At 42.7% G+C, this 71,811-nt stretch overlaps 2 protein-coding genes across 3 annotated transcripts in view; one reads left to right on the top strand and one right to left on the bottom strand.

Moving 5' to 3' along the window:
• HDAC2 (histone deacetylase 2) overlaps positions 1-2,075 on the top strand; it is a 24,718-nt gene extending 22,643 nt beyond the window's left edge. Inside the window, exons 12-14 of the mRNA XM_075747932.1 lie at positions 513-668; positions 1,419-1,476; positions 1,692-2,075. Coding sequence (XP_075604047.1) covers positions 513-668; positions 1,419-1,476; positions 1,692-1,722 — 245 coding nt within the window. The 3' untranslated portion in view covers positions 1,723-2,075. The remainder of the gene's footprint in view (positions 1-512; positions 669-1,418; positions 1,477-1,691) is intronic.
• Positions 2,076-52,232: 50,157 nt separating this feature from the next.
• Positions 52,233-56,190, bottom strand: MARCKS (myristoylated alanine rich protein kinase C substrate). Of its 2 annotated transcripts, XM_075747931.1 has the most exons (3): positions 55,854-56,190; positions 55,439-55,611; positions 52,233-54,295 (listed from the first exon to the last, which is right to left on the bottom strand). In XM_075747931.1, exons 2-3 carry the CDS (start codon positions 55,535-55,537, stop codon positions 53,525-53,527), a joined length of 870 nt encoding a protein of 289 aa, XP_075604046.1. In that variant the 5' UTR covers positions 55,538-55,611; positions 55,854-56,190; the 3' UTR covers positions 52,233-53,524. The 2 variants fall into 2 exon arrangements, with proteins under 2 accessions (XP_075604046.1, XP_075604045.1); XM_075747930.1 differs by having other exon boundaries at positions 55,439-56,189.
• Between the last annotated feature and the right edge of the window lie 15,621 nt (positions 56,191-71,811).

Below are 71,811 nucleotides of genomic sequence, written 5' to 3'. Positions count from 1 at the left end.
AAAAAAAAAATTATTTGCATTTTTGTTGAGAAAGAGAGGTTTTTTCCATACTTGCAACACTGCCCTTTACTACCATTAGCCTTTGTATGGAAAACGACTTGTAGCAGGAAACCCTTAGCTATAGCTGAAGAACATTTAACCTTTTTTGATGGTGATTGGAGTAATTCTCTTATTGGTGCACTGTCCATTTTCTGAACTGTTGAAACCATAATGTTTTCTCCTGTGATTTAGTTTCCAGTATTTGAACTTCATTTGATACATGTTAAAATACTCCCACACTTCCTTTGTGTCTCTGTAAAGCTATTTTTGGAAGTCATTGTGAGAATGTCCCAGCATATCTTGAAAGATAGTATTTTTATCCATGAAAGATAGTATTTTTATCCATAATTTAGTTTATCAGTATTAAATGATTATAGTATTTTATTACTTGTTCTTAATTTGATAGTTCTTTTTTATTGGACCTATTGTAGTTGGACTTTATGCTCAGTTAATTTCATAACTCTGAATCCTAGTTCGAGCATCTGATAAGCGCATAGCCTGTGATGAAGAATTTTCAGATTCTGAAGATGAAGGGGAAGGTGGACGACGAAATGTTGCAGATCATAAGAAAGGAGCAAAGAAGGCCAGGATAGAGGAAGACAAAAAAGAGACGGAGGACAAAAAAGCAGGTAGGACTCTGGTGGGATTTCATCCTATGTTTTAGAATTGCAAATGTCAGTTCTGCCGGGAGAAAGATGCATTTTCTGCTAACAGTTAAATAGTTGTTGAGATGATGATTTATTTTTTCCATCATATTTAAAACATCTATTTTAAATTAATCAGTTTCAAGATACAGCTGTTCACACTAGAATAGTATTTTCCGCCAAGGGTGGTTGTTGCTTCCCCACAAGCTTGAAATCTTAGAGCCAGCAATTTGTATAGCTTAATGAAAATAGGGATAAAAAAGGTTCTTGCTTTAAATACGTTAAGACAAAGAGTTTGTTCCTGTTTGCTTTTGTGGGGTGAGCCAACTAGTTTTCTCTGAAACAGAAGCTGGATAAGGTTCTGGAGATAGTGTAATTCCAAGGACTCTTGACTACTCTGAGAACAGGCTACGTCTTAAGGCTGCAGGACTACCACGTGGAGCTCAGGGGAAATCCAGGTCTCGTTACTGCACGCCAGCATTATGACTGGTCAGGAGAGACTTGCCTTGAGGTATTTTGAATCACTTGGCTTTGTGCCCAGATCACTCCTGTGGATGAATGCTTTTAACACTGTATGTTCATATATAACCAGTTACTTCTTTTAAAAGCTAGTTCCCCCTGGCTAGGAGAATATACAAAAAAAACCCAAAAAACTTGGTTGTGCTTTTTTTCTTCTGAAGTCTTTTAAGGTTTTCTTGCATCTTTTGGTTTATTTAAAATGTTTTTATTTTTCAGATGTTAAGGAGGAGGATAAATCCAAGGACAGCAGTGGTGAAAAGACAGACGCCAAAGGGTAAACCTTATTTAATTAAGAATTAATGTTACCTTTTTGCAGAGTGTTTATGAATTTAAAATATTATAAAGTATTGATTTCTGTAGAGATCACTTTTAATTCCTCATAATACTAAACATTTTAGACTTGTGACAGTAGTAATTCAAAATTGCATTTCTAAAACAGTTACTCAAAAAAATTAAACAACTTAACAGTTTATTTTTGCCTTTGTACAGAGCAAAATCAGAACAGCTCAGCAATCCTTGAACAAAAGATAGCCTCTCATCAGTTGCAGACGTAATACTAGAGTTGGAGAATACCTAAAAGAAGAAAAGTTTTCGTATTGAGAGAGACTGCTGATTTCATTTTGTACTATTTGGCATGGACTGTATTTATTTTCAAACGGCTTTGTTCTGGTTTTTGGCAAGTTGTATTGTGAGTTTTCTAATTATGAGGCACAAATTCCTTTCTTCACCATGCTTTATGTAATAGTATTTAAAAATGGATGTGAGTTATTATGTTAAATGTCCAAACTGATCTATTAAAGTAATTTGCCTTTCCTGAGCTGATTTTACCTTTTTTGTAATTTTATCTTTATTAAAAAAAAAAAAAAAATTGTACTTGGTTGTCTTTGTCCATCATTGAACTACAAAGAGGAAGAACTCCGTATAAATTAAGCAGACTTAGGCTTAGCTGTGAGCAGCTACTGGATTTAAATGGACCGCTGGCGAACACATGAGTTGAACTGTGGTGCTTTCATCGACTCCACACGTTTCAGTGGCTTCTGCACAGGTGCAAGCAAATGTACTGGAACATGAGTGTGTGAGAGTTGAACAGGCTGAATAAATGGGTGAAGAGGTGTTGGAATAAGGAGGTTGTATGAATTTGCATTTTAATGTAAAGGTTTAAAACTCTGCAGTCCCGTGCCTTGTACTGTCCGAGAACCTTTCCCACCATCAGAATCTCCCCAAAAGACAGATTGATTCTGCTGTTAATGAAACTTGCATATGGTCATCTTTCAAAGCTTGCAAGATAGGAAGTGAAAGTTTGGTTTTAACTTATAACCCATTCTGATTTTTTTACAACTATGAGCAACATAAACTTGTGCCCCTTAAAAAGACAGGGGATTATTGTCTGTTGTCATCTTGGATTCATTAGTTAGTTCTGGTGCCTGAATTGAAAGAGAGACCTGAGTGCACACATTGCTTTGGTATGAAGATTTCAGAGCAATGAGCACAAAAGTCTGCAGAACTGCATTGCTACCCAGTCTTTTTTTTTTTTTTTAATAAAAACAAATCTTTTTTTTTTTAATCTGTTCTCCTTTCCATAAAATTCTAGGATTGCAGTCCATGGCTGAAGTGATTAATTTGTGTTAAAATTCCAATATGCTACTTTGAATTTTTTTGCATGTATTCTACCCAAATGGTATATTCACTGAAGGCTCTTCTGAAGGCATGTCATATATTGACTAATTTGATTATTTTTTTCCAATGAGAATAACTTTCACTAAAACTAGGACTACTTGAATATGTGGGAAAGTAAAAGTTTTGTTAATGCCTTTTTAGAATTTTTATTTTCTCATCTTTAATCTTCCTGAATGTTTCATCTTGGATTCTTCTCTTGCATTTGAACTCTTGGGTAAACTTAGTAAGGGTTAGATCCTGAAATGTGCAGCTCTAGGGCAAAAAGGATAAAAGTTGTATTTGGGGAAGTGGTAGAAAGGCTGTAGGACTGTTCTGAGGTGGTGGGAAGGGGTCAGTGACGTCGTAACTGCACTGATGTTTGTAAAGAGTTTAGCACTCTAAATTTTGTTAAGAGAAGTTTTGACTTTATAGAACTGAAGGTAACGTGTCTATATTTGCAGTGTATATACAACTTAGTATATATATTTTTAAAGCTGTTATATACCTTGTTCACATCTATTGCAGAGTTCTTGTTCAAGAACTGATCTCTTCCAGCATTACAAGTAGATCAAGAACCAGGAGTCCAGAGGAGGGCCGCAAAGCTGATCAGAGGGCTGGAGCACCTCTCCTATGAGGACAGGCTGAGGGAGTTGGGGTTGTTCAGCCTGGAGAAGAGAAGGCTCCAGGGAGACCTCATAGCAGCCTTCCAGTACCTGAAGGGGCCTACAGGAAAGCTGGGGAGGGACTGTTTATCAGGGAGTGTAGTGACAGGACAAGGGGTCATGGGTTTAAGCTGAAGGAGGGTCGATTTAGATTAGATGTTAGAAAGAAATTCTTTACTGTGAGGGTGGTGAGGCACTGGAACAGGTTGCCCAGAGAGGTTGTGGAGGCCCCATCCCTGAAAGTGTTCAAGGCCAGGTTGGATGGGGCTTTGGGCAACCTGGTCTAGTGGAGGGTGTCCCTACCCATGGCAGGGGGGTTGGAACTAGATGGTCTTTGAGGTCCCTTCCAACCCAAACCATTCTATGATTGTATGAACTTAATCTTCATTGGCTGGATTTCCCAGATACAGGTATTGAAAAGATCCAAGCTTGTGACTTTGGCTCACTTCAGCACAAAGCAGTAAGATGTAGTGACATTAATATATGAATGAAATCCTAGAATATGTGTAATTGATACTAACCCTCAACTAACTCAAGATAAGCAAAACCATTAACCTTTTTGCCTCATCTTCAATCACGTATTGAAAATGACAATGCTGCTCTTATCCTGCTGAGGATTGATGAATATCTCTTCTATTATTAAAGGGGAGTGTAACAGATAACTATGTCTGTATGTAGCCTCACTAAGACAACTTTCCTTGAATTAACTATGCAAGTTTTCTGAATGCTAAATTTTTTTACTTTCATTTTTAGTAGGGTTTTTTCCCCTCTTAAGCTGTTGTTCATACTTCTACAGCTTGTGCAGACCTATTCCGCAAGATTTCACTATCTCTAGTGCCTCGTGTAAAGTTACTTTATGCTTTGTATTGATGTCCAGAGGAGGGAAGTATTCTTCCCTTGTCTTTAAAGGCTTGATCTATATTTCAAGCATAATTTGCCTTTAGCTTTACCTATCCAAGAAAAGATTTTTGCTTATTCCAAACACTGACAGTCACCATCCACTTTTTAAAAACCTGAAAGCCAAGAATAACAATAGATAACTTAAATGTTCATGCTGGCTATCAAAGCTGAAGGGCTTTTTATTAATTTTTTTCTTGTATTTCATTTATTACTACTATCTTTGCCTTTCATGAAAGATCTTGTAAAGCATTTGATGTTGTTGTCACTTCATGAGGAGTTTGTGAATGGTTTGTTTTAGGAAGAGCTCAGGGTACTCGAGTATTTCCAAAATGCAGTGTTCAGATATTTTGCAGGCTGTTTTTTGGTGTAAACAACTATTTTCTGCTCAGGTCAGAATGATAGATGTTCCTACTGCATGAGCTGCAGTACTTGTACCAGGTCATTCTTTCAAACACTTGCTGTAGGTCTGCGTACAGACTAGAAACAGATTTTTGTATTGTTAATTTATTTGTTCAACAGCAATATGAATATGCACAGCTGTTTCTTAGCTTGGGGAGGGAGAAGGATCAGTTTCGTTGTTGTTGTTTTGGTTTTTAATTTGGATTCCTTTTTCAGTTCTGTTCCCCATGTAGTGCAATGTTTGTCTGGTCTTCCAGGGAGGACAGAAGTAACCAGAGAGGAGTAGTAGCCTTTTTAGCAGAAGAGCTAATTCAAAATGGACTTGAAGTTATGGCCAAAAGCTTGAATTTATATCACAGTTTGCATTTATGTATTTGCAAGCCCCACTGAAAATACATTTCATGTACTCCTAGGTTCCCATTCTTTCAGTAAGTACCATTTTGGGAACATGAGCTTGTGTGTGGGGAGAAAAAAAAAATTCTGAAAGGGAATTCAGAGTCCAGAATTTCTTCTGCCCAGAGCCCAGAATTGACTAGTTCTGTTCATATATATGCTAATGGTTTAAGATGGATGATGTGGCAGTCTTTAGCCAAATTTTCAGTGGGATTTAGAAATCTGTAAATGGAACGTTATTAGAAAGGTTCCGTTGTGTTATATATGGTTAATAAATGCTGCAAACACCCAGTCTCTTAAGATACTATTCAGAACATGGCAGCAGAAATAGTACATATTATCAATAGTTACCAGCTATGGGGTTGTGGTTTTTTTTTAAAAAATGTAATAATTTGTAATAATTAACTATTTGTGAGGTGAAGATATCAAAAACTGATACTAATATGTCACCATATTTGGTCATATTATAATTCACTCTAAATGATTGAAAGCTGATTTCAATAAACACAATTGTAAATGCAAATGTAAACATCTGTTCTTGGGTATGGTTGAAGCACAGGCAAGAATGATGGATTTCCAGAGGAAGGGGACTAGGTAAACTACGGCATCGCCCTTGTTCCCTCTGCTGCTCTTTCCTCCGCACCACCAAACACGTTATTTGTTCCCTGTCCCATGGCAAGAGAGTAGCTGCAATCTCTTCCCTCTCTATGGCTGCATCTTGATGTAACCAGCTCTCTTTTGGTCTTTTTTTTTTTTTCTTAATAGTTTTGCATGTGAAAATGGTTCTGTAGCTCACTAAAACTACGAATGGATGCAGCCATTTGAAAACGTTGTCTTCTAAGTGACAATTTTGCTACTTTTTTGCTAGTAAAAGAATCCTTAAAAATATTTACCATTTTTTGGCTCACTTGTGTCATTCTGTTTAGTGGTATCACCTCTGCAAGAGTACATGCAAATGGCATCGGGAAATATATGAGCTTATTTAAAAAGAATTTATATGCCAAAGTCAGCGGTAAATTTAGTGAAGTGTTCAATGCTTTTCAACCTACCTTAGAGAATACTGTATCTTTCTGAAATGGCATTCTTTGTAAATGGATGACCCGGCAAAACTAGCTATTGAAGCTGGATAGCAGCAAGCAGAAATAAAGAATAACTTCCTAGGTTAGAAACTTGTATTAATAGTCTAGGCCTAATCATTTCCATGATCGTGCTGCCAGAAGGAGGGAGGGGGGCGGGGAAAGAAAGAAAAAGAGCTGTGGGCAAGTTTTAAGTAATTCCATGTTGCAGTTGCCAAACCAGCTCCGCATGGATAATGCATATGCTGAATTGCTCTTTGTTTTTCAAATCTATTTTAAAAACTTACTTTATGTGATGCTGCTTTTAACAATATTTGATTCCATGAAATGCCCCAGAGACTTAGCTGGTGGAGGAAAAAAATCTGTATCGTTGCAGATTGTATCATGCTGGTGTATTAAGCCTAGAACAAAATTGACTCAATATTTTAAAAGTGGTTACTCTTTTTCAGGCTAGTGAGCAATTGAAGACAGACAAATCAGCATTCGGGCTTGAAGGGAAGATCAGAGTGAGCGAGAAGGGTTATGAGTCAGAAAAGCACGCTGTTGTGTGGCTGACTGAGACCCCATTCGGTCGGAAAGGTTTTTAAACACAATAGCAACATTCTTTTAAAGTTTCTACTTGGTACCTTTCTGTGGAGACTGAAATTATGAGGGAGATTTCTCACAGCTCAGGTTGGAAGAAAAAGACTTAAACAGCACGGATTTTTAAATGGAATCTTTTTCTGTGCTAGCAGTCTTCATGTTAACCTTTTCATTAGGCGAATGAAAGGGGCATGCTTCCCTGCTTGCATCACTGTGTAGGGCTTTTTGGTTGTTTTCCTTCCCTCCCTTTTTTTTCCTATTTTCTGGCAGCATTTTTTCATTCCATGGTCAGTGAGTGGTAATACTAAAGGAATCTGTGAATAGACAGTGCTGCAGATACGTATGTTACTAGTCTAAAAAATTGTGCTATGCACCTGAACATCAAAAACCTAGATGCTCCCCCACCCCCTTTTTTTTTTTTGTAAGGAAAAGAAAAAAGCCAGATATTGCTAGAATCACACTGCAGAATTTTACATGCTTCTATCTAAAGGGAAACTGTCAAACCAGTAGAGGTGGCACATTCTCATCAGACCAGAGGTTGGTCTAAACCACTGGCAGCACAGGAATGAAACGTAAATGCCTGTTCCCTCTACTCAGCCAGCAGGAGCCCTTAATTCTGTGTGCACACAGAGCAGGAGAAAAACAGTGCCTTGGTCACTGGTGCTGAGATCACAGCTTGGTGTTTTGCAGAAGTAAGGACTTGTGCTGCACATGTTTGATGTACCAGATGAGGAAGAAGCACCACTACAAGGCTGTGCTGCTCTACAACCCCTAGTGAAGGTCTTGTACATGATACCTTTAAAGGCTCTTGCTCAGCTTTCAGCAGGCATCTAAGGGGGACAAAACGGGTCTCAGTTTAGCCTAATTTAAACTTTCTCTTGTTTATCCCTCGCAGGCTGGTGTTTCTGAGCCTGGACTGCATGCAGGGGACAGCTCTAAGACTCCCATAAGCTCCTACACTGATTTTGTTTGGAAACCAACTTCTTTCTTCATGCTTATGCCTAAAGCTATGTTTGCCATGTCAGAATGAAGCAGGCTTAGAGGAAGAAAAAGATCCAACCCCTGCTACCTGTAAAGTTTGACAAAAGCATTTTCTGTTCTGTCTACCTTACTAGATATTTCCTATTCCCAGATGAACGGTGCCTTAAAACAATGGGTTAAATTTAAGATAAGAGCTATTTTGAGTGCCTAATCTGAAAGAGCCATTTGGAATTTGATGTTGAGAGGCAGATAAACAGCAGTTCTGCAAATCAGCACCTCCAAACTAAAGTTGCTATGGAGAGCCTGAACATCTTGAGGTTTCTAAACTGATGAACTGAAATTTTGGAACATGAGTTAAGCCTTTGTGTGACAGCAACAATGACGAGTTACTGCATACAGGCCTCTTCTGGTTTCTCTGTGCTGCATGAAGACATGAGAAGTCTCTTTACAAATTTCTATTTTTAATATTAAAAGTATTTCCAGTACTTTTACAAATCCATTTCAGTAAGGGTTTGTTGTTCTTTTTCTCAGATTGCTAAGTTGTCCTCTGAAAGCAGGCTAGGAGAACGGTAATGCAGGTCTTGGCATGTCCCTATCGCATTCATTGTTGGTGCATGGTAAGCATGTCTAGGCATGCTACAAAGGAGCAGCAGTGCATGGTACCATGACTGGTTTGGCTCTTTGAAGCCCAGAGCGATACAAACCCTGACAAACAGTTGGGGTAGCTCCTGCAGGGACAAGTGTTGCGACAGACCACAACTAAAGTGGGTCTCTTATAACAAGCCAGCTTGAAATGACCTTGCTCAGCTTTCAGGAGCAGTCTTGCCAGGACAGAGTTCAGCTCAGGTTGATTTAAAATTAGGTCTCAGGTAGGCTGAGCTTGTGTATAAATGAAACAATGCTTTTGAGGTGCTGGCTGAACGCATCCCAGCAGTGGGGAGTTGAACTCTAATGTTACGACTGAAACTAAGATATGTGATAAAGAGCTAGATAAAGAGATAGAAGAGAAATTTGTTGCTGTTGTTGGTCATGTCAGAGAGTGCAACAACAGGACTCTCACTGTTAGTCCTGGAGACCTTGCTTCACCAGAGCCTGCATCCCCCACAGAAGTCTCATCTGTGCTTGTTTAAAAACAAGGAGGTCCTGCTTGTGCAGTCCCAGCCATGGCATTTCCTACTTGAGCTCTCCAACAAGAGGATATGGGAGTTACCAGGAGTACTGAACACTGCAAGAAGGGTCTTTGGGTAAGGTATTTATGCAGTTTCAGATGTTGCAAGGTTAGCTATAGTTCACTCCTCTGTTCCGTTTCTTTCAGTAGATCACTTCTGTTTGTGGGCAGCACGATGCTTAGTTCTGCATGCACTCCATGTACGAGCTGGTGGGCACAGCCAGTTGTCTGTGTCCAAACAGAACCTGGAGTCATTTCTGGGAAGCACGAATCTGTGGCTCTGAGGGGGTGGGAGCCAGCAAAAGAGGAATTGGGGGGCTCCACCTCTTCCCTCCTCCCCATGCAGGAAGTTATGTGGGAGTTTGTTGGGCTGTCACCCTCGCGGGGACACTGCCTCCAGGACAAACAGAGGAGATATGACCTCACTCAGCTGTCCTCCCTCGCAATGAAACACTGTAAACAAGGGCTGCCTGCACGTGATAGTTCTTGTTAATCTAAACAGAGCTAATACAAAGATGTGCAAGGCCCTCGAGAAACCGTTCAGCAAAACAGCAGAGCCAAAAGTCTCATTAGTAAGCACTTAACTAACATTCTTCTGATTTCTTTGAAAAGAAGCTCAGAAAATACCCAGTGAACTCCTGCAGCTTTTTTCCTGAACTTCTGAATGGTCATTAAAACCACTGTTGCTCTGTTTAAGGAATTTGAAGTGTGTTTCTTAGGGAAAATGTGTTCAGAGTATCCCCATCTCACCCCGGTGGAATAAGACCCATCCCAGAGACTGAGAGCACTGGATGAGCTCTGCTCTCCATAGTGTCAGCTCAAGCTTTGCTTTCTTTCCTTCTCCTTATTCTCTTGTCCTCACACCTCCTCACCTGTGCCAGTAACCCAGTCAAAGGTGACATAACAGGCTGGGTTGGGGAGTTGATCTGGGACCCAGCAAAAAGGTTCTGTGCGTTCGTTCCCTCGTGAGGTGACACCACTGAGAGGCTCATGCGGTGGTGACAGTAGGTGGGAAGAGGTAAAGGTCACTTCGTGTGGCACCAGTACTGAGAGAAGGGCTTATCAAACAGTTTTTCTTTGGTGTTCTTTCTCCTTGTTACTTATAGGGCTCATTTTCCAAGGTACAAATTACATCAATTTAAAAGCTGTATTACGGAAGTATTCCATATTGAAGGTGCCTAGTCTTTTCAGTATTCATGTTCAAGTAGTGAGTAAACTAGTCCTTGCTTACTAAGAGAATTGGACAATATTATCTGATTTTTTAAAAGGGAAAGAGTTCCAAATTAAAAGCAGCCTTGAGCGTTCGAGTTGAACTCAACTCCTGTTGAGTTCCTAGGTTGCTGCTCTAGCAAGGACTTCTTGTTAAGTCGGTGATAAAAACTCAACTACTTTTTCAGGGTAAAACCTTATACTCTATGTTTAAAAAAAAAAAAAAAAAAAAAACAAAAAAAAAAAAAAAAAAAAAAACCCAACATGAAATGAGGTATCTGCAAAATACTTTGTCTTGTTTGATCTCTTCACTATGTCAGCTCTTTTTCCTTCTGTCCCCATTCTCCAAGGCCAGGTAGTGAGGCTCGTGAAATGCTGGTGTGTGTTACCCGTGCTCATGGATTAACTTGGCACTGAAGAGCTGTTACAAACCACTGTTGTGGTCCTGCTACTATGCATAGTCCTATTTATTGTTTCACTTCTGCCTGAAGTTTTGTTATGGATGGAGGGTTTGTTTGTAAATTCCTTTGGAGTTTCTCAGCTTGGTGAGATCTGTAGGGGGTGGTGGTTAATCTGTTATTTCTCTGCCAAAAATACTTGGATGCATCTTTCAAATGTTCTATTGTCCTAAGTTTCTTGCAGCTGCTTTATGATTATTTTATTTTATGTTTTACTATCCCTACTTTCACTATTTGCTGAGTTTTTTCCTGATTCATCATGTGATCCCAATTTAACAGCCAGGGAGACTGTGCAGAATTATTTACTCAACAATCTAAAGTTCCATCTAAAACAAGTTGTTGCCTTATAAAAGTTGGTGGGATGACCTAGCGCTTCACGTGCTCCTCAGAGAGCCCTTGTGAGTTAGGTGAGTTCTATTGCTTCCTTTTATTGATAGGAATAGGGAGGCAACAAGTAGCAAGTCCTAACCCAGTAAAATTAAAGACAGTCTTTTATTGATTTTTTTTTTTTTCCATCCCCTCCCATCTCTTTAAGTTTTCTTACCACCACTCATACCAGTCTCCTTTTTATGGTCTGAAGCAGACAATAGATCAAGATCCTAGTGAAAATAGCTGTGGACATGACAAATGCCAGATATTGAAAGAGCATGTGTAACACAGGGTAAAATATTAGCAACTCGTACATTCATGTTGACCTTTGTCCTTTAACGCCAGAATGCTTGTGCTACTTGAAAGCAGCATATTGAGAAATAAATCACTTCTTATTAACCCCACCCTCACAAAACAAATAAGGCAGTTGTAGCACACTGTCACTGTCCTGAAATGGAAGAAAAAGCCCTTGTTATTCTCATGACTAGGAATGTATTTTGAAGCTTTTAAAAAGCCTAGTTTAGGCAATCTGAGCCCCTCCCCGCGAGCCCCTCCCCGCAAGCCCCTAAGGTCTCTCATCTTCTGGAAAACTCCTATTCAAATAGCAGGCCAAATAATCTAATGTGGAATGGTGATCTATCTGTGTGGTTTGGATCCATCATTCAGAGTGCTCTAGTGAAGAAGTAATTACCTTAAAATTGTATGGATGCTACAAAAAAGCATTAGAAAGATTTTACTCTTTCAGTTATGTAGACTTTTATCAGTTAAACTTTTGCTTTCTTCTCAACAGTCAAGAAACTGTGCTCTGCAGGGGGTAGCTGGGGGTTACATGGATAAATTGCATCTAAGTGTTGTGAATTTTAGCATCACTGTACCTAAATTTTGATTGCCTGAAAGAATGCAGATTCTTTAGTGTTGTTGCTAAATTTTCTATGACATAAGTGAGGCAACTACACTGGCAGCCTACTGAACAGATAGCTTCTTAAAGTAGGCCTTCAAAAAAGTTGATGTGTGTTTTTAAACTACCTCTCAAGCACCCCTTGGCAAATATACACTGAGTGGCACTCCATTTCACTCAATTTTCTCTACTCTGGACCTCCTGAAAGGAGGTACCTGGGTTTTTAATTTAAAAAAAAAAGCAAAAAACTTACTTTTCTTCCCTCGCTGCAAATCACAGTTGGTCAAAGGCTAATGCTGCTTCTTGCACAAGTAATTTTGGCTTTGGAGACATGATTAAATCATGTTTTCTTTGGTGCTAACTCTTCTACAAGTCAGAAACTGTGTGGGGTTGAATTATCTCAGGATGAAGATAAAGAGCTACAGTTTCTTGCATCTTGGGTGAGTTTCCTAACTGCTGATCCATAAAGGAGAAATACCCTGTAGGTGTCCTCATGGGATGCATAAGGCTCAAGGCTCTTGTATAAGACAAGCAGAGGAACATGAGGCAGACTCCCGGATGTTCGCCTTCCCTGAACGTGCTCCACAAATTCGAATTCTGAAACCCACTGTGCTTCTGCACTGTAGTGTTTTCAAGACTAGATGGTACATTGTCATGAACTTAGATGACCATAGGATGCTTAAATTCCTACATTGGTGTGATCTTCGTTCTCCAATATATAGGATAGCATCAGTGTTTATGACAAAACACTTTATTTCATATATTTGTGACTGTATTACAGCCTCTACCACCCTCCCCAGCCCACAACACGCTATCCCATCACAAGGCTTCCACGATGAAGCTCCTATGGTAGTGGTGTATTGACAATGCAGAGAATGAATAGGTGCTCATGGTATTCAGCATCTTCAGGCATTGCGTATAAAGCAAACATGCCGGCCGTGCTGCATTTCAGAAAGTAAATCTGCCTAGAAGTTGAAAAGGGACAGGACTAACAAACTTAGTTTCCTTTTATGACAAGGTAACCCATCTAGTTGACCAAGGCAAGCCAGTTGATGTCATTTTTTTAAGATTTCAGTGAAGCTTTTGATACTGTCTCTCAAAGTATCCTTCTGGACAAAATGTCCAGCATACAGCTTGACAAAAACCTAGTGTGATGAGTGAGCAACTGGCTGACGGGTCGGGCCCAAAGAGTTATGGTAAATGGGGGTTACATCAGCCTGGCGGCCAGTCACTAGTGGGGTTCCCCAGGGCTCCATTTTAGGGCAAGTTCTCTTTAATGTTTTCATAAACAACATGGATGTAGGACTAGAAAGTGTTGTGAGCAAGTTTGCGGATGACACCAAATTGGGAGGAGCTGTTGATTCCATCGAGGGTGGAGAGGCCTTGCAGAGAGATCTGGACAGATTGGAGAACTGGGCAATCACCAACCACATGAGGTTTAACAAGGGCAAGTGCCGGATTCTGTACCTGGGAAGGGGCAACCCTGGCTATACATACAGACTGGGCGATGAGATGCTGGAGACCAGCCATGCTGAAAGGGACTTGGGGGTCCTGGTTGACAGCAAGTTGAACATGAGTCAACAGTGTGCCCAGGCTGCCAGGAAGGCCAACCGGACCCTGGGGTGCATCAAGCACGGCATTGCTAGCCAGTCTAGGGAAGTGATTGTCCCACTCTAGACTGCGCTGGTGCGGCCTCATCTCGAGTACTGTGTGCACTTTTGGGCGCCACAGTACAAAAAGGACATAAAGCTATTGGAGAGTGTCCAAAGGAGGGTAACAAAGGTGGTGAAGGGTCTAGAGGGGAAGACGTATGAGGAGAGGCTGAAGTCCCTTGGTTTGCTCAGCCTAGAGAAGAGGAGACTGAGGGGAGACCTCATCGCGGCCTACAGCTTCCTCATGAGGGGGAGCGAAGGGGCAGGCGCTGATCTCCTCCCTCTGGTGACCAGTGATAGAACCTGAGGGAATGGCATGAAGCTGCGACGGGGGAGGTTTAGGCTGGATATCAGAAAAACGTTCTTCACTGAAAGGGTGGTTGTGCACTGGAACAGGGTCCCCAGGGAAGTGGTCACAGCACCGAGCTTGACTGAGCTCAAGAAGCGTCTGGACAACGCTCTCAGTCATATGCTCTGATTTGGCTGGTCCTGTGTGGAGCCAGGAGTTGGACTCAATGATTCTTATGGGTCCCTTCCAACTCAGGACATTCTATGATTCTATGACTGGAAACATGGAAATTCTTGAATGGTCTCTAGTTCCAAGAAATAAGTTTAGGGTATGTCAGCATCTCATCCTGGAGTGAGGACAAGGACACTCCTGAGCTGTCTTTGGAACTAGATGTGGCATAATCACATTGGATGGTGTTACCCTGAATTAAGTTCTGCTGAAGGACAGGACTTGTTCAGTGCAGAACCATATGGACAGGGCTGATCTGTATTAGGTGAGAAAAACACTGTCTTCATGCAGCACTGTAGCTGCACATCTCTGTTGACACTCTATTGCACAGCTGATATGATCTTTCAGTTCATGTTTTAGACGAGAAAGTTAGATCTTAATTGCTTAACATGCTTAAACACACACTTTTTTAAATCAGTTTCTGAAAATCATTGTAGCAGTTCTGTTGATAAAGTCCTTAATCCCCCTTTTCTCATCCCAAGAATGGCCATGCCAAAGAAAACACTTTTTTTTAAGATTCTAAACCTCTTGTGGGATCAAGAAGGAGCAACCGGTTAATTAAATTATCTGTGCCAATCTGAATCTCAGGTTAAATCTACCGGAAGGGCACATGTATTATTTCAGTATGCAGGATGTTCTGCATTAACTGATCACACTGCTTCCAGGTAACTATCCATAAAAAAGGAAAAAAATCATTCAAAATCAAGTAGCTGGTTAATACAGAAACTACAGCAAAACATCTTTTAAAAGATCAACCACAAACGATGAGGAAGTGCCTCATTCAGGAAGCGGTGGTAAAAGCGTATTGAACAGAAGTCATTGAGGAAAATTCTCGGCTGATATGTGTAAGTGTGGCTATACGGACATCGGACCCGTTGGATCATTGCTGTTACTATACAGTGCTCACAAAATGAGAAAACGTATCGATGCATTTGCTCACTAAATAGTTATTTACTGGCTACAATCAAATATACAGACCTTTGCCACTTTGATAGCAGAGTTTGGATGCATTCTTTTCCATAGAATATAGCAAAGCTCTATGGTTCGAGATTTTCAATAAGCAGAGAATTTTCGGCCACATACATGTTTCAAAGTTGGGTTGAATGCTGTTTTTTTTCTTTTTCCCCGCCCCAATACATTATGCACTAATTCTGCTCCATCAGTCAGAAGATGCATTAGATTCTAGGTATCAGAACTGGTCTCCGTGCATCAGGTCAGGATTATTCTATTAAGACTTTTTCTTCCATGTGAAAAGTGTGTGGGTGTCTGAGCTCACTTGATCTTGAATTCAGTGAATGTCTGTGCTCACTCCTTCTTCAAAAGACTACTATAGGTCAAGGTTTTAAAGGCCTCGATAAAAGCTTTAATTATCAATCCATCCACCAATGGTCTGGTTTAGCAAAATGTACAATAAACTGCATTTTTTCTGGCATGACTGAGATATCTTCCCCCCCCCCTTTTTTTTTTTTCTTTCTTTTTAAGGCCGTAGCAGGCCGTTAATTTTTGTTTGGGGTGGGGGAAGCTTTTTCTTCACACAAGACTGCGTTTTGATGCAAATATCTTTTGAGATGCTCTCATGGGACTGATGTTTTTTCCAAGACACACTCAGTACCTGGAACAGCTTGCATGCACAGATAGCATTTTCCTGTTGTACCAAAATAAGGTCATGAGGGCACATACATGTGTGTTGGTCATGAAGAACGCCTCACAATTATCTTCACCCTGTTTTACACACAAGCTTGATCTAAGTAGGTTCTGAAGAAATACTCATCACTTCAGAGAATGAGTACACTCTCTGTTTTAAAGAAGAATGTTCCATATATGATTTTAGGCTAATGGTTAACATGGAAATCACCGTATCTGTGGACAGCATCATTCTTTCCATCACTGGTGCTGCTGGTGGGTTTTCTTCTCACTCTGGGAGTATTTGCAAATAACTCGAGGCTTTGAAAATGCCAGTGTCTTACTTCTAGCCTTTCCTTCTCTTTCTAAAATGTGTTTCTTCCTTTTCAAAACCGATTTGTGTTAGTAAATTTTAAGGTCCTGGCACAATCCTGAAAAACATAACTTTCTTTCTTCATTTTTTTTCTCTTTTGGCTGGAGGTTGTAATTTTTTAAACCTTTGGCATTCAGTGCTTTGCCAATCTATCTGAGGCTCGCTGTTGTTCTCTGCCAAACAAAACACAATATACTTCTTTATAGCCGGGTGACTTAGCACATGCTGTATATCACCTTCTGCAATGTTGCATGGAAAATGAGGATTTGTACATTTTTGGAAGAACCAAAGTTTTCTGTAACTTCATATAGATATATATATAGAGATATATATATCTGTCCTGATAATCATGCTGTGGCATTACTGAAACAGCGCATCCTTGATCAAGTTCATTCATTGAGCTTGAAATTAAAGAGTTAGTAGAGAAGTTACACAGTTCTCTATCAATTAATCTGTATTAGAAAGAGGAAGGTTTTTTCTATGAAATTTTCACATAGGGAACTTAAAATGATACCTTTATTTTTTGTGCCAACTAGGCGTATTCACAATTTTGTTTGTTTCTGTTGTCATAGTGTTTGTTCTTGAAAGAAAAGGCATTAGTGCTGTGAAACTGTTTGACATATTAAAACACGTGACCTATGCGTGTTCTTTATGTGATGCTTTCTGCTTGATATTTGGTTTATTTGCAGAGCATATCACATGCTGCAATTGCAGCTTTCCAATATCTGTGTTTATAATCTTCACTGAAGCAGCAGAGCCCAGAACTCTGTCTTATGAACAGTTTTCTGTTCTCTTTCATTTTTCTTTGTAAAATCAAAAATGTTTTGCAGTCCCTTCATGTTTTGGAGCCAATTCTTTCCACAATCACAGCAAACCTTCTGTTTGCTATTTCAAGTGGACTAGTTAGACATGCAACAAATTATAGATTTCAGACCTCTGTATACAGCAAAGCTGTTCCCTTTTTCTCATTGCAGATACCATGACCTGCTAGACTTAGCCAGTCTCCCAGTCCTCACTTAAGTTCTTAGGCTTGTCAACTGTTTCCAGATTTTTTTAATTTATTTTTTTTAAAATCCTGGTTCTAGCTGTAAAGTAGGGCATTCAGAGCTAGAAAAGGTTTAAGTTTTTCAGATCTTATTCCCAAAATATGTCACTCAGAATCAACTAAACCCATTTTGAGCACTTTCAAAAGCTAAAACTATGCAGAGTAGTCAAATATTTAATTTGAAAATATTTCCTTTTATTTTTTAAAATCTTCATCCTAGCAAGCTAACTACTTTTAGGTAAATTTTGAATCTAAAAGTAAATCTAAATTACTGGTGTGTATTGCCTTTATCGTCAAGAAAAAGCAGTTTTATTTGGATGTTTTTTAAGGTTGGAGGGGAAAAAAAAAGCCCAAAAAGCAAAAGCCAAAGAAAACCCACACCTCCAATTATTGCTTTGATTATCAAAAGAAAAAGCAAACGGAGCAACTTTCAGCACAGTTCTGCTGCCAGTTCTGGTGCTGGAGGCTGCAGACTTGTCTCCCCTTTCCCTGTAGCGCTGGGGTCGTTCCTGATTCCATTCTCTTGGTCGAGATATGGACACACTAGGCATTTGGGGATCTATATAAAGGTAAATATAATGCAATATTATATGCAAGGTGTGAGTATATGGGAATATCTCTGCAGCTGCACCTGGGTTCCAGGTTGCTGTCTTTATTAGCTGCATACAAATATAGTAGCCCTCCACATGTTCTTGAGCCTCTTGTGTAGAAGGCAGGGGCATGAATAAGTATTACATGATTTCAATATACTGTGCAATCTGTTGATTTGACAGCTGAAAATCTGTGCCAGTATCTGTAATAGGCTCTTTCCTTGAAGAGGGAAAGGAATGTTTTTATGGACAGGTACATACGTTTACAGTTACATTTGCAATTAGCCACCTTGAAGAAAAAGATACGAATCTCAGGGGAAGGGCAAAACTCATTTGAAATTAACTCTGTGGGAGAATCCTGAATAGTCGTCTGAGATCTGCTTAAAGTGTGTTCATTTATCCTAATGCTAATTTATTGGATGGATTTAATATTTCTAAGTGTAATGGGACTTTGGGTTTTAGAATGCTGAAATAGATCATATTGCTTTTCTAGCAAAAGAAAGGGGAAGAGGCTGAATATAAATCTCATCCTCCTCTTGCACATTAAAAGCATGTCTGGAAAACAGTGAATACAGAAGAAATATTTTGTTCATTATTATGCTTTTCAAAGGAGTGTAATAGTAGAGTTTTAATCTGGAAGTATGCGAACTTTTGGGGATGAGAGGGTAAATGATACTTAGAGTAAGGCATGCTTCAGTAATACAAGTATCCAAAATAATACAGGTAGCAATCTAACCAGCCATTCTTATTGAAAATACCAACAGAGCACCATCCTACCAAGAAATGAAAATACATTAATTGCTTCTAGGAAGCAGTGAGAAAGATGGATTTGAGCAGATGCCAGGAGATGTGTAAATAATGACTATGATTACAGTAGCCTTCCTGCGTAATTAAGGCCAAATGAAAAACATGCTCTAGCAATCTCTTCTGAGGACCTAACCCCTGAATGTGTAGTGGTGCAGCCTTGCCAATTCAGGCACCCATGATGGCCACAATCTTTTTCACGGCATGTGCCGCGAAGGTCAGTGTGCTGGAGATGACCTTCACCAGCAAACCACCCATCTCTTCGCTGAGTCCCAAAATGTTTCATGCTGCTGCAGCAGGCAGGTCCAGAGGCAGATATGAGGCTTGATGTTACGCAATATGGTGCCAACCAGCATTGTGGTACTGGTTGGCATCTGCTTTTTCTGAGATCAGATGTGATGAAAGTAGTTCTGGATCTTTCCGTTTCAAGCTGAATTCTGTGGATGCCGCTAAGTGCAGTGGCTGGGTCTGTGATTTCTTGTCTGATCAAGCCATCTGAAGTATACTGATTATATCACTGTCTTCCCTTGGACGTGCAGATAGATCAGTAACATTATTCTTGGAGAACCCATACATCTGTTATGTCACAGTTGCTGGCATACTGTTGTTTGAAAAAGCAGTAAGTTTCTGAACTTGATCAGTTTCTGTCACTTGAAATAATAACAAAAAGTTGTACATAAGTTCTCTCTCAAACAGATGTGAGAGAACACATAGGAAAATCAGAGGCACATGTTTCTCATTAATTAAAAATTGCCCTAAACTCAAGAAAAAAATAAACTAATAAAAAACAAATAACAGTGTGATAGTCCATTACAAACAAATAAAGTGGGTAAAATCTGAAGAGTAAAGATTGAATTTCTTACAAAACATCATTACTGTCAACCTGACCTATCCCTGTAAAAGGAGACTTACACTAATCATGTGCAGAATTTTGGTAAAATGCTGGATGCATTTATTTCCTCTGTGTCTTTCACTGGATCAAATCTACTGCAGACATACCTTTGTCTACCTGATCAGCACTTGCATTAGGACTTGTGAGACTGTGCCATAATGTTAGAGTCCAAAAGGAGTGATGTAATCAAGACTTTACTGATTACTAAGCTTCTAACTTATTTCTGATCCTTTACATCAGGCGCCATTCCACATTACTGTTTCTCAAGTAGCAAACGTGTTTCCGGCTGTCCTTCAGTTCTCACTTTCCTCCCAAACTCACTTCTGTCCCCAAACAACGTTTTACTGTCCCTTCCTCTGTGGCATGTTCCAGGGCTACACTGACAGTATGTCCTATGAAATAATCCAAGTTAGAGAATTTTTCTAAGTATCCACAGGGACTGGTTTTGGTGCCACAGTTGCTCTGTTCTGTTCCTTTGATAATCAAATTGTTTCATTAAGAGATTCCCACTTTCCCCTATCCTTCAACAAAGCACTTGCTTGTTTGCTTCTGTATAAATGGGATCATTTCACCAATGTGGTTTATTGCACAGCCCTATGAACAGAAGAGCAACAGCAATAAAGTGCGGATTGAGAATAGGAAGAAGCAGTTAGGGCTGGGGAGCTCGTACATCTGGGAATTTCTTACATTTGCTCCATTGCCTGAGAGAATGTTGCATGGAACAACTTCCTTACATTTTTATATTCTTTGTGGCTGAGATGATCGTGAAGGTAAACTTCAGCTCTGTACGTGTCTGAACTTTGTGAAAAGTTGGGCTCAAATCTGTATTTCCAGCAAGTTTAACTGGAATGGTGCATCAAGTGGTAGGAGTCTTGCTGTGTTAGGAGTTTCAAGATACTCCCTTGGCATGTGTTCAGTCTAGATCACTGGAGGTTGAAATTTCAGAAATGAATTGCAAATATGACTTACAACTTGTACTGAAATTCCATAAACACTCTGAAGTTGGAATAAGTGATCACAATCACTGAAGCTACATCTTTACAGCCTAGTTGAGCTGATGCAATTGCCGTGGTTGAGCATTGCTCATGTGTGTATTGCTTCTCTGCTGACCCGCTTGGAGATGTGGTCCTGCTCCTCCATGTGCACTGGTGCTGGCATACACCTGACCCTGTGGTAAGCCCACACTTTAGGGACTTTAGCAGAGAGTAACTTGTTTGCTCTCCCACATAGGTCAGCTTTCTGTAAGTTTAGGTGTCTAAACTGACTCACTGTAGAGTCACAGGAGTGATGGCAAAGCCAATGCAAGTCTTCCAGAAAGACCTCCAGGCTTGACTGGGAGACATCACAAAGCAGAAAGCCATCTTCTCTTTGACTATCTCTTCTGGTGGTCAATGGCCCTACTTGAAGAAGAATTGTGTCGTATTTCCAGGTTCCCCTATCCAGCCTACCTCATGGTCATTGCTTTGCACTGTGATGTGCATTAGGGGGTATGTGAGAGAAGCAAGATTTTATGTGTACATGTCCCAAAAAGAGACATATATAAAGAAAAGGTAGAAAAGCATGGCAGCATGACCCTTCTAGCTCCCTCCCATTAGTTTTGTCTCCTTCCCACAGGACACAGTCTGGCACAGCGCCTCTGAACGCCTGACAGTATGTTCTTCAGGAATACAGCTAATTACATAGATGTGAGTAGCCTCATTTTTGAAGCTGAGCAGGAAACACCTCTGGGCCCACGTGCGTTAATACTGCTGCACGTATTTCTGCAAGACGGGAAGCTGAGGTGAGCATTTGCAAAAATGACCATTCTTATTTGTATATAAACAGTTGTTTTAAGTCTCTTAATTCCTAAATTTCTTCCAGAAAAAAATCCTAGCTTCCCCATTTCTGCTGGAGGCAAAATTGCCCAGCATTCAGCAATGCTGAGTAGCTTAATGACAACCTCAAAACTATACCTTAGATAGGGCATTACCCTATCTGTCTTCCAATTTCTAGAGTTTCTCAGAGTAAAGGTCTTCCCACACAAAAGAGTGAGAAATGAGTGGCATCTTGCATTCATCCTGCCAATATTTAAGTGTTTCAAACCTTTAAATTGGGCATGGTGGAGACTGATGTCAGCTCTCCTATTAGGACTGGTATATACTTATTTTCTCCTTTTGACGCTAGTCTACTAAACACAGACTACTAAGTGGTTTTTGAAATAAAGCTGAAATCTAAGTTGCCCTGGTGAGTTCAGTAACCACCAGGTTCCCTCTGAGCTACTGAAGTTCACCTGTGCATCTGGCCACATGGATTGCGACTGTCTCATCTGCTAAACAGGGACTGTAATGGTTAGACATATGGGATGTGAAGGCTGGTCACTTGATGTCTACATGTGTTGAATCCAACAAAAAGGCTTTCACACCTCATAAATGCTAAAGCGGTGATCAAATTATCTAAACAGATCTTTAAGCACAAAACAAAAGTATATATATGGCACTGAATAGGGAGTTACAGATAAATCTGTATTAAAATTAGTAAGCCCAATTCATTTCTTATACTGATTAAAATCTAGAAAAACAACTTTGAAATCCAGTGACTACTAGTTGACATTATAATATGCCAGGGCACAAAACTGCAAGGAAACTGAACCGTTACCATTGACTGGCTGTCAAGCTGACCAAAAGGTGTGACAGAATTGATTCATTATTTTCTTTAAAAGCATAAAATTAAATAAACTATCACAGTTTTCCCTGTCAGGGACCAGAATGCCATCGTTAGTCTTTATGGAATAACACTGAGCTTGGAGAAAAGCTTACAGCTTCAATAGGTCTTTACAACATCCCAGGAGTGTACAATATTCACACTTTAAAGAGCTTGTCACAGTGCTCCTTTTACTTACATAAACAGAAACAAACATTTAAACTGTAGGCACAAACTCTGTTGTAGGCAGATCTCAACAGAGGATTTATTTTTATTGCTTCATTCTTTCGTCCCCCCCCCATAAAGGCTGTCTGCATGGAGGTGACAGGAAATGTTCCCTATCTCTACAAAGACATTAGAGGATGATTTCAAAGATTTCAGTAACTATGAAGTTTTACTTACTTTGGCCTTTCAAACTGTGTGTGCCCCTGATTTAGCTGAAAGTGAAGAAGTCTGAGGCAGGCTACAGTTTCTTCCATTAGAGAGTCCTCATTCTGTTTTTCATGTGGAAATAGAGAAAGGTCATGCTACCCTAAAATATGCCCTTCTGGATCAAAGCCCTGTTGCTTTTGAGCCCCGGGAACTGTGTATTGCAGTTGACCAGCCTCCAAAGTGCCAAGGCTTTTTCCTTTAATTCCAGCTATACCCACACCGCAGCCAAAGCCCGCCCTATAAATTGAAGATACTCCCTGGTTCAAGAATCACCATTAGCAGTAGAGGCTTGAAAAATGCCTGTTTGCTATATGTAAAACTCTAGTTATGTACTTTGCAACCCGTTCTTACATGTTCCTGCTTTTAATTTCATGAGGGAGTGGATATGACCCAAGACACTAACATCTGCAGAAGGTCCTGGTGCCACCCTTGCCCCGCAGCATGCTACTGCTGGGCAACCACTCCTTCTGCAAAGCAACATGCATTTGGCGAGCTGGATTTCTCCCCAGCAGTGCCAGGAGCTCAAAGAGAGAACTCAAGGCGACTAAATCAGTGTCAGCTTTCTAAAGTGCTCTCCTTACGGAAACAAAAACCCTGAGCAAGTATGTTTTTTATTTCACCCCAAGAGCTCTGCCATGGGTAAGCCTGGCCTTGTGCAGAGCCGAAGCCATCCCCTGGTGCAGGTGGGACCCCACGTGCCAGGACCATCCTGCACCCTGCCAGGTGCCTCTGGGTGCTGCCAGACACAGCCGGGCAGCCCGGTCAAAGGCAGGCTGTCAACAAGGTAGCTGGGTGGTCGGGAGGCCTCCGAGCACACCGGGCTCAGTCCTGCTCATGCTCTCACCCTTAGCTGTGGCAATGCTATAACCTGAGTGCTGGCGTGGGGAGGTTAGTTTTTAAAGCATGCAGCAGAGCTTTTGATTTTTACAGGAGTGTTTCGGTGTGGTTTGACCACACTGGTAGCTTCTGGTTCAGTTTAGTAGAGCAGAATGGAGAAGCTAAGCATAAATGGGTGAAAAGCAAACAACCTGCCCCTTTATAACTCTTGTGCTCTCCCAGTTTCCTCTAGTGCAACCAGCCTTGCGAGCTTGCGGCATTCCCGCAATGGGACCCGAGTGTCCTCAAGGCTGTGGCAGGAGCCTCTGCTCAGAGGACGGTGCGCTATCACCATGTCCTACATCAGAGCACTCTGTACTGCTGCCCAAAGCTGCTGCTTGTGCATCGCCACACGTATGTCCAGTGGCCCCAGGAACTGCTCTGTGCTGTTTGCAACTTCAGGCTAGTTTTGATTTGAGATAATGGAGTTCACCAAGTGGTCAGTACCAGTGCACAGATACTCCAGTGAAGAAAATCTTCTATGGAAACACAGTCACTATGGTGGATCCTACGGATGCATTATTTTCCAAAGTGGTTCAGTTAATGAAATTCTCTCATGTACCCACAGCTATTAGAATAAATTACAGTTCCTACACTGTATAGTGACAAGGCTTTGAGCTAACAAACATTAACCCTGTGAAATACAATTTTGCTCCACTCAGTTTTGCTATAGGAGCATTTAGTGACCTGATGGACTTGTAAATCCTAGAAACATTCTTTTAGTCTGAGGTAATACAGTTTCTTTGCAATGCATAAGTTGAAAGCCCCATGGTGACAGAGACCTAAATTATGAGCATCACAAAACACTCAAGAGAATCACAAATTGATGTACATACAAACATAAAAGTAAAAGTAATGATTGTTCAATCACAAGAGCTTGAGTTTCAGGGTAAAAATGTCCATGTCAGTGCTGGAGAAGGGATGGAAACCCAAGCAGCAGAAGTGGATAGAGGTAGAAGAAATTAATTTAGCATGACCTAGTTATATTGGAAGGCAAAGCACTTCCCTCTGACGATGTTCATCTTCCTGAGAAAAACAGCTCCAAAACTTCCAGAGCTTTAAATTCCTTCCACTCTGAGAGAAAGTGGTAGGTGTTTCACTGCTGGGGACAAGCCACATTAGCAGGGAAGAGTGGAGAGACTGAAGGAAAACACCACATTGCTACATTTACCTTATTTAATGGTCTAGAGGGAAGTTGAAGGGTTTTACTGTTCCCATCAGAGCAATAGAAAGAACACAGTATTATGGGTAAGATTTTAGTCATCCATATGTGTGTGTGTGTGTGCACATGCTGCTTTCCCAACCCCATCAAATTGGAAATGGTTATTTCAGCCAGGACTGCATTGTTATAAGAAAGCCTTTCAGGTAGACAAGTTTACAGTTTAATTTCCTATAAGCCCAGTAAAAGAACTGAGAGAGAAAGTACAAAACAGAAAAAAAGAAAGCTGAAATGGAATAAGCCCGTCGATCTGGCTCTTTTCAGCAACACCCAGATTGACAAGAAAATCATTTACTGATTGAGAGTTTAACAGATATGAACCTTCCCAACATTGTCAGCACTGGCATTTTATCCAGGTATATAACAGTAATCATATGTCCTGGTTTTCAGCTGGGGTAGAGTTAATTTTCACAAGAAGCTGGGAGGGGACACAGCCAGGACAGCTGACCCAGACTAGCCAAAGGGGTATTCCATACTACATAACGTCTTGCTCAGTATACGGGGGGGGGGGGGGAGCTGGCTGGGGAGGAGGAATTGCTGCTCAGGAACGGGCTGGGCATCAGGTTCTGCGCAGTGAGCAAATTGTATTGTGTATCATCTGTTTTGTATATTCCTTTATTATTATTATTGTTGTTGTTTTCCTCTTCCTTTGCTGTCCTAGTAAACTGTCCCTATCCCAACCCACAAGTTTTATCTTTTTCTTATGATTCTCCTCCCCATCCCACCGGGTGGCCATGTGGTGCTTAGTTGTTGGCTGGGGTTAAACCACGACATCATAATAGTGAAGCTGGAACTCAGGGAATACAACATTTCTTGCAAATGATATGAAACTGTATTTATACATGGTATGAGGCTAGTAAGTCAGTGCTACTAGGATTGATATTTGTGTCTCGTTTTACCCTTTTAAATGAACAACGTGGTTTTAATGTTTATGAAATGACAGTTTCTGTTCTCCACCTAGAGCAGCACTAGGAGGTATTTGAAAGAAAACAATAAATATATATCCATATTTATTCCATCAGTATAGCCATGTTCTGTTTTGAACAGGCTGTGCTCAACACCAGCTATTTTGAGCTGCTTCAGCTTATTTCATAAAGCTGCTTCTCCTCTCCACGTTGCATGTGAGCAACCAGCCCCTAGGCAGCCCGAGAACAGGATCACCCACCCGTCAAATCCCTGTACAGAGATCACAGCTGGAAGTAAAATCTTACAGACCCCTGTCCCAGCGAGCTGAGGGAGGGAGTGAAAAGGAACATGTGTTTCTCAGATAGACGCATTTCCCCTGGGACTTAGGCTGAGCATATCCCACATATTTCACATAAGCTACTGAAGAGCCCTCACTTAGTTAAGAGCTCTGAGTGGTTCGCTGGGGGGGGTAGGATCTAACTAGCCTGAGCGTAGGAAGGCATCGTACCCCATTCCTACCTCCCTGATCTTCCCCAGTCATCCAGACGTTCACTTTTTAATGTGAGTAAAGCAGTATGCAAAACTAGATTCAGGGGGTGTATCTTCAGAGAGCAACATATAAAGACCAAAAGCTGAAAGAAGAGAACAGGGAATCTCCTAAACTTCCCATCCAACCCAAAGAACCTCCTCCAGGCCCACCAACAGCAGCCTTCACAAAAACACAAACGCAGAACTAAACAAGGATCACAATTATGTTTTGTGCTTGAAAAAACAATTAGATAAGTGATACTTCTAAGAAAGTAAACTTCTTCTATAAATTCTTGCTACAGATCTAAACACTTTCTGAAATATACCAGCTTGCAGCTGGAGAAAGAGAATGCCGCAACATTTATGTGTAATCAATAAGAATTATGTTAAACAGTTTGATGGGGGGAAAGTGCAGTTTTCCTGGAGGAAAAATTCTAAAGAAAGAACTTGCAACTTTTGGAAACAAGACCCAGTGTACCAGATGTCTCTGATAAGACTAAATAATTTCAAATGTTTCTTACTGTTGCTATGACTTGTTCGGCTTCACGGGGTTCAGCAAAAGCCAGAGTTTTTGCACAGACAGACTTCCACACAGTGGTTAGTATCTCCATTACAAGCTTGATCACAAATCCACTGAAATCAAGAAAACTTCTCCACATTTTCCAGTGGGACTGAGTTGGATGGAACATTTTATGCAACTGGAAACAATGACCAAGAATGAAGCAAAGGGTTACTGAGGATTTCTTAGGAACAAACTGCAAGACACCGTACAGGATTGACTCTTCATCATTAAGAAGAGTCAGCATCTTTTATAAGTAAATAAATCCAGGATGCATTTTTTTTTAGCTTGCTATAACATTAACTACTCTGAATTCTTGTATCCCTCTGATGTTATTACCCAGCCCATGTTCCCTTTTAGCCTCATTTCCCTTGCAAGGGACAGAGGAAAGAGGACAGAGATAGCAACAGAGAGTAAATGACATAAAAGGATGATATTAGTAAATATATTTGTTTCCTGTCAATCTCAATACAAACTGGAGAGAGACGATAAGAAGAACCACTGCTCCTGTCTCCAGCCGGGGCTCTTGCTTCCAGTTGACATGGGCAGGGGGAAAGAGCAGATGCCTCCGTGGGGACAGCAGAGACAGGACAACACACAGTTGCTTCTTCTTATGAGGCATTTCATTGTAAACAGAACTTATTTTCTTTTACAAAGCACGTTGCCCTAACATTTCTTTTCTGACATAGGAGCTTCCTGCTCAGCCATGAAGTTTGTCATACTTCACTCTTCCCAGCTTGGTAGCTGCAGCCAAAGAACCCAGTCAACAAAGGTTTAAGGCAGACTGATTGCAGATCCTACAGATCCTGTTAGTGATTCCTATAAGGAACCAGAGAAAACTTTTTTTGACCAAGCCCCTGTTTGCTGACTGAGCACACTGTGTATGAATCGACACACTGATCTCTGGAAAAAACATAGGACAGACAGACATTGGATCGATATATCTGCCTCTATGCCTTTAAGATGATTAAGTTTAGTCCTTGCTCAGCCACAACTGTCCTTTGGGAGAAAAAAAAAAAAATCCTGGGAGAAAAAGATTCCTTGAAAAAGAAAACTTATTCAAGGAAGGATTTTATTCTGCATTTAGTACAGAGCAGACCCTGACATGCAGAATATCAGTTATTAAAACAGTCAAATAAAGTGTAGTCTGGTCAAGGCAAAAATAAAGATGGGTTATGTACATATTTCAAAAATATAGTCATATTACGTGGCATACCCTTTCAAAGGAAGAGACTGTCAGACTATGATGGGCAGATCAGCTGCATTAGATTTTTTGTTACCAAACTGTAGCAGTGAAATAGTTAACAAGTCTGGCTTTTACATTGTCATAAGCAGACTTCATTGCTAGCATCCCACTGAGATGAATGAAGGCAGCTTATGTCTAGTGTTATTGTTTCCATGTGTTTGGCTCCAGACTGAAGCCAGCATTCCCCTCAGTTTATACTTGAAAGGTTATCTTCGCCACCAGAAGAGACAGAAACTTTCTGTAAATATATGTATGTGTAAAGAGAAGGGCAAATACAGGTTAACTCCACTTATTCAGTTCCAGCTTTCCTGAATTAATATTTTGATAGTTATAGCAAAAAGAATTTTGTTTACAGAAGCTTCTGATTCTCTGAGTGGCTGAGATGTCCCTTACAGCACATTTGCTCTGTTTTAAATATGCAGGGCGATCTGATCAATAGTAACATAATTTTATCTCGTGATTGATAATTTTTAGTCTTTTAGTGTAGGCAGTGAAGTACCAGCTAACAAAGAACACAGCAAAGCATGCAACAAGAAATTGCAAATGGAAGAAGCAAAGTCTGAGTGTAATTTTGAAAGGGAAAGGAAAACAATCTGCATTTAGGTAAATGAAAATATACTGCTTGTAACAATAGTGCTCCAGAAGGAAATTGTTTGTAAAGTGTGGAAGTATTTCAGTTGGCTTGAGTTTCACCATGTGATGCTCTCTAAAGCCTGGGTTTGTTTCCCTTTCTCCATCAGTAATCTACCACTGAAGTTTCTGCAGGGAAGAGTACACATAATTGTGCATTACCTGTGCTTCCCTGGAGACAAGAAGGATTCAGAAACAGCTTATGCAGATTGTTATTTTTACCCTACCTTGAAAATTATCCTTCTTCTCTGAATGACAGGATTCAGATAAAGGATAATTATTGAAGTATTTCTCTTAGGGAACAATAAAAATGCTAAATACAATGTCTCCAGCAATAGCTATTTTTGCTTTTTGCTGAATCCAGAATTCTGATACAGAGTCTCACACATACTCCCTAGCTATAACACTGTGTGGTTCTTATTTTCTGTAATACTAGCTAATAGCTCCGGACTTTTCCTCTTTAGAACATGAGATTTTTATTTTATTTTAAAACTGATCTATGAGGATATCATTCCACAGACTATTTTATTAGACATCTGGCAAGAAAGGAGGTAACACATTGACAAAGGTGTTGCAGGAATGGTATTGCAGTGCCTAACTTCTAGGCATTCCCTTCTCTTAAGGTAGAAAGAGCCTCATACAGAGACCCATCAGCATTGTATTTGGGTTCAATTCAATTCCAGCCATGTCCTGAGCCCCCCAGTTTTTTGTCAGCGAGAGGCCTCTGAGAGCTTAGCACTCCCATGAGGAACATGGGCTTAGGTGGAATTTAGGATGTCTGCATACGGTCCCTGGGAGCTCAGAGCATCAGACCCACAAAAGCCAGTCTGCAGACTGGGATGCAGACCTGTAAGCTGACTGGAAATGGGAAAGACGGGGTTATACCTTAAGCTTGGTCCTTTTCAGGAACAGATCCAGAACAGGACTTTAACGCTTCTGTGGGAGGTCCCTCTTTAAGGCATCTTAGTCCAAAGCTGAGGTCAAGATGTGCCCAACAGCAAAAGCATAGGCTCCCTGAGGGGCTCTATTGCACACACACACACACACACACACACACACACACACAAAAAAAAAAAGTAGTTACTTGCATAAGTTATGGCTGGGTAGATAATTTGAGAATTACTACTTCTGCTGTAGGAACCAAATGTTCACAAAGGAAGGAATAAATCTATTAAATATATAAAATACATTAAAATATAAAGCCTCTGCTATTAATTATGATTTTTTTTTCCCTGTAAAATTCTCTTTTTCATGGATTCCTAGTTTCTACATCTGAAATTGCTAAACAGCCAGAGACAAGATAAATATTTAAATGTACAAATGTTCTAATAAGCTTTTGCTAAAGGAAGCCTTTGGCCACCTTAGAATAAAAAGCAGCAGGCCCATTTCTCATCCAGCCTAAAGTGACATGAGTGCCACACTGATCTACACGGGAATGCAAGAACCTGTCATACAAAGGGCTGTTCCTCTGTTCAGCTTAATCTCATGGAATTTTACTAGCACTAACCAACTTAGCTACTCAGGTCCATTAGCAATGTCAGTCCTCTGGTGCTAATACAACAAGCTTTAGCAATAGCTGTTCAGTGAAACTCAAAGCTGTGCATGACTCGTGTTCAAAACTTCACCAATTCGTCATTACAGCCAGTTCGAAAATGACATTTTCTGATAGTCATTATTCAAAGTTTGAAAGCTCTTGCAGAAAGCCGATGAGATCTAGGCAGTGGATCTTCCAGAGAAGACAAGCAAAAAAGCAATGGGGACAGGGTGACCTGGAAAGGTCTGTTGTTTCAATTGTTGTTATGGTGGCATATTGCTTGAGCAACCTTAATTGCCTCTTAATGAAAGTTTATTTTGACGGGGGAAGTGGGAGTGAACGTGATTGTTGATTTTTTTAAGAGATACTGAAAGGACAGGCTAAATCAAATTCCTATCATTAGTTAATGACAACAGAATGGAAATAATTAGTTTAAAGCAGCAGCAGAGAAAAATTAGCCTAAATGGAGAAGTCTTCATCTGTAGAGTTACAGAGAGATGGATTTTATCATAGTAAGGAGCATAAACATTTTCATCAAAAATATAGAGGCTTAGATTAGGTACCTTTCCAATGAAGATGGTTCCCAGGATAACAGGTTCAAGATGTGGAATGGACTAAATGCCCTCCTTCTTTCAGCTAAGTCTCAATCCATTCTTCCTTATGTACCTCATCCTCCTGTCCTTGAATGACTCAAGAAAAACTACAAAAATTCCTTGGGCTATCTTATGACCCAGCTTTTACTCTTTTGTTTCCATGACCATCCCTTGTCAATCCTCTGGGACCACAAACTCTGTCTCCCTTGGTTGCAGAAATTTAATAAGAACCAAATTTTGATCTTGGTTGCATCTATTCAGCTCCAGTCTACTAAATAGCATTATGTGAGTGCAATGGTAATTAGAAAACAGAGCTAAGGTTAAGTGTGAGGTGAATCTTTCAGTCTCTCTCATGCTTTTAGGGCTCAGGTTCTCCTTTATGGCTACATACCAAACAATACTATGTTCCCAACGAGAAGGCAGTAATCTTTTCTGGGATGCAGGCTTGGAGCTCTTTTGGCTGCTGGGCAGGGAATGTAGTGGCTTGGCAGCATGGAGCCAGCGCAGCAACAGTTTCAGCCCAGATCATCCACATGAGTTCCACAAATATCAGCAAATTCAGTCAGCTCCCAAATTTGAAAAGATCTATTTCAGCAGAAACAAAGTCACAACAGAAGTTCATGCAGAAATGAAAATAATATCTGGAGGGAAGAGAAGGGATTATGAGGTAACATTGACTGAATATGTGAGAGTGTCTATTATGCTTTTGCTTGTATCTGCATCTCATATTGGTATTGAATACCATAATTATTTTGACCCTACGCAGGGCTCACCTGAGAGGTGAGGCACAGTCACTGAAATCAAGGGAATTAAGGTGCTCCTTAACACTGCCTCCTGAGGGACATCCACATCTACAAAGTAAACTGCAACAAAAGGCAGAAAAGCCTCAGTGGAGTGAGGAAAGGTGGACCACACATAGTGGCTTACACAGACGTGGGCTTTCCTTGTGCACAGGACAACCACAAAGGTGGGATCTGTTCTGTCTTGAGGTGCTAGTTAGGCAGTGGAAAACAATGAGAACATCATTTCCATCGTGCTAGTATTGCACAGCAAACACTGCGGAGGGCTCTCCTCTCCTTCTTCAGCACTGTGTTAAAGCCATCAGTGTAACAGCTGCAGGGGACACACACGAAGGACAACCTCAAGCCATCGCTGCAGGCGGACGCTCACCCCAGCCAACGTGCGGCATTCACAAAGGTGCCAGCAGGAAACCAGCCCAGCAAACGCTCCACCATGGGGAAAGGAGACGCCTTCCAGCTCCCAGGGAGGGAGCAGGCAACAGTGAGGTCATGTTGCACCCATGTGTGATGGTAGGCTCTTCAGAAATGCCCAAAAACCAGTTCCAGATCCACCTGAGCCTGGAAAATTGCTATAAGAAAGTTACATCAGTGTTTTCTTCTTTAGCCATACAAATTGTCAGGTATCACACCTGGTCTTTAAAATCTCTCTCAGACACACTTCCATGTGAGAAGGCTTGCCCAGGGGCCACAGGCACTTTGTACCAACTGTGCTACAGACCTATCAGTTCTTACGTTACACATGAACACCCATATAGTACCTTATTTTTCACGTCTTCTTATCACTTCTGAAGACTTTGAGCAGTTGTTGTAAAAGTCTAGTCTTCTTCCTCCTGGAACAGCAGATTTAATTTGTGGCTCTTTCCCTTCAGTTTGGAGCACAAAGATAGGATTCTGTCAACAGCCGGGAAGAAATACTTAAAGGTTTAATTACCTTCCCCATCTCTGACCAAACGGCTACTTAAAAAACAGCTGCAACAGAGTGATTACAGTCCTGTGCTGGCATGCTGCTTTGAGGCGTCTTCAGGTCAAGAAAAATCATATAAACTAATAAAGAGAAAACTACTAAGAAGGTGGGAAATCAGAAAAATAGGAATATATGGTCCTTTTTCTGCTTTTCACTGAGCTCCTGGTTTAGAATTTGTACTGGAACTATAATATTTCCAGAAAAAAATGGAAAATTTGTTTAGGTAGAATGTAAGATGTCTAGTTTACTATTTGGGATTTATGAATATTTGTGTCCAGTTTTCCTGGACAAATCAAAGCTACGAAGAGCAACGTTTCTGTCACACAAGATTCAGTCAGGCAGCATGTGTGGGGTGTTTGGACTGAAGTCCTGTGTTTGTGCTATGCGGAGAAAGTATGTGTGGTTTTCTATGCAAAATTCTGGCTAAAAATACAGGGGTGCCTACCTGACAGGGAATATGTGTCTGGATTACTCTAATTCTCCTTTCTGTCTGTCAGCAGCCAGGGCAGATGGTGATGCTGGTGGCATCTTTTGTTATTTTGCCTACTTTGAGGAAGGAACAGGAGGGAGCCAAGCGATTGGGAGCACCGGTCCCTTCTCTCCGTCCGTCCTCCCCATGCAAGTCCTTGATAGTTCTGGTGAGAAGGGGGGGCAGGGAAGATAAATCATCTGGGACCAAAGAGGAGCTTGATCCCATGGAACTCTGGAGTAGGGCAAGTCATTAAGAAAAGGCCATGCTCAGAGCCTGTCATGTCATTAATGTAACGGGTAGGCTAAACAGTAAAAGGAGAGAGCTTTGGGAGGAAGGAAGGGACTCGTGTCTCCCCCAAGCTGTGCATGTACACTACTAACAAGATACTAGTTCGAACCAAAATGTTTCCAGTTGTTACACTTCAGCCTCCATTTTTAAAAGTCATTTGCCCTTACAAGGCAAACAGCCTGAGAGAAGAATTTGTGACTGCCTGATGAATTTTCTACACTGTTTTGGAAGAAAAAAATATAAAAATCTGCAATTCCATTATTTGTATGGAGAAAAACATTTTCATGGAGCATTGACAATGGTCGGAATCTTCTTCTGTTGAAAATCATTGGAGATCTTTTTTCCTGTAGGCTGAACTGGAAGAGACCCACTAATGTGGCTTGTAGAAAATGGAGCAGTTAAGGAAGAAAGGTGAAACGGATGTCTTTGGGCTCTCCGGAGCCAAGTTCTGAGTGATGCTGGCTGCTTTGAAGTGGCTGGCTGCAGCTCCCACCCGACTGCGCCACGCCGCCTTTATGAGGGTGTGGTGTGGAAGGAGCAAAAGGAATTCTCCCTGACCCAAGGATGGGTCTGCTGATGGCCAAAACATCTTGACAGTGGGCAGTGACAGAAATCTTCTATAATGCACCCTAACATCTGTCCCATGTAATCTTTTTCTGGTTCAGCCAATGCCTTTTATCATGTGAAAATACTAAAAACAGATCCAAAGTCTCCACGTATAATTGAGGCTGTAGCTGTTGTTTCTTTTTTTATTATTCGAGAAAACGTTTATAGCTCTCTTTAGATTTTGCTGCTCATGAATTATAAGTCTGCTCTTCAAAGTAGAGGAATGCAGCTTTCTGGCGCTGGGAGCTGTCACATCTCCTGTAGGAAGGTAGACAATTTGACTGCTCCAAGCTGTATAATTGCAACAAAGAAAGGATTCACTTCTTTGTCCTTTCTAGGGCACACAATAGGAAGAGATGGACACGCTGTCTTTACACTGTCCCTCAAAAACATATTTCCATGCTGTCCTTTCTAGCTAATCGCATTTCTGTTGAATGAACAGAGCAAGGGTAGAAGCAGCAGACACCTTGCCATGTTCGCTTACTTTCCCGCAGAGGACTTTGCGTGTTGCCTCCAGAAAGTCCAGGCTCTTGTAGATGTTACGTGGGTCTACAACCACTTTCTCCAGGCCACTTGGAAGGACAGGCTAAGTGGGAAGAGTGTGACCTTGTTCTCTAGTGATCACAAGGAGCATGGAGGGGGATGGTAACAGGGGTGTTTTGAGAGCAGAGAGCCATAGCTTTGCTATGAGGGTGGATCGTCCCGCTGGAGCCTCCCAGCATGTCCCCTCTGCAGCTGACAGGCAGCTGCAGTGGTGGGTCTGCCCGTAGTGGGAGAGGCTGCAGCTTCCTGAATGCTGGCAGAGTGCGCCCCTGCCCAGAGGCAGATGAACCAGTAGCTGTGGGGAGCAAAGGAGTTCATGGGTACAGAAGAAGGGTGTTACAGGACCACTGCGGGTTGTTAAGTTCTCTTCCTGGGCTGCTTGGTTTTGGCTGCTTTCATCTCTAGGGGCAGAGTGCCCTGTCTATGTTTTCATAGCCTATAATAACAGATGCTTTTTAATGAGCGCACGGACAGACAGCCTATTGTCTGGGTTTGTGCCTCAGAACTGCGTGGTGGGAAGGGCTATTGGCACTTGCTTTTGTTTACTCTGTTTCTAAGGATGTGTGGTCCTTAGAAGGATGGAGGCCTTTCTGTCTTTCAGGTGTTTTTTATGGGCCGGGCCAGGCCAGAACATAGCCTGTTTGTATTATGTTTTTTTTCTTGGAATAACCCAACTCATGCCAGCGCCTGAGAAGGACCTCTACGTACATCGTACATCTAATCTGAACAGACACTGAGGGTATCCAAATGGCCCCAATAAACAAGGGTGGCCTATCTGAAAATATTTTCTGGTTGTGAACACTGCAGTGTAGGCTGAGCCTAGTTAGAAAGCCTGGCTTGTGTGCACATATTTTCTCTTTTAGTGTCCCAGCGGGGCAGAGTCCCTGGAAGGCTATCAAGCATGGACTGGCTTTCAGAGCTTACTCCTTGCCAGCAGCTTCTCTGTTTGAAGCCAATAAAATTTGTTTGCACTTGACAACAATAGAGTATTTTTGCGCTTCACAGTGTGTCTCCTCGGGACTAACTGCTGTTTGGGAAGGCCCTTAGGTCTATCCCTCCCCTTTATCCCATGCAGGATGAAGACACCACCCTTTCATGCCCTGTCTCTAAAAGATGGTGACTGCTATAAATACTAGAGTGGGCTTACAAACTGGCTGGAGAGAAGTTGCTGCCAAGCACAGACCTAGGAGGGGTCAAAGGATGGATAAAAGCTGGGAAAGTAGAACTTGGCTCTGAAGTCAAATAACTCATGGGTGAAGGGTGTTCTTTGAAGAGACTTTGAGATGTGGTAGGAGTGTGGGGCAGCTAGCTGTTCTTCCTGCGGGGCTAGGGGCAGATCATCCGATGTAATCCCCTCTTGTTCTCCCCTTTGCCCACCCAGCCTTTGCTGCCCATGCCAAGGGGCCAAAGGCAGAAGGCTGATCACTTACAGGGGAGGAAGGGAATAGGGGAACTTCCAAGGGGATGTGAAGGCCAACTCAGAGCACAGCTACGTGTTCCACCTATCCTGCTAAATGATGCTTGGGAACCTGGTTTTCTGAGTGGTGGGATGGGAAGATGACTGCAGCACGAGTCTTTCTCTTCTACTCTCCTGCTAGAGATTTGAAATTGCTTAGTACAGCGAGGGGCATTTCACCAGTCTAGTGTAACACAGAGAGGGGTCAGGTGCTCAGCATTGCAAAAGTTTTTCCTCTTTTGGATACTTCTTCTTTCTTACTAGCCTTATGACATAACCGTGGATGCTAAAAAAAATCAGGATAGGCTGGAAAGTAGGTCATGGGGTTGTGCATAGGACTGATAGCGTACAGCAAATGCAAAGGGGCAGAGCCTTCCTAAAGGGTGCCGTAATGAGCTGTGAGACACATGTTTTGCCTGGGACAACCCAAATTCCATGCAGCAGGGTCTTGCTGGTGGCAGTCCAAGGTGCCCTACGAATTTGTGAGAAAAGCTCCTTCACCGAGATGTGACACCCTTGCTGGCACAGCAATCTGCAGGGCGGCTGAGCAGACCCCACCATGAGGGGGAGACTAGTGTTACGCCCATGGGATTGCTGACCTGATAGTTTGCTGACCGGAGCTCTTTTCTCGCTCACAGCCTCTTCAAAACCTCACACAGACGCCTTTTGCTGTGCTGGCGCATCGGTTCTAAAATCCTTATAAAATAAAATACTGTTCCTGAGAAGAAGAATTATTACAGGTCTTACGATCCAGAAAAGTTTTCTAATAATTCAGATCTACATTGCCTAAATTATTTTGTAATGTAAGAAAACGACAGCATCTCTGTTTCAAAAATGGTCAGAGAAGGTTATATTTAATACAGTTGTCTAAAATACTACACAGTATATTTTACTGCTATGCAATAAAAAAATAAATAATGTGAATAGTTACATCTTCCTCAAGCTGAGCAGCTGGATGTTTTTTTTTTAAATCTTAAGAGCTTGATTTGCCCAGTTCTTGTAAAGGACAATTAAATTTAATGATCTACACTTCCAAAAATTACCTGTGATTTTGAGAATTTTAATTTAATGGTTTCCCTACTTGAAATATGTTAGAAGTGTTTTATTGTTCAAACTTGTGGGGTTTGGTGGTTCTTGAAAAGCAAAATGGGAACATCTCAAGGAGACAGAGCCAGCTTTTCCCATATAAAAGGCTGGCATACCATACTAGGGTAAAGCTATTCTTACAGATGCATTTACCTTTTGGTTTGAATACATATAACTAATTGCAAAAGCTGTTTCACTGAGGTTTTTAAACAGGAGAACTTAAATTTTGGAGAAGAAATTAATATCTTAGTTAAAATGGAACTAAAATCAGTTTCTGATAATGCTTCCTAATTTGTACACTAGCATGATATGACATTGCCATACTATTTCACTTCCATACTAGATAATTTGTATGATCAGTTTAGTAAAAATTAGAAGCTTTAACAAAGTTTTCTGGAGCGTTTATAATCTGATTTTTTTAAGATTTAAAATCGTTGACAACATAGGAAACCTGAAGGGGTAAAGGAGAAAAAACGGTAGAAACCATCTTACGACTAGTGTTTTTCATTGCACAGACACATTTCTTTCAGGAAGTAGTTCATATACTTACGTAGTTTTGGAAAGGATTATTTGTTTGAAAGGGATACAGCATAGCTTTGGCTGCCTCTTACTGATAAATCAACTTTTCTGGACCTTTACTGACTCCTTTGGAGCTTTGAAATGTGTTTGCTTAGCTGAACAAGATAATGAAAAGCAACCAGTCTGGCCATTAATTATACCATTAGTCATATTTAAGTCAGCATTTACCACACCACAGTGTTCTTGCTCCTGTTGCATGCAGGGGCTCCATATACTGGCACTGAAGTCAGTTAGATGGTTCCCATGAAACAAGCATGCAGAATTCAGTTTTTGACAGGGGACGAAACTGCAGTCTTGCTGTTTATTTCAGGCCGTCATAGCAAAAGCTGAATAAAGCACAGCAAGATAAAATCAATTAGCAGTTGAGGCCTGCACACAAAATATTTTTATGCTAGGGATTTAGCGCAATGCTTTCTGTATAAATATCGTGATTCGTTCCATTCTTTAATACAGCTAAACAATGGGTGTTCCTTAACGAGGGACGTCCTTATACACATTATTTTATGCATCTTGGTAAGTACAGGCAGCATTCACTCTTGACAGCTATGGATCAAATTACAAGCAAGCCACAGAGAATTACATTTCTGCAGGGGGAACCCTTAGTCCCCCACTGGGCTCCTGTGAAAGAGGTGGCCCAAAGCCAGCTAACTTTGCTCCCCAACTGCAAGCAGCCAGGCTGCATTACGCTGCTGGCAGCACTCAGCATCCCTGAGGAGGTTTTTCTGAGCAGAGTCCAAGCGCAGCCACCACCCAGGGCTGCACGGTCTGGTCTGCAGCTGGGGGGAAGCTCACGCTGCAACTCGTGGCCAGGGCAGCAGCCAGCAGAAGACCTGTCCAGGGCGGCTGGAGCCTGGCCTCTTCCAGCCACCAACGCTGCTCCTGCGGGACGTGTCGGTGTGGGTGTCACCACATCCATGCCTGTCTGCTCACGGTGGTTGCCACGGGCTGGGGGACAGTTGACGCAGGCGCTGCCTACAGCGTTGTCCTCGTGGTTACACCGCGTGAGCAGCACTGGGCTGCTTAGGGTGCAAGAGCCCAGGCGCTTGCTTCCCGGTTTGCCCCCGCCTGACAGCGTTTGCACTGATGAAAGAGTGCATCCCCATCTCACGTACGTCCACAGAGACGAGAGTAAGTTATGCTGCAAAAAATTTGTTTCATACAGGTATAGCTGTGTTCTCACCATGGATTTGGTAAAGTAGGCAACCCAGCGATACAGTATACAGAGCAAATTTATCAATAAAACCTATATTGTGTACAAATGATGAAGACACTGTAGTATTATATAAGGCCGTGACTTAAATGGGGAGGTGGTGGGGATGCCTCTACCAATTTCTATTCTGACAGTTACCAGTTACAATTACCATTTCCATTGTTCACCAAAACGTTTGCAGCCATTCTTAATATTGCTTTTCAAAGTTGCAGCTGATGTTCATTTGTGCTCTATGCCAATACTCATCTCCTGCAAGACATATGGGGTTATATATATATATATTTATACTGTAATAGTGGTATTTCTTTAAAGGCCTGGTGGAACATCTCAAATTCTAGTAATGAGCTTGGCGAGGCTGCTCTTTAAAAGATTCATGAGTGACCAGGGAGGATTTTTGTGTGGGTTTTTTTTCTTCTTTCTTAACAAAGTACCCAAGATGGTTGCAACTCTATTAAAAATCCATCCTAATGACTGTTTAGGTAGAGTTCAGTGCCAACTTTCATTTTAGCTTCAACTTAGCACCTCTCATTAATTTCTTACATTCTTCTGGGACTGAGGATTTCCATATTTGGTTTTACTCTTGGATTATGTCAGCGAAGTTTGAACAAAATTGTTTCAGCTAAATGAATGTGAAAAAAAATATCTTCCATATGTCGTTATCAAAATCTTCTGCATCTGCTTAAGTCAAAAATGGCAAGCCAGAAATCTTTATGTTGGCTTACGATACAGCCTCTTCAAGAAAACACTCTCGGGTTGAAGAAAATTGGTTAAGTAGTTTTAAATCAACTTGTCATTTTTCTGCATACTATGTAGACCTCTTTCATTTTTCCCCTCTCCCTTTTTCTTAATTTAGTTTTAAACCCTTGTTTAAAATGAGTTTGCCAGGGATTCATTTACTAAGAATATCTTTAATGATATTTCAGTTATGGATACATTTGTCAAGAACCCCAGCTGTTAAGGCCAATTGACTTGAAAAAGCCAGAGTGGATGCCATTGCTTCAGCATATGAGGGATGAAAAGGTTTAGCGTGTACAGTCAGCTCTCTTTCCCAGTTCATACCAGTTTAAGCATCAGACCTGGTGACCTTACTTAAATCAGTACAATGACATAATTTTGCATGTGTACTTCAGATGGTTTCTTGCCCTTTTTATCTTAAACAGAGAAATAACATACAAAAACTTGGCTGGATAGAAAAGTTGACAAATACCCACTTAAAAATCAGAAAATCACAAAGGCTGAGGTTGCTACAACAGTGCTAAGACTTCACACCCTCTTTATATTCTCATAAAGCTTACAACCCACTTTGAGAAAAGCCCGTGTTTAGGAAAAGAATAAGCCTTTAAACTCAAGTACTTAAATCCAGAAAAAAGTAAGACTTAAGGTAGCTCATTCTCTGGTCCACTAAGTATCTAATAATTTGGAGTTCAATGGGATGGCCTCAATGAAAGAGATATTAAACTCTCCCTTTCCTACTCCTTCTCTTCTGCAAGAGTGAATACATTGGGGAGCGGGGGAGGACTTTTCTGTGAGATGGGTATTCAAATCTCTTCAGCCAGGCATGTAAGCTTGCCAGCAGTTCCCAAGAGCATTCTAACTCTCAGCTATTGTAAAAATAAGTACAAAAAAACATATGTAGAAAGTCCCCTGCATCCTTCCTTTCCCCTCTTTGCTGTGTTTCCTACTGAGTAAACAGGGCAGCTGGGAGCAGGGCATTGGAAATGTCTTTCCCAGGTAGCTAACTTTCTCCAGACATTCTAAAGGGAGCCTAGACATCAAATCCATGTGTGAAGTCAAGGAGTTATGTTATTCCTCCTTATACAGGGAGAACTGCAGTGCAGAGCGATTAAAATCAAAATTTCTAAATGGTCCACTACTTCTGCATTCCTCATTCTCGTGTAGAAAACTTTAAATACCAAAGGATGGACTCTTCCCATTTTGTTAGACTAGATTGGTAAATATTCAGACAATCTGAAAAAAGCCTGCAAAATACTTCTGAAATATTGGACTAATCATTTGCCCAAGGCCGTAAGGCAAACCAGCGGTAGAGACAGTGGCAGAACATATTTCCCTGGAACTCCAGTTCAGTGCTTTGAGCACACAACAGCCTTCTCTTCTTCGTTCCTACTTTGCTACCTGAATTATAGGGATGTAAGATGTAAGAGACATCAACCTCATTCTGTTCTGTTTTGAGGCACACTGCATTACTGTTTTATTTGCTGATCTACTGCATAAATAAGCACGTCTCAGGCAGTTACAGGCATATGAGGGGCAGCTACTACTGAAACCCCTGTGCTGGCTGAGGCAGGCACATTACAAAAAATCCTTCATGTTTAGGATGGCGTTATCAAAGTTTCCATGAAGACTGTGTTTGTTAAAAAATGCCAAGTTAAGTTTTCATGCATAACTTTCTTTTTGACAGTTTCTCAACCTTGGCTTTGTACTTTGTTTGCATTTCCTTGTTTTAAGGGGAAACTGGGCTCATAACAGATATCTGAAAGTCACATTTCCGCATGTTGTTTTAGTGGATAAATGAGAATTTTTGATACTTAAGAAAGGAAGGGGGGGGGGGGGGGATGTTTGTTCTGAAGTGTTCAGACTGACAAGAGTCTGAGATCAGGGAATCTCAGTCTCCACCTTGATCAGACCGTGGTGATTACTGCTCATGGAGTGATGGAAATCCACCACACTCCCTGTTGGCACTTGGGTGATTAATGACATGACATGCACAGAAGCAGGTGGCTGAATTGCCCTTGAAATAAGACCAGTTACATTCACAGAAGAGTGTTAAAATCTATACAATAGGAGAAAACATCAAATGGAGTAGTGTGTGTCCCAGGTAGACATAATATGTAATGACTGAAATTGTGATGGAGCACCTAACACAACATTCCCTGAAACCCACAACCTATTCAAATGTGGTCAGTACAGTGAGGTAATCTGACTAATCTCTGCTGCATGCTCTGGTCAACATGTTACAGGTGTCTTTGCCATTGTGTACAGTTGCAGTCTACAACACAATTTAGGTATATAATGCATTTGCTGCAGGTCTATTATAGATTATAATATACAGCTATACTTGTAGACATGCAAATTGCTACATTTAGCAGATGGTCTTTGGTCACCACAGCCACTTAATTCAAGTGGTTTAATGCCAAATGCTAAAGGACTGGGAAACTCTTAGTAGTAAACCAGTTCCTCCTCATGAAACCAGAATGGCAATACTTCATTGCTGTTTTGTTTGCAACTCTATTTCTATACAGGCTATAGATTTTAATGGGGATCTTATTTTTTGCTGTGAGTGTATAATACCTGACTCAATAGAGTCTACCCTTCAGACTGAATAGTTAACATGTAATGGAATATTATAATATTATTTTATAAAATAAATGTTAAAAACAATTGATTTATTTCCAAAATCTGTTTCTGCTTAGAGACCTTACTGATAACTGCATTAAGAATAATATGTGGCTCTGTTAGTGCATGTGTATTTTTATTTAGTTGGATGTTTATACATATGTATCTCATGAGGTAAATTCTGGACAACTGTTATTGTACCCTCCCTTTCCTGTACACCAGCTTAACTTTTACTGAAACACAAGACAAAGTTTTCCCCGATCGCTCAAGACCTTTTGAAAATCACTACATTGAATTAAAACTTTAAAGCAAAGATATATAGGTAGGGAAGGGATCTCGATCCCTTTTGACCACCACTGGCATTAAGGTAGGATAAAGACAGACTGTTCCTTTCGGATTATGTGTTCTAACCTCAGACCTCCATAGGAAGGAAGATTTTCCACAATTTTCCTATTGTGTAATCTGTTAGACCACTGAATTATGCTTGTAGTTAGAAACCCTTTCCTAAAACTTAAGCAATATCCTCTTTCTTACAAACTATACTAATTATTAATTGGGCCTGCCTCCAGCTGACACAGAGAACAACTGACTTCTCTTTATTATAACCTTTCACATGTTGAAAAATCAAACTAAACTCCTAGCCCTCCAAATCTCTCCCTACGTGGAGTACACAAAACCATGTATTTTCTTTGTAAACCCTGTATGTTGCTTTCTTGTGCAATTTTCGTATTGCCTAAGATTGTCCTTGGAGTGCATTTTTTCTTAAAAGATGCTCAAAATGACCCTGTTGAGCCCTTACCTCTGCACTTGGAAGAGGACTAATGCTTACTGATACTGCCTGTGAACCACCTCAGGCCCAGGCTCCTTTCCTCGTGCTTGTAGTCCCCATTTTCTGTTTTGAATTGTATTTCTTCTCCTGAATAATAGCCCTTTGCCGAACTTCTGCTTGACTTTTGAATTGTGTTTCCATGAATTTGGATTGTATTACCATGTGAAGTCCAACAGTATTCGGAATTCCCTTTAATGTGCACTTCCAGTCCTCCCAGTATGGCAGCAAACCATTGACTGCTATACCTTGAGGTGTGGGGTTTTTTTAAGCCAACTTTGCTCAGCACCTATTTTCCTAGTTCTTATTTCCCTGGCTGTTCTTATGAGAATGTTGCACAGGACAGCATCGAAAATATTAGTGAAGTCAAGATCCAACCACAGCTCCTGGCTCCCACTGAACTACTAGACTAGATGTACTGTCAGAAGAGAAAATTACATTGACGTGACATGTTTTATTCTTGGGAAGCTGATCTTGACTATTATTTCTTACTTTTTTATTCCTCTATAAATGCATTTGCTTTAGTGTATTTTCAGTTATCTTAGTTGGCTGCTTTGTCTGTGATTTCCCTAGTCCTTGCTTCATAGTGTTGTGGTTCCACCACACCCCCCTGTCTCTTTGTCCTTCTGCCACTCCCTCCCTTTTCTTCTTTTTTAATCCCCAACCACTTTGCACTCCTCTTTTTCCCCAGCTCTTTTGTGAAACCATACCTAAAATCAGTATTGTATTTGCTTTTCTCCAGTTCTCCGGACTATTCCATTTATTTTTGTTGTCAAAAGCTCTCACTATGGCTCAGAAATTGTTTGGCTAATTTCCTAATGCTGTGTGAAATCCTTTGACTACTACTTTTTTTTTTTTTTTTTTTTAATTATTAACTTATTCTTTCCTCCTCTTGGCATGTTGTAGATGATAGAGTTTTCCAAGTTTAACACTCTTGGTAGCAACAAGTGCTAGATGTCTTAGTGGTTACATTGGCTATAACAATTTTAGGGAAATTCCCTCCCATAGCTCTCCCATGCTGCTAGCAATACAGAGACTATAAATATAGCCAAACCACAAGCATTTTTACCACTTTAGCTGATTTATGCAATATGATGGTGAAAATGTCATCAGCCAATGCCTGCACTACCATTCCTGTCTACGTTAGAGGAAAAGTTGGACAAGTTTTTAAACTTGTGTTTTGCGGGTAAGTGCCTCTGATAAGTTTGGCACAGTGAGCTGGAAATGATAGTGAGTACAATCAATTTAACAAACCAGTGACGCCATTTTCTTTCATTGCCATATGAAAATACATGTGAAAAATCTCTAATAGATGGGCTTTTTCTTCTATTTAATGCACAATATACACCTGCATCTCATTGGTTCATGAGGACTCATGAAAAGGTGGCTGAGACTTTATCTCTCTCTACAACTACCTGAAAGGAGGTTGTAGCCAGGTGGGTGTTGGTCTCTTCTCCCAAGTAACAAGTGATAGGACAAGAGGAAATGGCCTGAAGTTGTGCCAGGGGAGGTTTAGATTCGGTATTAGGAACAATTTCTTCACTGAAAGGGTTACCAAGCATTGGACCAGGCTGCCCAGGGAAGTGGTTGAGTCACCATCCCTGGAGGTATTTAAAAGACATGTAGATGTGGTGCTTAGGGACATGGCTTAGTGGTGGGTTTGGCAGTGCTAGGTTAACGGTTGGACTCAATGATCTTAGAGGTCTTTTCCAGCCAAAACGATTCTATGATTCTATGACTCACAGCATTTCAGATGATGGGTCTGAATCAATTTCCCAGTAGTTCCATTCTCTTGTTTTTCTACAGTCAGTCAGCTGGAATACATAAATTTTCTTCTGATATCTGCAGTTTTAAAACAAAATTTGGACTGCACAAACTTCTTATTAATATTCTTAGGAATCAGGAATAATAACTGGAAAATTCAGGGTGTTAAGGCATTTTCTTAATAGAAAAGCAATTCCACAAATAATCTTCATTTCTGTACTTTCATATGCCAATATTTAATAAAGGTGAAGATATATTTTGATAATGAACAGCCACAAAAGAAAAAAACATATACCTTCAAGCAAATATTCTCCCTAAACTAGGCACCTCCCTTCCCTCTTTCCCAGAAAGCCACACCACTCCCAGGGTGGGAATCGTTGCCAATGCACAAAACAGCCACGCGAAGGAGCGAAATGTATTTTAGTTTCAGTACATGAAAATAGCCTCAAAGTGTCACTAGAGAGCTATCGATAATCTGGTTCTAGCTACGTTTTAAGGTTTTGGGGTTTCGTGATCTTTTCACTCAGGAGCCAGTTCTAATTTAATTCTTCTTATTGCTTAAAATGTCCATCACTATGTATGGCGATGAAAATGCCCCGGCCACTTGTAAATGGATGGCAAATCTTTCAGTACCACAGTTCAGGTTTTATGAAGGCAAGTGAGAAAAGAAACTTGCAAATACCATAGATCTTAAAAAAAAAAAAAAAAAAAAAAAGGAAGTTGGTAATTAATTCCCTCCCCCTTCATAATCTTGCCCAAGACAAATAGAAATGTGATCTTAACAATGGTAGGAAGTGAAACAGCCTAACCTTTGCTGCATTTAGCCTCCAAGCTTTCTCAAAGCAGAGACTGTCTCTCGTATATGTTTACATAGTGCCCGGCACAAGTAATGCTCATATTTAATCTGGGCCTTTTGAGCTTGTATCACAATATAAATATTTCCTAATAGAAGTCCTTACGGGAATGAACCTTTGTTTGCACTGCTGTTCAGAAGCGGTCCCCGGCTGCGCTCCTCCTTTGGGATTCCTTCGCAGCTGGCCACGTCAGTGTCATCTGCTATTCGATTGCCTTTAACGCAGCAGATTCATGTGAAAGGAAGCCTGCAGTAAGATCATGGAAAAGTTTAAAATGTCCAGTTTCACTTGCAAATGGTGCATTTCTTACATGTATGTTGCTTCACTCAAATGCTACCAGGAACGTCTTGTGTTCTGCTCCCTTTTAGTGTCATTTGAACTCGCATGTCTTTCCTGAAGAGTGACGCTATGCATGTTCCTCGTTTTATCTTTGTGACAAAAGATAAAGTGTGTATTATTTCTCCTAAAATCCTCAAGAACAACTTAGTACTTACTCTTTCTGCAACTCTACATGACAGAGCCACGCAGAATATTTCCAGTGATTGCTTCTTGCAATTACACGATATGTCTACCATGAAGTGTTTAGGAGGAGACAAACTTCAGAAGTACTATTTTGTTCCTACTTCTATATATCCGCAGATTATTAAACTAATGACTATCATAACGTGTATGCAATAACAACAAGATGCAAGTCAAAGCCCTAAAGCCTCTTTAGATCAGATTAGATTAAATTTGCACTGGGATTTAAACAGAGAACAGTTGGCTGTGAATCTCTCTTCTCTGTTTATTAAAGTTGATGGTCCTATTCTAACACCACTGGAAAAATATTTTCCCTTTCTTTCTCCCCTTTGGCCAAATTTATAATAACATCAGACACTTTGTGATCTTGAAATGACAACTTTCCATGCAGGCAACACAAAGGAAAAACATTTACCAGATAACACTGTGTTCTGTGGATATCAATGATCACCAAAAGCTATCATTGAAAATAGAAAACTTTTCTGACAATTTATCCACCTGAGCTTTTAAATACATTTCTGCATCATCTCTTCAATGCATAGGCTTGTTGAGTATTAGACAGACTCCATGTGGCGGTGGCAGGGGAAAAGCTAGGCCTGATGAACCTCCAGGGTGTAAACTCTTGTATATATAATAACGAGAATAAGTTTGCAGCGGCATTTCATTTTTGTCATTTGTGACAGCAAACACGTGAAAGTGCTCCTGTCTGTTTTGCCAGTGTGCTCCTGTGTGTCTTCAGTCTCTTAACACAGTCACTTTTCTTACCCTTTAACTGCACACACTCCATTTCGGGTTGCAGGTGGATGCTGCATCGAAGAATCAAATGTATTTCTCTTACTGTTAGCAACATTTATGGGGGAATTTTAGAAGTGCTGTGTGTTGGTTAACTTCCCTCTCACGGATCTCAGTGACAGAAGAATGAGGCCAAAATGAGTCCTTTGTAAAATTCCTGATCGAATTTAGTATACATATGCATTGGTTCTCCATGTGAGCACTAACTCGTAAAGTTAGGTGTTAAACAGCAGAATAAAATATTAAAACAGATTTCAAATATATCTCTATAAAAACAGTAGGTAAATGGATTCTGAGAAAGTTTGAAATGATTCTCTCTCCACTATTTTAAGTTTTTTTTCCTGGATATTTATTAGAAATCAAATACATATGTAGGATATGCAAAAATAGAACCAGGGGGAAAAAAAATAATGTTCCTTCATGTATTCTGAGTATCAGCCCATGATTTCTGCCATTTTGTTTGATTACTGAGATGGAAAACATTTGCTGCCCAGTCTCCTCAGAGGGGCTGTGTGTGGTAAGCTTGCTTTAACAGGCTCCTGAACTGCAATGTAGGGCTTGTGACTGGCCTAATGATTCATTCCTGAAAAACATTACTTTCATCAATTTTGGATTTGGTTTCCTTGGTGGTTTTCACAAGGGGCTTGGCTTTGCACGCCGGTGGAGACAGTGTCTCTCGTAATTAAATTGTATTTTTTAAAGACAGAAGGGGTTTACTTTACACCTGATGGCCTTGCTCCAGAGGGCTAGAAAAAAGCAGTTTCTTCCTTTAGTTCCTAAAGGTTGGTGGTGTTTTTTTTCCTCTCGCTCTCCTTTAGTAAGGGCCCTGCCTATGCAGGTCTTCACTTACTGGTTTAGAACAATTTTTTCCAGCGAGGAGCTTATTAGCAACAGCTCCACAATGGGTTTTGTTTCCTTTGAACAGCAGGTCACCCTTGTAGGCATGGCTTTTGTGTTATCAAATCAATTTAAAATATTCAGGTGGGTCTACATACCAAGTTTCAGAGAGACAACTACTCCAGTATAAGCTAGCAAGTCACTTCTTGAAGCTGTTAGAGCTACTCAGCAAGTACGATTTCCCTAACCAATAGATTCGTAGGTATTTTATTTTTCTCTCTCTTTTTTAGAAACTAAACTGTGAACTTCAGGAGGCTGTCTAGTTTGGACTGTACCTAAAAATAAATCTGTAGTCACCGTGGCCTCCATTAAGAGCAACTATCAAATACTTCATTACCAACAGTATCAGCTGTGGTGCTGGAAAGGACCTCACAAGGTAGCATTGCTTGACTCAAAACAATTCCTCTCCAGTGCTCTTCTAGTGCAGGTTATCATGTACACGGCCACAAGAATTAACTTAAGAATCCCCGGTCCTGGAACATTTACTTACTTGGTGATAACAATGCATATACCACCAGCAACGCTTCCCCATATTGTTGTTCTGAAATCAGAATTGTGTTAGGCACCCAAAAAATATTAAAAAAAAAAGAAAGAAACCCCCACATTTTAATTGAATAATGGCTTTGCCACTTTATCTAAATTCATCATAGCTTTGGGAACTAATATTCCATGTATCTTCATGTTTGGGTCTTTCTAACTGCAAGTATTAATGTTCTGTTTCATCTAGTACCTTGGTAGTACTGTTCTGCACAAACACGTCTTCTTATAACAAAGACTGAGAGCAAAGATGTATAAATAATACTTATAACACTCAAAATCTTACAAAAAACAAATTCAAAAAATGATTCCGAAATGTTCTGAAAGCATTAACCGAAGTTTTATGTCACCTCTACCAGATAACATTATCCATATTCTAAAACAGGGGTATTCTGAAGCCAAGTCTCTCACTTTAATATAGAAAGTCTACTCAATAATATACCCCAAATGTACATATTCCTAATTCTCTACTTTATTCACAGGGCAACACTTTGGTCACTCATCTGTTTAGCCATAATCTTCATTTTGATGCCATTGCTGGCCCTCCTCTGATCTTCCCAATAGGCAATGTTCCCACTTCAGAGTGATCTCATCTCAACAGTTGTCTCAGTAAACGCATCATGAAACGCACTGCTACAGCTTCCCTTTTCTAGCTCCTCAAACAAGCAACAGGCCCAAAAAGCTCACCACCACACCGGCTCTCCTCAGGGCAAGCTAATACGCGCACTTTCGGTAACCTTGCACTTCACCACCTCTTACGTTCCTTTATTCAAGTAACAGGAGGCTGCCTGGCCTCCTTGCCTCTGCCCTGCAGGACCTGGGTGCAATCGCAATAGTTTCTATTCATTGTCAATTAGCTGAGGTCCCCGGAATTGTAAAGAGGACAAATTAACCTCACTGTCTACAGTATGTTATAAACACAATATACTATTTTCACTTGCTGCATACTTCAGGAAGGAAAGTACCTGCTTTATTCTGTCCCAGTGACCTAAGCAGAGCAGAAGAATTGTCGAGAACCTAGAAATAGGATGCTTTCAACTAGGCTATATCATTACGGAAAACACATTTTACCTCAGTCTCTTAAAACCTAACAGACAAACAGTGAAATGAGATGAGTATCACCAGCGATGACGTTTTACTTCTCTTTTACTACACAAATAGCGTAAAGACTGAATTCACGGGACTGATTTTGCAGGAAACGATTAACTGGAATTATAGCTTCAGACTAGAATGTGTATTATTCCAGATTTTTTTTTTAAAGCAATATAAAAGGACTTGCAACTTAGAAAAACCCAATCAATCAAAGCAGATGAAAACCTTTGACCTTTATCTAATCATCTGCAAGTGAAGTTCAAGAGTTAGCTGTTTTGAACAGTATTAGGTAACAGAAAAAAATTCTTAAAACTCCCTCACAGAGTGCATACACATACAGCAACATTTGCATCAAATATAACCAACAGGAATTTTTAGGTGTGTCAGAAGTTGACACATGGACACTTGATTTGTATAGAGTGCTTGTGTACGTAAGCAGGAAGATGAACACACTCCAGCAGAAGCCAAAGCCTGGGCTCCATTTCCCTCCCCCAGTTTGCCTTTCCCTTTTTTTGCCTCGCTTCCTTGCCTGAAGGCAAAGTCTCTACAATTTCACATTACTAACTATCAGGACCAGATAGAGAACTTGAGTACTTGAGGTCAGGCATTGTGATTTGGAGAGTCTGAAATTAAGTTTAGATATAGCCAAGATGATAGGCATGAAATTTGAAAAGACTTTTGTACAACCAAGTTTTGACCTTGAACAAGGAAGACCGTTACCTCAGTCTAAGTAAATAAACGTGAAAGAAATGAATCGCTAGAGTCCCTAGTCAGGCAAAATTAGATTCCAGTGTAAGTTTTACCTAAAAATATGACATTGTTTCAGCACAACAGAAGTTACCTTGTTCATAGCAATAATAACATTCTGCTTAAAAAGAACCACAGCAACCCACAAAATAGGAAAATCAGCTTGAAATCACATATTATAAAGTCACATGCATTCAAATTCTGAGAGAATTTGTTGAAATTACAATACTTATTATGATTAATATTTTCACTGAGGCATAACAGCAACCAATGCAAGGAAAAAAAAGGCATAAAGCATTCTTGGTAAGATTAACCATCTCACCAGTCACTAACGCCTAGCCCTTTAATTTTCCTCATACTTAAATAAGGATATTCTACAAGTGCACTCGAGTGACCACTCAGTCGCTCGGGGCAGAGGGAGGAGGGATGCTCTTGCACAATTCTTTGGCAGGAGGAAACAGCTCAAAACTTCTCCATTTCCACTATTCCAAACCCCTTCTGATTCCCACCTTCTTAGACCACGTGGTGGAAAAGTGGCATCATCGAATCTCACCCAGAGATCAGAGTAGACCTTGGAACTGGTCGTCTTAAGACATATTTTTTGAAACTCTACCATTATTAAGACTTGGAAAGAGATTTCAAGCCAAGCCAAGTCATGGAATGATGAAGTCCCAGGCCAGGAGCCCAGCTGCAGGGGCAGGAGGGATTCTGCACCACCAGGAACTAGAAGCGCTTCAGAAAATGCCACCAGTTGAGCAAGGAAAGAGCATGAAAGTTTGAGAGCAGGTTGGAAAAAATCTGGATAGTAACTTTACTAGCAATTACTTTCTTCATTTGTACACATACAGTTTGACACCAAAAAAAAAAAAAAAAAAAAAAAAGAAACAAGAAATTCAGACTCCTCTTTAAGAATCCTTGGATTTAAATATATATATATTTATTAAAAAGAGACATTGACTCTATGGCCAAGACATCATGCGTCTCAGAACAGGTTTTTACAGCCATGTTATAAAAACCCCTTAGCAAAGCAGTTATGCACTAGACTTCAAACACATGTACTCCAAGAATGACACTGGTGTGGAGGATCTTGTTTTACATCCATTTATTTTTGTCCCTCAGCAATTATAGCATAGTTTCAATACATTTCTAAAGCTATAGAGAAATACCAGGGCAACTAGAGTACATACAAGCCAAAGTTAAAATGGTAGACAGCTGAATTAAAAAAAAAAAAGAAAAAAGAAAAAGAAAAACAAAAACAAGTATGCATTCAGCAGGAAATCTACTATACTTCATTCAGTTTAGGCTTTGTTCTTTAGGGAACAAGGTGCTAACGTGCCATTTTCTCATAAAATGAATCATAATTGCTTCCAAAGCGTTTCTGCTGAAAATTTAGGTGGAAGCAAATAAGTGTAACACTAAACTTTCTCCTATAAACTTAGAAGCAACACTTTCTTGAATCAATTTCCACCCTCCAAATACCACTGCTGCTTTTCTTGCATGAACCCACTGTTTTATTAAGGCATAATATGCCCTGAGCAATATGCTGGAAATTAGCCAAAAAGCCTAACAATTAAAGGCAAGCACCAAGTGATTATTTTTATAGACAAATTTTGAAATCCGTTTCGTAACTCACCTGTACTTGGGAGTAGCACTTGAGGAAAAAAAGAAAATATTGCTTTTAATTACTTCGAGCAGAATGGCAGTGTTCATTCCCCTTTTCTCCCTCCAGGCTAAAGTTTTCAAGCCAATTGTCTAGGTACCCAAGTAGGACCAGCATACCAAGATGCAAGTGGGACATCTGTTCAAGAGTTTAATTTTTAAGCAACTGGGTGTAAAAATTTCAGTGCCCCACCCTAAGCAATTCAAATTAAATCTTATTTTCCTCAAGAGGCAAGACTCTCATAGGCTGGATACCTCTGGTCTTAAAAGCAAGATGGAGCCTGGACAGGAGAATCGTACTGTACATGCTCAGACTGCCTTCCAGTCTTCGTTTTAGAGCCAGAAAAGTGTATAATTACCCGGTGCACTGTCCAATTTCTCTAAAAAAAATGCACAGTATTACAGAGTCCAGGATCTAGTAAGGTAGTTTTCAAAGCTAGTGCTAACAGCGCACATGACTTTCTCTACACAAATTTAGGCAATACTGGCTAGTCCCTTTAAGCCACCAGAGTATCCATAAAAGAAAGACAACCAAATTATACATTTTATTCACATTTATTTTTCGCTTTTAGTGTGCTCACAGAAAATTAGAACACCTTAAGCAGGAGTTTAATAGCAATTTTTGTAAGCAAAGTTACATTCCATCTCTAAGTCAAATTGGTCAAAGCTTCTCCAGTATTTACAAAAACATGATAGACAAGATGCTACACAAAAAAAAACCATTGCATCTGAAGAGTTTTCCTTTATTTTCAAAGACAACTGGAAAAGAAAGCATTGTCTGCTGTAATCAAAAACATACCACAGTATAAACAGTAACCATTCCACTTATCACAGCTTGGTTGAGTTTAAAATTTGTGTTTAAAAGGTCCAAGATGACTGCAGTTTTACAAAAATGGGCAGGGTGGAAAGAGTTGCAAACTTCATGTGCTTCTGGATATCAGGATTTGTTTTTTTTTATACAATAGTCACAGTTAAAAACACCCTGCTGGTAATACATAATTACACTTTATTAAGGTCATAAACCAGCAATAAACAATAAAGCCTATACAACTTGTATTTCTACTTAATCACTGACTGATACAGCTAACATGAGATAAGTGAAAAGTTCCTATGGTTTAAATGAATTCCTAAGACTATGATCTCTTTATCTGGGTATTGACTTTTTATTTTTATTTTTTTTTCCTTTTTCCTTTCCTTCTTAATCAAGACTTGTAGTGTTGTAAACCTTATAGAACATCTGCCTCACAAAATACATCGTAATAACTTTCTTTTAAAAAAAAGACTAACCCCTTACATCATTTCTGGCGGGGCGCGCTCCCGGCAAGGGCTGCGCACCCCGGGTTCCCCACTGCGGCCCCTGTCACTTCATTTGATATCCCTTATTGACCCACCCATCTCCTTCATATATGGGTATGTCCATAGACCGATCGGGAAAAGTTTTATAATATGAGAGAGTTGCAAAGTATGGAAAAAAAAAATCAAAACAAAAAAACCCCAAAAAAACCCGAACCAACCAAAAGAAAACATTAATACTGATGAAAAAAAACAAACAAACAAAAAAAAACCAAAAAAAAACCAAAAAAATCAACCCCAAAATATAGAGGGTAGGAGAGAAGGGCGGAGGGGGGCCCCCCTCCGCCCGTTGGAATGGCGGCAACACACAACGATTTGAGATGGGAGCTGCGGGGGGGAGAGAAAAAAAAGAAACGAGACATCTTTTAAATCAATCCCTGGTTGTAGACAAGTTCTCCGAGACCAGTACCTGGCACCACTCCAACAAACAAACAGGGGGGAAGAAAAGTCCGTCGGCGAGGGGCGGCAGCGGCGCTTACTCCGCCGACTCGGCGGCGGGTCCCTCCGGACTGCTCTCGGAGGGGGGCTCCTGCCGCGCCGGCTCCTCCGCGGGGGCCGCCTCCTGATCGCCGCTACCCGCCTCACTCGTGGCGGCCCCGGCGCCCGCCACCTCCTCCGCCGCTTTCCCCTTCCCCTCCGCCGCCTGCTGCTGCGGCGGCTGCTGCTGCTGCTCCTCCGCCGCCGGCGCCGAGGCCTCTTCTCCCGCCGCCTTCTCGGGGGCGGCCTCGTCCGATTTGGCCTCCTGCGAGTCCCCCGCCTCCTCCTTCGCCGCCTCGGCGCTGCCGGCGGCGGCCGCGCAGGCCTCCTCGGCGGCGGCCTTACCCTCCTCGCTGCCCGCGGCCTCGGGGACCGCCGCCTCCTCCTTCCCGCCCTCCGCCGCGGCGGCGGCGCCGCCCTCGCTCTCGGCCCCCTCGCCGGCCTCCTTCTTGTTCTTCTTGAAGGAGAAGCCGCTGAGCTTAAAGGACTTCTTGAAGGAAAAGCGCTTCTTTTTTTTTTTCGGGGTCTCGCTGCTGGACGAGGGGGTCGCGCCCTCCTCAGTCTTGGGGGAGGACTCCCCCTCCGCCGGGGAGGCCGGCTCGGTGCTCTCCGCCTCGGCCGCCTCCTTCTCGGAGGCGGGCTCCGACGAGGCCGCCTCCTCCTTGCCCGTCTCCTCGGCGGGCGCGCTGCCGTTGGCCTGCACCTCCTCCTTGCCCGCCTCCGCCGCCGCGGGGGAGGCGTCGCCGTTCACCTTCACGTGGCCGTTCTCCTGCAAGACAGCGACGGGCGTTACCGGCGGTGCCGAGGTGGTGGAGGGGGGGACACGGGGCGCCGCCACCCTCCCCGCCTAGCGGCCTTTACCTCGCCCGCTTTTCGCTTCCGCTGTTTAAAACCCCGGGCCCTCCGTCGCCCGAGCCGCGGCGGGCGCCCCCAGCGGCGGCCGGGACGGGTGGTGGCCGCCAGAGGGCGCCGCGGCTCCACGCAGCGGCCGCGGCGCAGCGCACCCCCGCCCCCGGCGCGCCCCGTCCAGCCGCGGCGGCGGCGCGGGGCGGGGAAGGCTAACAAAGCTCGCCCGGCCCCGGCCCCCCGCCCGACGCTGCCCCTCTCCGCCCGGGCGGTGCGGAGAGGCGCCCCCCGCTTCCCCCCCCCCCCGCGCCGCATTTGCATCTTTCAGGCGCCCGGAGCGCGGCTGGCTGCCCCGGGCGGCAGCTGCGGGGGCGGCGGGGGGTGCCCGCCCGCAACGCCGCCGCCGCTGCGCGGGGCAGCCGGTGGCACGGCCAGCCCGGCAGCCGGCTCACGCGTGGGGGGGGGTGTGACAGAAAGCCGTGCCCCGCGGCTGCCCGACCCCCCGGCGGAGCTGTCGCGGATGGGGCGGGCGGCGCAGCTCCTGCCCCGCGTTCCCGCCCGTGGGGGCTGCCCGCCGCCGCCGCGCTCCCGCCGAGCCCCCAGCCCCGGCGGCTCCGGCCCCGGCTACTACACGGCCATCCTGCCACCACGAGAGGCGTTTCGCGCTAGTCACCGAGCGTCTTCGGGAGAAGGAGGTTAAGCGGGCAGAAAAGCCAAGCGGTATAAGATCCTTCCGTTTACGAGCCATTGGGACACTTCACCATAATACACGAGGGATTAAAAAAAAAAAAAAGGAAAGGAAAAAAAGATGTGCCCCCTCCCCCCCCCCCCCCGCAGGAAAGATAAAGCAACAAATCATTCAAAGCCGAGCCCGTTTAAAAAAAAAAATAAAAAAATTATTCCTTTGCCTCGAGTTGCAAAGATAAAAGGATCGACCGTATTCTCCATTGAATGTGCCACTGGGGCATCAAAGGAAGAAGAATTAAACAGGATGCGAAAGAGAGTCCGTCGAAGTTGGCTTAAAAAAAGGAGTAGGTTTAATATTTTTTTTATTATTTTTTTTTACCTGTCCATTCGCCTTGGATGGAGATGCAGCCACTGCTTCCCCAGGTTTCTCGGCGGAGGCTTCGCCCTTTGCAGCGGTCTTGGAGAACTGGGCACCCATGCTGTCTTATTCAACAAAGAAACTCAACAGATCCAAAAGGAGGGGAAACAAAGAGCGTTGGGTTGGTATAAATACTGGGCGACCAGCAGCAGCAGCAACACACACACACACCAGAGGGGAAAAAAAAAAAAGAGAAGAGAGAACAGAACCGATTATAATGCACTCCTTTTAAAAAATTTAAAGTTGAAGAGATCAAAAAGCAGCAGCACAGGAGGGAGGGGAAAAAAAGGGAGGAAAAAGTCGAGCAAAAAAAAAAAAAAAGGAGCCCAAGTTTAGTAAAAAGAAGTAATAAAAAATCCCAGATTTGTAGCCGTACTGTAGACAAGGAGAAAATGGAGAAATCTCCCTGGTTGCTAATAAGATGCGGAGTCCAACGCCCAAGTGCACAGATGAATGGGCTTCCCGAGCAGTGACGGCAGCCCTCCGCCCGGCGCCGGCCAATCGCCGCCGCGCCACACAAAGGGGGGCGGGGCCTGGCCGCCCGGCGAACAATGGAGCCGCGATGGCAGCGGTTTGAAATCAGCCCCCGGCCGATAATGAATGTGCCGCTCCGGCGCGGCGCGGGCGGGCGCGCGGAGCTCCGCGCTGGGGAGCGAACAAAACACCCCAATAAAGCGGGGCGGGCGGGCAGGGACAATGGTGCGAGGGGCGTGCGGGTGAGTGTGAGTGTGAGTCCGAGTGTGAGTCCGTCCCGGCCCCGCGCCCGCCCCCACCCGCCGCCGCCGTGAGAGAGCAACAGATAGTGTGTGCGAGCCCGGGGCGGGGGGAGAGGGAAGGAGGGGATTTGCTGCCTTTTCTTTTCTTTTTTTTTTTTTTTTTTGGCATTTTTTTTCCCTTTGCTTTTTTTCTTTTCTTCCCCGGGTTTAATTGGTCGCGATTGTTAAATCGCCCCCAATTTGGAAGGTATTTGAACCACGTAGATCGGGTTTCGCCAAACGAGATCACGAGTCGAAATTAGTAGGTCTGTAGGCCAGATGTTGCAAACGCTAAAGCAGGGGCGGCAGGAGCCGCTGCCGAAGCAGAAACGGACCCCTCCCCCACAGCGATATTGGCTTGGAATAAAATATTTTGTGATTAGCCTACGGCTCTAATTAAATTCTGCTGTCTGATTATTCCTGATTTGTGTTTTTAAAGTATTTTCTGAGGCGGTGACCCATTTCAAGACTACATTTCCATGCACTCAAGTAGTGGGCGAAGCGACGTTATCAGGGAAACATTTGCGCTTTCCCAAACCCCAGCCCCGAATGTGTATTTACGTTGAATTTAAACCCTCGAATAACATGTAACCCGAAACTAATGCATGCGAATTAACGGTGATCTCGAGCGCTTAGCAGCGATGGGGTGGGTGAAATATCACGGATCCGATTGATTTCCTTTCTCGGGGGAGGGGGCGGCGTGTGCGGGGAGCCGACAGGCTCCCTCCGCGGTGCGATGCGGGAAAGGCTGGTCCAGACCCCCCCTCCCTCCCTCCGACACCACCACCCCCTTTTAAGGAGCAGAAACGAGCGTCAGAACGATCGTTTCCCAAACTCGGGTAATCTCCTGCAAACGCTTCTTGTTTATAAATAAGGATGTTAAAATTATTCCCATAATGAAGGGCTGCGGAGCGGGGACTCTCGGCCCAGCCGCCCACCTCCCTCTCCCCGCGGATTACCCGGGGCTGGCGGGGCCGGTGGGCTTTGTGCGACCGCCGCCGCCTTTCAGTAACCCCGGCGAGGGCAGCCGGCTGTTTTCAGCCGCTCCAGAGAATATTTCGTTTCTTGGGGGCAAAAGGGGCATTTGGTCGGATTTTTTGGGGGGGATGGAGCCGCTCTCTCGCCCCCCGCCGCATTTCACGCACAGCTCCCCCGCCGCCGAGAGCCGCCGCTGCCCGCCGCTCCCTTTGTCTCCCTCGAGCCCGGCGCAGCGGCCTCCCGCTCCCCCGCGGGGCTTCCCCCCGACACACACCCGCGGCCGCGCACCCCCCGGGGCCGGCGCGGAGGGGGGTGGGTGGGGGGGCGGCCGCTGGCCACGCCGGGGTGAACGCCCACGGCGGGGCGCGGGTGCCGGTGGTGGTGCCGCCGCCGCGCCCCGGAGCTCCCTCGGCGGGGCCGCGCCGCCGGGCGGTTCCCCTGGCGACGGCCGGGGGGCGGCGGGGGCTCCTTGGCGGGGCCGGGGGCGGCCCTGCCCGCCCCGGCGTCACCTGCGGCCGCCGGCCCCGCCGCTGCGGGGCTGGGTTGGGCTGGGCTCGGCGGGGCCGGGTGGGGCCGGGGGCGCCGCGGCGGCAGCTCCCGGGGGCCGCGGTGGCGGGAGCCGCTCTCCGGGGGTCCCTCGCCTGCCGCTCCCCCCGGCCCGGGCGTGCGTGGGGGAGTGGTGTACGGCAGAGGGCACCGGCGGCAGAAAGGGATGGAGAGAGCTGCGGAGGGCTCACCTTGCGGCGTGACGGCAGCGCGACCGTGGGGCACGGACAGCCGGACAGCTTCCTTCTTCGTGATCCTCCTCCGCTTCCCAAGGGGACTCCGCGCGTAGTGTTTTCTCTCCTTTTAATCTGGATATTAAGCAAATCGTGATTTTGTTGTTGCTTGTTGGTTTTTTTTGTTGTTGTTGGGGTTTTGGTGGTTGGTTTTTGTTTTGTTTTGTTTTACACTGGTTGATAGATCACCTGAGAAGACTCGCTGGAAGACCATGACAGAACTTCACAATCGCTATCAAAAGTCATCTGTCCACCTTGCACGGGTGCATGCAATTTCCCCTGCATGGGCATATGCAGTTTTACTTTCCACCGTAGCTACATCTGAATTTCAGAGTAATGTCACTGAAAAATTTCACTGTGGGAGTTTTGACGGTGTATGCTTTGCATTATGCTTTTGATATGTTTTTCAACCATTTCAATGTTTTACAACTTTAAAAGAAAAAAAAAAAGAAAAAGCCTTGACTGATGTTATTCTAGATGCTTAGTTCCACAAGTTCTTCTGTAGACTCTCTGGACAAGCAGGAAATCTGGAATATACGTACACTACCTGTGTCAGCCCCAGTGCACTACAACCTGGACAGCTATCTCCGCTTTCTAACCCAAAACCTTGAACGTGAGGTGCAAATACAAGATTTAACCCCTTGATTGACCTCTTGAGCCCACCAGTTACCAGGCTGCTCCTTGTCACACCACACCTTTAAGCTCCAAGCAAACACGCTGGAAGGGAGATTCCTCATTCTTAAACTTGCCTTTTACTCAAGTTTCTGATCTTTTCATCTCCTTCTAAGGGGGGGACAAAGAAAGAAAGGAAAAAAAAACCCCAAACCAACAAACCAAAATAGTCCCTGATTGGTGTATTGCAGTAGGACTAATCAGACATGAATGTGAAAATGCCAATTTTCTACAGTGCCTTCCACACAAAAAGATGTTGCGGCATTTCTTTGGCAGAAACAAGGATGTACCAGTGTAAAGGTGCTTGTGTAGGGGCTGTTGGAGATTTAGTGCCTGAAAAAAGCGGTACCATTGTAAGTCTCTTTGCGTTAGGGCTTTTACCACAATAGCTATGTCAGCAAAAAATCATATCCCTCCATGTGACTTGGGTGACAATATTTCTAAGATGACAATCATGACTGAGAGACAACTCTGAGGAGCCCAAAAATTAATAAGAAGAAGCAGGACTGAGGCAGCAGGATTTGCCTCCCCTAGCTTCACTAAAGGTTAAGGGCCTCGCCATAGTCGATCTCCTGATTTTTCCTGTATTGCACCCCCCAGATGAAGTTATCTTTTTGCAGTACTTCCAAAATGTGACTTCTCTCAGCACGTTTCACCTGAGATTATTTTTGTCCTCTCCATTTGGGAAGGGGGAAGACTGAGGTGTGGACTGATGAAGTGGTTTGTACAGTGCTGCTCAGCAAATCAGCATTGCAGCTGACTCAGTTACTGATGCTCAGCTGTGATCATTAATACTGAATCTATGCCTTGCAGCTACGACTTTGATCGGGTATAAACGCAAACCTTTCTGTCAAGCTAGCCAGGTATAAGCACGGTATATAGCGCTTATGTCAACTTTACGCTGACCTTCTGTGGGGAGGCTAGGAAAAAAGCTGCTAGCTTTTGGCCTAAGAGCAGCTGAGGCAAAGCTGCCCCTGTAAAGTGTTTGGCTGCATTTGAAACAGCAGCTGAATGCCATGCCACGCTCTGGGTTATGCGGCTACAGGAAACCTGACCTTACATCAGGCCCTCCAAAACTGCAACTGGCCGCCCTACGGCTGTGGCATGGCTTCCCACTCCTCTAACCACTGCCCAACCTCCCATCTCAACAATACTCAGCCTTTCATTTTTTTTTTTCCCCCAATACTGTATAAACATTTTTTTTTTTTGTCCATGCCCGCAAGGCAGGTAAATGAAATGTTACTTTCATTTGACAGTTCAGGAAAAGGAGAAAGTGGCTAAATAACAGCTCCCTGCCGGTATGGCAGCTGCTCTCCAGAGTCCCAGGAAAACCCGTGAGTGACACTCACCCTTGACTAAGGTAAAAGTACAACAATGAACATGTTTTAACTCCTGTTAAATTTTGAAATTTTAAAAACATGTCCTAACTCGCCATGTGTAGATGGGACACAAATGTATTTTAACACGTTTGCTGGCAAATGCACTAAAATGCAACACACCCTGTCAACACTGAGAATTTGAAAACATGTTAATTAAAAGTTTTCACTGACACTTTTTTTTTTTTTTTTTTTTTTTTTACTACACCTTTATCCTCGTCCAGACAAGCCTTTAAAGAAAGTGAATCTAAGAGCGGTTTTGGGAGCTGGAATCCAGTGTTTACAGAAATCTTGAAACAGCGTGTGCTTTCTGGTGTTCCCGTTGTGCCTCTCCCCTGGGCTATCTGAGCTCCGAGGAGGTGCTGGGAAGGCTCCTTGTGTCCTGGGGTGCACAGAGACGGTTCCTCTGTGCAGGGAGGGCAGCAAGCAAAATAAAAAAACAATAATCAAAGTTTATACCAAGAGATTATGTTCCCTATATGCCAATCTACCCTGAAGTCCTTTCTTCTCTTGCCTTTGTCATTATGGAGAAACAGTGTAATTTACACATAGGAAAGAAAACATCTTGCTTTCCCAGGACCTGTCAGTCTGGGACAGTGAGGGAATTTCATTCTTGTTTTAATCTGTATATACCTTCTGATAATGAGAGAACAGGACAATGTGATCTGAATAATGTTCAAAGTTTCAAGTTCTAAAACTAGATTCAGATTTGTGGAATAGTTGCATCTTTTCCTGTTTCCGAGAAATGAGTGTTTCAGTGCTGAGATTTCTTACTGACACATCACTTCAGTTTCTTCAAGCTTTAGTCCAGTTTGGTGCAATGCTATCGAAAGCTTTTAACCTTTATGTCACTCACAACCATTACAAGCTCTTTACTAATATTTGCCAAGCTTTTATTAACTGAATACATTCAACAGTGTTTGTTAAATAGGATCCAGACTGCGTGAATGTCTGGGGTGCTGGGAAATTGAAAACTTAACAGAGCTTACATATTTTAAAAGTGTCATACAGTTTGTTTTTCTCATGTCTAATAAAAAATATCTGTCAACCAACTAGATAACCAGCCTCCAGTAATGAGTCTGATTACTTCTGGGGGAAAAAAAAAAAAAAAAAAAAAAGACCCGCAAACTAAAATCAAGAATAAGAAAACCCGACAACAAACCCAACCCAAAACAAAAATTCCTTAGATCATACAAAAGCAAAAACACTCCAGTAAAGCTCAAGCCCCTCCCTTAAGAGCAATCACAGCAAGAAACAAATATAAGGTGCAAATATACCACTAAATGACTGGTCCCTCCTATATGCTGATTCTGTTTTAAGAACCTGCATTTCAGCACCAAAGAAAGGGCATTAGGGCTCCATTGCGTTAAGCAGTGTGCGGACAAAAAAATGGAGATAGTAGCCCTGCAGTAGGGAGTTGTAAACATTTTACATCCATCAGTTCTAAGGATAAATAATTCCCCAACAGTTTTACCTGGGCTAAGTCAACACTGGTGCAGTCCTTTGCTCCCTTCATCCCCGTGCTCTGGCCCTACAGCTCCACTCCCTCCATGGTGTGTGCCCTGGCTTTCCTCTGACCTCTGGGTAAGCCATTTTAGAGAGTTAAACCAGCAGAAAACTTCTCTCTCTCTCTCTCTCTCTCTCTCCTTTTTCCAGCCTCGCCCCCCCCCTTCTCTTTTTGAGGGGGGAAGGGTAGTTTCCTGCTGGTTTAGCCTCTGTAACTCTTGGTGTTGCCAGACAAGTAGCAGCGATGACAAGCAGGTGATAACCTGATTCTGCGTGAAGTTAAGCTGCAGTTCCAATGACGTTTGCTTCAGCAGCACCACTGCCTCACACAATCCCCTTCTCTGCAGCTTCTGCTCATTTCCATGTTCATGCTCCTCCTGCAATTGTGCTGGGAGGACTGATCTGAGTAAAAAATGCCTGCTAACCAGGTATTCGTTAGAATGGCATTGACAGGTGATGCCTTATCAAGTGTTTTTTAAGGACCACATGTGCTTTAATAACAAGTGCCTTGTGTCACGTGGCTACAGTGTTTTTGACAAACAAGCAAGCCCGGCTTTTATGAATTCCAACTAGATTTGATGGAAATGGGTCTTAAATAAGAGTGGAACCATGCACAATTATGCTGAAAAGTGTCATAATGCGTGAGATGAAACCGACAGCCCCAGCTAAACAGAAAGCCATCTAAAATAGGAAATAAACATTTGAGATGGACTCAGAGACTTGGATTCCTGATATTTAGCTGTTGTGAATTGAAACTGATTTTGGGCTAAATCAAGCAAGGGCTCGGGGTTGTGGAATTAGCAACCTCCACGTCAGGTGCCTAGGCTCTCCGTAGGGCTCTGGCTGCGGGGAGAAAGCCAAGTGCCCACGTCTGTAATTTGCCCAGCTGGTGGGTAGGAGGCTGGTACCCTGAGTCTGGGTTTATGATTCTCACTCCCTGAACAAATACATTGCAGCCACAAGGTGCAAAAGGCTAAGCCAGTACAAGTTGTTGTTATTATCATTATTATTATTACTATTACTATTATTATACTCAGCTCAGGAAGACTGCTTCAGGTAGCTGGAATAAACTCTGTGTAGTGCATTCCAGTCAACTTGGCAGAAAAGTGTGTGACCTGTACTGTCTAGTGTCTTAGTAGGGCACGAATTTGATATCAGTGATCATATAATCCCCAGCTACACAGAAATATATCTGAAATAGGAAATATGAAGCATTTGTGCCCGTCTCAGAGACTTGGATTCCTTAGATTTGTCTGTAGAGAAGTATATCCCTTCACTCGGGAGCCGACACTCTGACCTCTTTCCTGCCGTGAGGTGCTTTAGCCCCTTTGAAAGCTTAAGAGGCAGTCCCCTTTCATCCAGCAGCTCAGTGGTGGGGCTCAGGAAACACGGGTTTAATTCCCACCTAAGAAAATTTGAATCCCTTCATTTACCTCCCCCTGCTTTTCCCATGAAGTTCTAGGGTGAGGGAGTGCAAGCACAAGTGTTTCCATTTTCTCTTGCTGAAGCTGCTCAGCAAATGAATTAAGAGTAGCTCTTTGGCATGGAGAATTACATAGTAATTGCTCCAAAAGACAAGCATGATTCTGCAGCCTAATTTTTCAGCATGCTTGCCTGGGAGTGGGAGAGAGCTTGCCTCAGGTCCTTGCTCCACTGAAAATGCTACTGTTTTCTAGTTTCTAGCTCTTGGAGCAAGCAAGGGCTGGCACCCAGAGTTCAGTGTTAGCAGCCTGACCCAGTGACTACAATACACAGTCGTGATCCCTTTTTATCTCATTCTTCAGCCCTCAAATAATCATTTCTTTGCAACGTGGAACAAACTGAGCAGAGAGAGCTGGTACACCCTGGCACCATCGTGCTTCCAGCTAGGCAGGTCAGCCGCACAGCTTAGACTGGGGGTAAGAGAGGATTGCGTGCCATGGCCCCTTCCCTGATGTGTGACAGGACCTCCTTCTCATGCAAGGTAGGTCAGTGCCCACGCAAGCATCAATTGCTGTGAACATCACACACGCAGAGACCTCCTCTGCATCTCTCCAGGGAAGGCCCTTGGGCAGCTGCTTCTGAAGCCCTTTAGAGACAGGACGACTGAGGTGGGACAGAGTCCATCGGTTGGGCACCTCTGGTGGTACCTCTAGCCTCTTCTCTCTCCTGGCATTTTGAAAAGCAGCGACAGATCACACCTTCAAGCTCAACTTCCTGGGTCCAGTGTGATGAATTCAGCAACTGAGTGACAGTTTTAACTTCTCAGTTTCGGTTTGGATGACCAAAATGCACATCTGTTCTTTGGTAGATTTAGCTGCATTTTATAACCCCTCAACAGACAGACAGGTTCATTGACGTTTCATATTAGATACATCAGACTTTCCATCTTTTTTTTTCTTTTCATTGGCACAATGTAAGAATGAATCAGACTATATAGAATATCATTCCAGTATTATATACCCACCACAATCTTATTTTGGTTTATATTATGCCTAAACATTATCGTATTAGAAAGTGTTTATTCTATGTGTGTTTTGTCTTTTAGTACCTTGCTTTTCATAGTAACCTGATGCAAGAGGATTGAGTTCATACCCAGTTCTAAAAACCCCTAGAAGAGTCCGCCTTACTTATACAGTGAATCCAGTTGTGATTAGGAGTATGGATTTTTAGGATGAGAGACACCAATTTAAGATTAATAGGTAACAGAAATTACTGTCTGTACATTGACGCGGCTGATCCAACCTCTTAGTGTAAGAAATGGGTAAGGAAATTCTTTTTTTTTTTTTTTTTTACAGTGGCTTTAGAAGTTTGCTGTATAAATGTTCCTGCAGCCACATACTGATTTTTGAATATGTAGCAACTGGGACAACTGAGAGGTCATTTTTGTAACCAATATTGCAAGAAACCACAGCTATGAAGCTCAAAGGCCAGTAAATTAAGGACTGTTAAAACAAATGGGTTAACAATTACAAATTCAGCTGCTTGATTTAGAATGGCACATATGCGTAACACAAGAGACAGGAGGGGTTACTGGTGAAATAACTAGTTTAACATGGGGGCATTTGCATCCATATTCCTGCCCTGTGGGAAACTGCCCATATGATTGGGGTAAGTCTCTGTAGGTACATCTGCCCTGCAGACCAGGGTGCTGGGTTGAGGCAGCAGCTGTAGTGCCTTTGTGGATATTGAAAGCAGACATGGAGATAAGCACAGATGAACTGACTCCACATCTTCATGAAGAACATTTTTCAGCCTTCAACTCTCTATCTTTGTTGCCAAACACAACTTGTACCCAAGCTGCTATCAAGCCACTTTCAAGCAAAGGCAGTAGGAGGGCTGCATGGATGAACAAGAAGCTCCTGACTAAACTCAAGCATAAAAAGAAAGCACGCAAGAGGCAGAAGGAGGTGACCCAGGACCAATATAGACACAGTTTGTAGGGTCGGGATTAGAAAAGCCAAAGCCCACCTGGAGTTGCATTTGGTGAGGGATGAGAAGGGCTTCTACATGTTACATCAGCAGCAAAGGGAAGACTAAGGAAAATGTGGGCCTGCTGCTGAATGGGGCGGGGGCCCTGATGACAAATGATACAGAAGAGGCCAAGCTACGGAATGCCTTCTTCACCTCAATCTGCTGGTAAGACCAGCCTTCAGGAGCACCAGGCCTCTGAGACCAAAGGGAAAGTCTGGAGCAAGGAAGACTCACCCTTGGTAAAGGAGGACCTCATTGAAAGGAACATTTAAACAAACTCAGTGGCATACAAGCCCATGGGATCTGAAGGGATGTACCCACAAGAGTCAAGGGAACTTCCTGATGTCACTGCAAGAATACTGTTTGTTTTCTTTGAAAAGTTGTGGTGATCAGGGCAGAATCCTGAGGACTAGAAGGAAACAAATATAACTCCTGTCACCAAGAAGCGCAAGAAGAAGGATCTGCTGAACTATAGGCTGACCAGTGCCCTCTCAGATGCCAAAGAGAGGCTGTGGAGTCTCCATCCTCGGAGATCTTCAAAAGTCACCTGGGGACAGTCCTCGGCCACTGGGCTTTAGGCAACCCTGCTTGAGCAGGGGGGTTGGACCAAATGATCCCCAGAGGGGCCTTCCCATCACAGCCATGCTGTGACACTGTGTGATTTGATGTGTGATATCATTTTTAGTGCTGCCTCAGCTGTGCCTGTACTTACTTCAGTTTCAAGATGTTGCATTTCTGTGACTTTGTGCCTCAGTTAAATGATTGATGGAACATGGATATTAATACACCCTCACATGTGCCTTGGAAGAATAAATACTCCAAAGATTGTGAGGTACTTTCAGTGAATGGGGCATACAAATGCCTTCTGTACACATTATATCTTTTTTTCCCTGTGCAGTACAAATTACATTAAAGTGTGAGAAAACAATATCTGTAATAATGTTCTTGAAGCAAGGTCCTAGGAAGCTGAGAAAATCACAGGTTTAATGTGAACCCCTGCCTTTATAAGTTCCCGTGCCTTCTATGATACTATGTTGGAGTCTATACAGAGCAGATGAAGTTGTGTCATAGTAATTTTTGTTTATTCCTTTTAAATTATACTTTCTCACACTTTAGTAAGGTCTCCCATTTCCCTCCATGCAGCTATAAAAGGCTGGCTTCAGTCTGTTTAGGCTCAAGCCATCCACGTGGTCTTTTATTGACAAAAGCAGATGGCGATTTCCCCTACGATCCGTTTCCTTCTCACTGGCTGGCATGTGAAACACGGAGAGCGTACTGGAGGACACGCCGTCATACCATGCCAGCCTCAGAGTACTCCCCTCACAGGGAAGAGTCCAGGACCTGCCTGCCCATAAGGAATTACTGAGTTACTGGAAGCTATTTCACATTTGGCTTAGAGCTATTTTGACAATCTTCAGCTGTATCCTTTATTTCCTCCTTCTTAGCATGTAAATGTCCTTTTTATAGCAGCTACCCTTACAGAATTTATAGTTCTCTTTTCTTAAAGCTTCTCATTCCCACTTCCTCAATTTTTTTTTAGGTCAATCCCTTTTCATCTCCTGGGCATACCACGCTATGCAAAATGCATACATTCAAACAGTGAAATTTTGTATTTTCCTCAAATTATCTCGTGATGCTGGCCTCTGTTACCCAGTTTTTAATCTTCAAAGTGGCAATTGTGTCCTTTCGGCCATACTGCCTCTCATGCTTGTGAGGAGCTCTGCAAAATGTATTACTATCTCCCTTCGTATGCTTCCTTAAAACCCGACTTTGCTATTACACCTACCAGTGCAGAGCAATGACTGGTTACTCCATTGATTTCCCTTTTTTTCCCTCCCCCCCTTGGATTTATTGGTAGTTATTTGGACTCTGAAATCTCTGTGGGATCAGGCCTATCTTTGTGGGCTGACATTGCCTTATCAGTTAGCATAAGGACAGAAAAAGTGCAAATTTAAGCCTCTGAGGTGCTTTAATCTTGGCAGTCTCTGAACAGAGTTCCCCTTTCTGCATTTTACTCAGCGTTACTAGGGAGGATGTGCAGCTCACTCGATGTGTGGGCATAAAGCCTGTAAAGAGCTTTGGAGCAACAACTGGTTTGACACAGCACATGCAAGGAACAATTTATCTTTCATTCTTAGACCCCCATACACCATGGGCACTTTCATTTCTTTACTTCTGTCAGGATTTTTAGATTGCTTTTCATATGGCTATGTTCAGCACTATTTCTTTCAGAGCCATTTCCATTTAAATTTTTCATTCATGTACAAAGAAAAGTTTCTGAAATGGACTAATAAAGCATCTGACTCATTTAAATGCTTATAAGCCTAATATTGCATTCACATTACTAAAAAATACTGAAATGTTTTTCCTTAAAAAATGAATTTTATGAAACGTTTATAATCACGGGACCTTTTTTATTCTTAAGCATTGTGAAATTTGTACATACAATAGCATTTGAGGTGCAGTCATTGATGGTCTGGAAGACTGTGAGCAGCAAGCATGAAGCACCTCTACACTAGTAAGGCAGGAAAAATTCAAACCAGAGATGATGGGAAAGCCACAATTACGCTGGATGTGCAATTGGATTTTCAGTGCCCAAAGAAAACAGGCAGCATTGTGCTTTTTGAGATCCTCTTCCAGGCTTCGCATATTTGCAGCAAAGTGAAATATAGTTTTACAGGCTGCAACTTCTGTGGTGGTGAAAACCAGAAACTCACATTCAGGCAGATTCAAAATGGAGCTGTGCTGGCTTAAGACGGCAAATTGAGAGCATTCGGCCTGCAAAGTTTGTTATTTATGGAAAACACAATTTGAATCTTCAATGATATACTAAAAATGTCTCAAGGTATAAACACATATTATAGTGCTATCAAACTTTTTGAGCGAGGGGTCAGTGGTTTTCTTGGAAGACTCAGGTAAGGACAGTTTGTTTCTTCTTGATGAGCTCATCACTCCCGAGATAGAGCAGACACCAGTCCTTGACAGGTTTTCATATCTCACCTCTCATATCTCATATCTCATTTATAAACCCTTTATAGAGGGGAGGGCACAGGGTGACTTCTGCCCTCCTCCCCTCAGGATGCAGGGCCCCATTTCCAGCAAAACCCCTTCTTCTCCTACTCCACCCAGCCCTCTTCTTGGGACCTAAAGGTCTACAAGTGACCCTACATATGCAGAAACTCTACCATGTCTTGGCACTTGCTTGAGGAGAAAGAGGAGCATGGCTGATGGGGGTGAAGAAGGAGCCAGGAGCTAAGGTGGGTTTGGCTGGACCTGACCAGTGGAGCAGATGGGCACGACACTCATGTCCCAAACACTCAGCTCTGCATTAGTGTCAGCAAGCGATAATGTCATTGTCCTTTGGTGCTGTCATCAGCAAGCACCGCTATCCTGCTCCTCACCACACTGCTCATCAGCCCAGGAAGCTTTCTCTGTTCTGTATTGTCAAGTTGCCCTTTGAAGCAGATAATTGTATCTCGAAAAGGCATTGTGTAAGATCAGAAGAAGCCAGTCTGTTTGAAAGGTTTCAGAGGGGACGTTTTGGCACCACAGCACCTGAGAGTGGGAAATGATTGTATTATCTAGCTGTTTCTCCTCAGAGGTACAAATTGCATCTAGCTCCCTGGCTAACAAAAGGGAGAAAAGAGGAAGAAGGCTGACTACACCTTTCTCCAAGCTGTGGATTCCCTTTATCTGCCAAGACAGGGCAGGAAACACAATTTATGTTTGCCTGGGTTTTGATACAGACTGGTGATACAAGGCCATGGTCTCCAGCTCATTGCTAGGGCTGGAGAAGTGCTCAGGACAGGACATTTCACTCACTCAGTAGGAATGCACATTTCGGGTGTGAGTTAGGTGTTTATAGCAGTACTGTTCAGAAATCCCGGCCAGGGGGGCTCCAGCTCACTGTCCCGGTGGGCAGCCCTGTGCCCATGGGTGGGAGAGCAGGGGTTGTCAAGTAAATTATTAGTGGAGCACAAGGTCCTTGAGCCTCAGAACAAAAAGTGGGCTTTTCACAAGCTGCATCTTTGGATGTATCATAATGTATCATAATATAGTGAGTTGCTTCCCTTCTGATGCCTCAAAATGAGGTCTGGGGCAAATCACCCTGCTTCTTTCTCTTTGTCAAACCTTCATGGGTGGCCCACCAGAGATATCATGAACTTTGAGAAGGGAATGAAGAAAATGTGATCGTTTTATTTTTATATCTATATTTATTTTCTTTTCGGTTTGAGTTACTTGGAAATCTCTCTATATAAAAATACTTTGCAATGTCATTTGTTTCCTTGGGTGGAATTTGTCTACAGCTCCATAGAAATGCTGTACAGATGTGATACTCCCACAGTTGTACTTGAACAGTTATCAGAGTCTTCAGAAAAGGTAACAAAATATCAACAAACATTCAGACCCACTATTTCTTAATTTCATTTTTAGTAACTGATGATAGATTGTAGGTTCAATTAGATCATAGAATCATAGAATCATAGAATCATAGAATGGTTTGGGTTGGAAGGGACCTCAAAGATCATCTAGTTCCAACCCCCCTGCCATGGGCAGGGACACCCTCCACTAGACCACATTGCCCAAAGCCCCATCCAACCTGATCTTGAACACTTCCAGGGACGGGGCATCCGCAACCTCTCTGGGCAACCTGTTCCAATGTCTCACCACCCTCACAGTAAAGAATTTCTTCCTAAAGTCTAATCTAAATCTACCCTCCTTCAGCTTAAACCCATTACCCCTTGTCCTGTCACTACACTCCCTGATAAACAGTCCCTCCCCAGCTTTCCTGTAGGCCCCTTCAGGTACTGGAAGGCTGCTACAAGGTCTCCCTGGAGCCTTCTCTTCTCCAGGCTGAACAATCCCAACTCTCTCAGCCTGTCCTCATAGGAGAGGTGCTCCAGCCCTCTGATCAGCTTCGTGGCCTTCCTCTGGACTGTCTCCAACAGTTCCATGTCTCTCCTGTACTGGGGCCCCCAGAGCTGGACGCAATACTTCAGGTGGGGTCTCACAAGAGTGGAGTAGAGGGGCAGGATCACCTCCCTTGACCTGCTGGTCACACCTCTTTTGATGCAGCCCAGGACACGGCTGGCTTTCTGGGCTGCAAGCGCACACTGCTGGCTCATGGTGAGCTTCTTATCAATCAATACCCCCAAGTCCTTCTCCTGAGGGCTGCTCTCCACGTAGCCTGTAGTTGTGCTTGGGACTGCCCCGACCCATTTGCAGGACCTTGCACTTGGCCTTGTTGAACTTCATGCGGTTTGCACAGGACCACCTCTCCAGCCTGTCAAGGTCCCTCTGGATGGCATCCCTTCCCTCCAGCGTGTCGACCACACCACACAGCTTGGTTTCGTTGGCAAACTTGCTGAGGGTGCACTCGATCCCACTGTCCATGTCGCCAACAAAGATGTTGAACAGTGCCGGTCCCAGTACTGACCCCTGAGGAACGCCACTTGTCACTGTTCTCCACTTGGACATTGAGCCATTGACCACAACTCTTTGAGTGCGACCATCCAGCCAATTCCTTATCCACCAAGTGGTCTGTCCATCAAGTCCACATCTCTCCAATTTAGAGACAAGGATGTCATGCGAGACTTTGCATAAGTCCAGGGCTTTGACAACTGTCACTCTTCCCTTATCCACCAATGCTGTAATTCCATTATAGAAGGCCACCAAATTTATTAGGCATGATTTGCCCTTAGTGAAGCCATGTTGGCTGTCACAAATCACTTCCTTATTTTCCATGTGCCTGAGCATAATTTCAAGGAGCATCTGCTTCATGATCTTGCCAGGCATGGAGGTGAGACTGACTGGTCTATAGTTCCCCAGTTCTTCCTTTTTTTTCCTTTTTATGGAAAAAAAAAATGGGGGTGATATTTCCCCTTTTCCAGTTAGGGGGAACTTCACCGGACTGCCATGACTTCTCAAATATGTTGAAAAGTGGCTTAGCCACTTCATCTGCCAGTTCCCTTAGGACCTGCAGATGCATCTCATCAGGTCCCATGGACTAGTGCACCTTCAGGTTCCCTAGATATTCTTGAACCTGATCTTCTCCTACAGTGGGCGGTTCTGCATTCTCCCAGTCCCTGCCTTTGCCTTCTGCGACTTCAGCTATGTGGCTAGAGCACTTGCTGGTGAAGACTGAGGCAAAAGTCGTTGAGCGTCCCTGCCCATGGCAGAGGGATTGGAACTAGATGATCTTTAAGGTCCCTTCTAACCCAAACCATTCTATGATTCTATGATTCTATATCCCAGGTAACAAGGTCTCCCATTTCCTTCCAGAGGGGGCCCACATTTTCCCTCGTCTTCCTTTTATCACTGATATACCTATAGAAGCTTTTCTTGTGGCCCTTGATGTCCCTGGCCAGATTTAATTCTGTCACAGCTTTAGCTTTCCTAACCTAATCCTTGGCTGCGGAGGAAGTCTTTCAAGCACAATGATTTTCCCTCTAAAGTTTGTGCTTCAAAACCTAAATCTGTATATCTACAGGTACATCTACACACAAATATATCTTTTATGCATTGGCTCACTAATCCATTCATTCCAAGCATCTCAGACTTGCTGCAGTTAAACAGAGATAAGAACAACTCAAATTCTGCTTTTAATTCTGCTTTACTCGGCATCTGTGTTTACATATGTCAACTGCAAATGAGATTTCTGAAAGGTGTCCTTGGTAAAATCAGTACACATTTTAAATTACTCTTACACTTCATTAGCGAAGTCATGGTTTGTTATGTACTAGATCTTAACCACTGAAGCAGCAGATGTATAGGATTAGGAGAAAATGTGAAAGGTAAAGTGTTGCATTACTCAA

Source organism: Balearica regulorum, chromosome 3 (genome assembly GCF_011004875.1).
Source record: "Balearica regulorum gibbericeps isolate bBalReg1 chromosome 3, bBalReg1.pri, whole genome shotgun sequence".
NCBI lineage: Eukaryota > Metazoa > Chordata > Aves > Gruiformes > Gruidae > Balearica > Balearica regulorum.
The sequence above is the reverse complement of the archived record's forward strand: the minus strand, read 5'-3'. Positions and strand labels throughout refer to the sequence as shown.

Bases quoted from the DNA above. Each gene is read 5' to 3' on its own strand.
- MARCKS (XM_075747931.1), bottom strand. From the start codon at position 55,537: ATGGGTGCCCAGTTCTCCAAGACCGCTGCAAAGGGCGAAGCCTCCGCC. The intron at 54,296-55,438 runs GTAAAAAAAAAT...GCTGTCTTGCAG, and splicing joins CATCCAAGGCGAATGGACAG to GAGAACGGCCACGTGAAGGT.